The sequence below is a fragment of the Nicotiana tabacum genome, chromosome 10, assembly GCF_000715075.1.
Source record: "Nicotiana tabacum cultivar K326 chromosome 10, ASM71507v2, whole genome shotgun sequence".
In the NCBI taxonomy this organism is placed as follows: Eukaryota; Viridiplantae; Streptophyta; class Magnoliopsida; order Solanales; family Solanaceae; genus Nicotiana; species Nicotiana tabacum.
The window spans coordinates 141801551-141873639 of NC_134089.1; the positions used below are offsets into that span (position 1 = coordinate 141801551).

The window sequence follows — 72089 nt, forward strand, 5'->3', positions numbered from 1 at the left end:
TTGGAGCCCTTTTTGATGTGGGCTATGTTGCAGTAGAATTCTTTGACCAAGTGTTCGTTGGCGTCCACACAGTCATCCAAAAAATGCTCCCATCCAACTCTCGTCCTAAACTGCCTCCTCACGTTGGGGTTGTGAGGTAGCAAGTCTCTATCTATGAAGCTTCTCTCCGGGATCAACTTTCTCACCGGCCACCACTCCCGAAATTTATGGTACGCCACCTCACTCACAAATCTGTCCTCCCAAGCCTCAGGCTTTCTAGTTCCAGCAAAGCCTCCCACCTGAAGCTCACCTCCTTTTGCTACTCCCTCATCTCCCTCTACTTCCTCCTCACCTCCTACTGCATCCTCTCCGGATAATGAAGCTGTGGGAGAGGTGGAGTATTCCCCACTACCTACTACTGAGCCCTCATACGACTTAGAATTCACATGTATTGGAGCTTGGGCAGTGGGTGATGGTGGAAGAGTGTCTCTTAATCTATGCCTCTCCGGCCAGTCAGGGATGTATTCAGGCATAGAGTCCGAAGAAATTTCCCGGGAGGGTTCGTACTCACTCCCCGACTGATCATAGGGCCTATCGGCTGCTTTTATTGCCTTCCACATATTTTTGATGTTTTGCCTAGCTTGGGGAGTGAGTCGTACCATTTTCTGCTTCCCTCCCTAGAAAGATTCACCTTTGTTGGGTTGTTTAGATCCTTTGACTCGTTGTTCAACCATTGTCTGCAAACACAATCAAGTGAACTTGTTAGTATCAGTAGCCTCAGTTAAAAACATTGTTGCAGAACATAATCAAAATGTTGCAGACATGTTGCAGAAAATAGCCAAGTGTAAGCCGTACAAAATGTAGTGCATCCGTACAGGGATCAGTGCGGACCGCACAAAATGGCCATGCAGTCCACACAGGGATAGGGATCAGACTACCCATCCTCTGTATCTAGGCAGTGCAGACCGCACAAAATGGTAGTGTGGCCGCACTGGGGCAATACGGTCCGTACAAAATGTAGTGCGGACGCATTCCCTGAGGTTCAACATTCAGGTCTTTTATCAATGCGATCTGCACAAAATTGACTGCGGTCCGCACTGAGTGGCCAGAAGCAACACAACTTAGGGTTTCATAAATTTTGATTTTAAGTCTAATTGTTCACCTAAGTAGTGTCCCTACATGTTTACCCAATGTAATTAACTACCTAAATCTGCATTAATCAAGAATTTAACTACCCTAGCCTAAACAATTTGAAGAAACATTGGGAAGAAGAAAATAAAAACAAGGAAAATAAAAAAGTAAATGGAAATAACGAAATTAAAATAATTAAAAGAAGAAAAGTTACTAGCTGTGAGATTTACAAGTGATAAGAGAACTTTAGCGGCTATTTGCGAGCAGAAATTATGATGAACATTGCTTTTTAGATGTCTGAGAATTAGAGGGTCGAAAAGTTTGAACAGGAGGGCCTCAGGGACTATTTATAAAAAAGCCCTGGGGCCCAGCTCACCTACCCCAGTGCGGACCTCACAAAATGGACCGCGGTCCGCACTGAACATTAGTTTCAAAGCTTGAGGAGGCATTGCTCTACGGTCCGCACAAAATGGACTGCGGCCGCAGAGGTCCACTAAGGACCGCACAAAATGTAGTGCGGCCGTAGTGGCAAACTTCAGATAGGCTGCATTTTACCCACACCAGTGCGGTCCACACAGAATGTAGTGCGGCTACACTGGCAACTTGAGAGACCTGTGCATTTTTCCACTATGTCTTGCACTGTATCAACACAACTCTGTAACATCTTACAACCAGTTAGCCCAAAAATCAATCCTATACTACAAATAAAATCAAAGAAAACAAGAAGAAAAACACATGGGTTGCCTCCCAAGAAGCGCCTGATTTAACGTCGCGGCACGACGCAGGTTACCATCACATCATGTGAAATGAAGAAGTGCCACCACATGGCTGTCATCAACTTTCCCAAGATAATGCTTGACCCGATGCCCATTAACTCTGAAGACTTCACCATTTTTGTTCTTTAAATCAAGAGCACTAAACGGGGTCACACACACCACTTCAAAAGGTCCACTTCATTTTAATTTAAGCTTTTCGGGAAACAGACGTAACCGAGAGTTGAACATGAGAATCGAATCACCAACTTTGAACTCCTTTCTACGAGCATATTTATCATGAAGGTACTTCATCTTGTCCTTATACAAGGACGAACTGGAGTAGGCATGGAATCAGAATTCATCAAGTTCATTGAGCTGCTCTACACGAAGATTGGCTGCAACATCCCACTCAAGATTTAGCTTCCTCAAAACCCACATAGCCTTGTGCTCTAACTCAACCGGTAGATGGAAAGCTTTCCCAAACACCAACCGATACGGAGACATACCAATCGACATCTTGAAAGCCGTCCTATAAGCCCATGGAGCGTCATCCAACTTCTTCGACCAATCAGTCCTATTAGCATTGACTGTCTTTGACAATATACTTTTGATTTCCCTGTTGGAGACTTCCACTTGACCAGTTGCTTGAGGATGATAGGGGGTAGAAACTTTGTGATTGATACCGTACTTAGAAAGCAATGTGTCAAAAGCTCTATTGTAAAAATGAGACCCCCCATCACTTATGATTGCACGAGGAGTACCAAACCTTGTAAAAATGCTTTTTTTGAGAAATGCAACAACACTCCGGGCCTCATTGTTGGGCAAAGCCACGACTTCAACCTACTTTGAAACATAGTCCATCGCCACAAGGATGTAAGTGTTCCCACAATAGCTAACAAATGGGCCCATGAAATCAATGCCCCATACATCAAAAATATCAACCTCAAGGATGGTATTGAGAGACATCTCATCTTTCTTCGAAATTTCACCCGCTCTTTGGCATTCGTCGCATCACTTTACAAAGTCACCCGCATCTTTGAACAAAGTTGGCCAATAAAATCCACAACTATGAACTTTAGAAGCTGTCCTCACCCCGCCATGATGACCACCATAGGGAAAGGAATGACAAGCCTTCAAAATACTCAATTTCACTTCCTCCGGGACACACCTTCGGATCACACCATCGGTGCAAATCTTGAACAAGTACGACTCATCCCAATAGAAATCCAAACTATCCCACTTGAGCTTCTTCCTTTGGTTAGAAGAGAGCTCACACGAGATTATACTAGTCACAAGGAAATTAGCAACATTGGCAAACCATGACATATCATTCATAGACACCGAAAGGAGTTGTTCGTCGGGAAATAAATCATTGATCTCTAGGCCATCACGAGGCCTCCCCTCCTCCTCCAAGCGGGACAAGTGGTCCGCCACTTGGTTCTCACTACCCTTCTGGTCCACAATCTCCAAATCAAACTCTTGAAGTAACAAGACCCATCGCATCAGTCTAGCTTTGGAGTCCTTCTTTGTCATCAAGTATCGGAGAGCGGCATGGTCGGTATGAACAATAACCTTAGCATCCATACGATACGGCCGGAATTTTTCCATAGCAAACACAATAGCCAAAAGTTCCTTCTCGGTCACCGTGTAGTTCACTTGAGCATCATTCTTTATCTTGCTCGCATAGTATACCGGATGAAACATTTCGTTCACTCGTTGACCCAAAACTTCCCCAACCGCAACATCGCTAGCATCACACATGAGCTCAAAGGGCAAGCTCCAATTATGTGCGGTAATGATAGAAGTGGTGGTCAACTTATGATTGAGAAGTTTAAAGGCTTGCATACACTTGTCATCAAATACGAACTTAGCATCTTTTTCCAACAACTTGCACAAGGGGTTCACTACCTTCGAAAAGTCTTTAAGGAATCTCTGGTAGAACCCCGCATGACCAAGAAAACTTTGGACTCCCTTGACAGATGTAGGGGGAGGGAGCCTTGAAATCACATCTATCTTTGCTTTATCCACCTCAATGCCATGCTTCAAAATTTTATGCCCAAGAACGATTCCTTCTTCCACCATAAAGTGGCATTTCTCCCAATTGAGGACAAGATTGGTTTTTTTCACAACGAGCCAATACCCTATCAAGATTGTTCAAGCATTCATCAAATGAGTCCCCCACAACACTAAAATCGTCCATAAACACCTCCAAAATGTCTTCCACCATATCGGTGAAAATGGCCATCATGCACCGGCTACATTACACAACCCAAAAGGCATCCTAGAGAAAGCAAATGTGCCATACAAACAAGTGAATGTGGTCTTTTCCTGATCTTTCGGAGCAATCAAGATTTGGTTGTACCCAGAATACCCATCCAAGAAGCAATAGAAGGCACACCCAGCAAGTCGGTTTAGCATCTGATCCAGAAATGGCAAAGGAAAGTGATCCTTGCGGATCACTTTATTCAACTTGCGGTAGTCCATGCATACCCTCCAACTGGTGACGGTTCTTGTAGGAATCAACTCATTTTTGGAATTTGTCACCACAATCATGCCACTCTTATTTGGTACACATTGCACCGGTGAAGTCCAAGAGCTATCAAAGATGGGGTACACAACCTCAGCATCCAACCACTTGATCACCTCCTTTTTCACAACCTCTTGCATTTCCTCGTTTAGCCTCCTTTGGTGCTCCAAGGACGGTTTTGCATCATCTTCCAGAATAATCTTGTGCATACAGAATGCGGGGCTTATTCCCCAAATCTCATCTAAAGTCCATCCAATTGCCTTTTTCCGCTTTTGAAGCACCGTCAATGTGGCATCAACCTGTATGTTAGTATGGTAACAAGAAAGAATAGCTGGAAAAGTAGAATTTGAGCCTAAGAACTCATACCTGAGGTATGGAAGAAGTGGTTTCAACTCCAACACCGGAGGCTCCTCAATTGAAGGTTTGGTTGGCGGAGTCTTTCTATTCTCGAGATCCAAAGACAATTTCCTAGGCTCATAAGAATAAGAGCCCATTTCATGTAAAGCATTCACGCAGTCCACTCGGTTTGCATCCTCATTGACATCAAAATTCAACAAAATGGCCTCCAATGGGTCCTTCGCATTGATCATGGCATTGGTGTCATCAATTATCACTACTGTGACGAGGTCAACAAAAGAGCACACCTCGGTACTATTGGGCTGCTTCATAGACTTGCACACATGAAAGTCAACCTTTTCATCTCCCACCCGGAAGGTGAGTTCCCATGCTTCCACATCTACCAATGCCTTCCCGGTAGCTAGGAAAGGTCTACCCGATATGATAGGAACCTCATAGTTCACCTCGCAATCCAAGATCACAAAGTCAGCTGACAAGATAAATTTGTCCACCCGGACAATCACATCATCAATAATACCCAATGGTCTCTTCATCGATCTATATGCCATTTGTAACCTCACGGAAGTCGGTCTAGGTTGCCCAATACCCAAGTTTTTGAAAACTGAGTAAGGCATCAAGTTGATACTAGCTCCCAAATCACATAGAGCCTTGGCAAAATCCGCAGTCCCAATGGTGCAAGGAATGGTGAAAGCACTGGGATCTTCAAGCTTCAGGGCCATTGAATGCACTATAGCACTAACTTGTTGAGTTATCTTTATAATTTCACAATCCATAGAACGCTTCTTTGTGACCAAGTCTTTCATAAACTTCGCATAGCCTGGCATTTTTCAAGAGCCTCCACCAAAGGCACATTAATGGACAAGCTCTTCATCATATCAATGAAATTTTTAAATTGATTATTATTCTTCTGCTTCGTGAGCCTTTGAGGATAAGGTGGAGGTGGCCTTGGCAAAGGAGCCTTGGCTTTTGGCACAACCGGCTCCGGCATGTCAATTATGTGTTCTCGAGACGGGTTCACATCATTTTGAGTTTCCACCTCAACTTCTTAAATATAAATACTCACTTCATTGTTCATATTTTCATTAACCACACCTTCAACTACCAAAGGGACTTCGTTATCTTGCAACTCAACATCATCATCCACGACTTGCTTTTGGTTAGAGGCATTCACATCACTGCGTCTCCCACTTCTTGTTGTAACCGCCATAACATGATTATTCCCACCCTTCGGGTTCACTACCATATCACTTGGTAGAGCACCCTTCGGGCGAGTATTCAATGACTGAGAGATTTGGCCTAATAGCACCTCCAAGTTTCAGATAGAGGTATTGTGAACAGCTAACTGTGCATCCGAATCCGCATTCTTCTACATCATCTGCTCGAACATCATTTCAATTCTACCCATATCATTACCCGAAGAACTAGGACCTTGAGATGGAAATAGGGGTGGATTGTTTGGTTGTTGGTACATTGGGGGCCTTGAAAGCCTTGCCCCCGATTTCCTTGGTTTCTATTGTTCCATCCTCCTTGATTATTGTTGCCACCCAAATTATTGTTATTACCATTCCAATTCCCTTGGCTGCCTTGATTATTGTTCTGATTGCCCCAGTTGTTGTTTTGGTTGTTGTTCCCCCAATTACCACTGTTTTGTTGTTGATTGCCCCAATTGTCTTGAGGTCTCCAATGTTGTTGGTTGGAAGAGTTGCCCTGTTGGCCTTGATAGTTGTTTACATATTAAACCTCTTCACTTTGGTCATCATATACCAACTTGTCACGACCCGAATTCCCCACCATCGAGAGTCGTGATAGCGCCTACTGTTGGAGCTAGGCAAGCCAACCTTAACATACCTTTTCAACTAATTTTCAACAAGATAATAATAAAAACAATAAATTCAAGCGGAAGTCTTAATTTAATATTAAATGAACGAAAATGCGGAAAAATTAACATCATCCTCTACCCAAGATTTAGTGTCACAATACTCACGGACTACTATAAGATACTACAAATAAGAGTTTGAAAGAAAATACACAAGGAGTCTGCTTCGATACAATGAAAACAAACAGAAATGAAATAGATGAGACTCAGGGCCCACGCACGCCAGCGAACTACCTAGGAGTCTCTAGACTGAAGGCACGCTCCCAATCTACTGCTACTGCGGTCCGTAAGCTACTCCCGAATCTGTGCACAAAAAGGGCACAGAAGTGTAGCATCAGCACAACCGACCCCATGTGCTGGTAAGTTCCTGGCCTAACCCCGGCGAGGTAGTGACGAGGCTAGACCGGACCTACCACAATTAACCTGTACAGATATATGTGAAACAACGGAAAGATATACAGAATTTAAACAGATAATAGGGAGGGGACATGCTGTGGGGTGTAACAATTTAGATATAAGACCAACGAACAGAGAGATGGAAACTGAATAATTAACATTTATGAAAGAGAGCAAGTGAATCAACAACTGCACGGCACCAACCTTCGTGCTTTTACTCTCAATTCTCACAAAAACTGTCAAATATAGTGCACGACATCACCCTTCATGCTTTTCCTCACATAACTCTCACATCAAGGCACGGAATGACCCTTCGTGCTCAAATAATTAGAGACATGGCACGGAAAGACCCTTCGTGCATAATTATCAAAACATGGCACGGAAAGACCCTTCGTGCATAATCGCTCTTCCTCACCCAATCATCAGTCGCAACCAATCGGGGAAGGGAATGTACAACAAGATTAAACATCCCGGCAAGGGAGAACAATTCAACAATAAGTCCCGACAAGGAAAAAATACCACACTTCCTTCTTTAACTCATCTGCTTCTCAACTATCACTTCGTAATTATATTAGCAAGTAATTAGCTCAACTGTTTCACATCTTTCGAATTTAAAAGCAACTACGACTCACGGTCATGCTAGACTCCGGTGCATAGATAACCGTCACCATGCCTATACACCGTACTCCACAGTTAACACGTAGCAAATAACATCCAAATCCTAATCCCTCAAGCCAAAGTTAGAACAAACACTTACCTCGAATGCTCCAAACTCAACTCACGCTTCTAGTATAGCTTTACCTCTTGATTCCACCACCAATCCGCTCAAATCTAGTCATAAGTTACTTAATCACATTAATAATTACTAAATGAATCACTCCCCATGCATGAAAATAAATTTTACAAGGTTTTTCCCAAAACTGTCAAAAACACCCCCGGACCCACGTGGTCGAAACTTGAGGTTCGGACCAAAACCCGGTTACCCATTCTCCCATGAGTCCAAATATATGATTTATTTTGAAATCGGACCTCAAATTGAGATCCAACTCCTCAATTTGTAGAAAACCTAGGTTCTACCCAAAACACCCAATTTTCCCCATGAAAATCTTTGTTTTGAAGTTGAAATCATGTTAAAAGATGTTAAGAAGTGAAGAAAATGAGTTAGAATCACTCACTAATCGTTTTAAAGAAGAAAGGTTGCTTGGAAAATCGCCTCTTAGGTTTTGGGTTTTTAAAAAGTGGAAAAATGACTAAAAATTCCGAATTTATACATTTTTCTGGGGGCTGGCGCGGACCGCACAGAAATGCGGCGCAGCCGCGCCGAGGGAGGGGAGAAGTGGGATCTCTCTGAACCCACCCAGCGTGGACCGCACTGATTTGGTGCGCGGCCGCACTGGTCGACCCTCTGAACCCCACCATGCTGACCGCACAGAAAAGCACCACGGCCGCGTGGCTGCCAGCGCGGACCGCGCGGAAATTGCCGTGGCCGCGCTGGGCCTGCAACATCTGAACCTGTATATTTTTCTAAGTCTAAGACCTCCCGAGCCCTACTCAAAACTCACCCGAGCCCTCGGGGCTCCAAACCAAACATTCATATGATCTCGAAAACACCTTACGGACTTACTTGTGCGATCAAATCGCCAAAATAACATCATATACATAGGATCAAGCCTCATAATACATGATTTTCTTTCAACTTTCATAAAAACTCAAATTCCCCATTTTAGGTCCGAAACACGTCATATGACGTCCGTTTTTAGCCAAACTTTACAGATAGTGCTTAAAATATATTTAAAACTCGTACCGGGCATCGGAACCAAAATACGAGCCCGATACCACAGTTTTCTAATCAATTTTCTTCTTCATTTTCCTTAATTAATTTTAGAAAATAATTTCACACAAAAATTCATTTCTCGGGCTTGGGACCTCGGAATTTAATTCCGGGCACATGCCCAAGTCCCATATTTTTCTACGGACCCTCCGAGACCGTCGAATCACAGGTCCGTGTCCATTTACCCATAATGTTGACCGAAGTCAATATTATGCGTATTAAATATCAAAATTCATCAAATTTCTCGCAAAATTCGCATATTTCAACATAAAAGCTTTCCGGCTTCGTGCCCGGACTGCGCACGCAATATCGAGGCAACTAAAAGAGAGGTTTTCAAGGCCTCATAAGCACGGAACAAGGAAGAATTACGGTGATGACCCTTTGGGTCGTCACATTCTCCACCTCTAAAACAACCGTTCGTCCTCGAACGGACAAAAGAAAAAAGTACCTGAGTCGGGAAATAAATGAGGATAACGGCTCTGCATATCGGACTCGGACTCCCAGGTCGATGCCTTAGGAGGCTGACCTCTCCACTGAACACGCACCGAAGGAAAACTCTTCGACCTCAACTGTCGAACCTGCCGGTCTAGAATAGCCACCGGATCCTCTTCGTATGACAGATCTTTGTCCAATTGGACAGTGCTGAAATCTAACACGTGCGATGGATCTCCGCGATACTTCCGAAGCATAGATACATGAAACACGGGATGCACAACTGATAAGCTAGGTGGAAAGGCAAGTCTATAAGCCACCTCTCTCACACGATCAAGAATCTCAAATGGACCGATGAACCTAGGGCTGAGCTTGCCCTTCTTCCCAAACCTCATCACGCCCTTCATAGGCGATACACGGAGCAATACCCGCTCACCAACCATGAAAGCAACATCTCTGACCTTGCGGTCTGCATAACTCTTCTGTCTGGACTGAGCTGTACGAAGTCTATCCTGAATAATCCTGACCTTGTCCAAGGCCTCCTGAACCAGATCCGTACCCAATAATCGAGCCTCTCCCGGCTCAAACCATCCAACTTGAGACCGATATCGCCTACCATACAATGCCTCATACGGAGCCATCTGAATGCTGGACTGGTAGCTGTTGTTGTAGGCGAACTCTGCTAAAGGCAAAAACTGGTCCCACGAGCCTCCAAAATCAATGACACAGGCTCGGAGCATGTTCTCAAGAATCTGAATAGTCCTTTCGGACTGACCGTCCGTCTGGGGATGAAATGCTGTACTCAACTCAACCTGGGTTCCCAACTCTCGCTGAACCGCTCTCCAGAAATGTGAGGTAAACTGCGTACCCCGATCCGAAATGATAGATAGCGGCACCCCATGAAGGCGAACAATCTTCCTGATATAAATCTCGGCTAACCTTTCGGACGAATAGGTGGCTGCAACAGGAACAAAATGCGCTGACTTGGTCAGCCTATCAATAATGACCCAAACTGCATCAAACGTTTTTCGAGTCATCGGAAGTCCAGTAATGAAATCCATCGTAATCCTCTCCCACTTCCACTCGGGAAGTGCAATCCTCTGAAATAGACCACCAGGTCTTGATGCTCGTACTTAACCTGCTGACAATTCAAACATCGAGCCACATGCACAACGATGTCTTTCTTCATCTTACGCCACCAATAGTGCTGCCTCAGATCCTGATACATCTTCGCGGCGCCCCGGTGATAGAATACCGAGAACTGTGGGCCTCCGCTAAGATCAACTCTCGAATCCCATCAATATTGGGCACACAAACTCGCCCCTGCAATCTCAATACACCATCATCATCTAAGGTTACTTTCTTGGCACCTCCATGCTGCACCGTGTCTCTCAAGACACACAAATGGGGATCCTCAAACTCCTGCTCGCGGATACGCTCTAATAGTGAGGAACGAGCAACCGTGCAAACTAACAATCTGCTAGGCTCAGAAATATCCAACCTCACAAGACGATTGGCCAAGGCCTGAACATCCAAAGTAAGCGATCTCTGGCTGACTGGAATATAAGCAAGACTACCCATGCTGGCGGACTTCCTACTCAATGCATCGGCCACCATATTGGCCTTCCCCGGGTGGTATCAGATAGTAACATCATAATCCTTTAGCAACTCTAACCACCTCCTCTGCCTCAAATTCAACTCTTTCTGCTTGAACAGATACTGAAGACTCTTGTGATCAGTGTAAACCTCACACGTCAAGCCATATAAGTAATGCCTCAAGATATTCAAGGCATGAACAATGGTAGCCAACTCAAGATCATGAACCGGATAATTCTTCTCGTGGATCTTCAACTGCCTCGAAGCATAGGCAATGACTTTGCCTTCCTGCATCAACACTGCACCAAGACCAATACGAGATGCATCATAATAGACCGTATATGGCCCTGAACCTGTGGGCAAAACCAATACCGGTGCCGTAGTCAGAGCCATCTTGAGCTTCTGAAAGCTCGCCTCACACTCGTCTGACCACCTGAACTGGGCACCCTTCTGGGTCAATCTGGTCATAGGGGCTGCAATGGATGAAAACCCCTCCACGAACCGACGATAGTAACCTGCTAACCCCAGGAAACTCCGAATCTCCGCAGCTGAAGCTGGTCGAGGCCAGTTCTTGACTGCCTCTATCTTCTTCGGGTCTACCTGAATACCTGTTGCTGATACGACATGACCCAGGAATGCGACCGAACTCAACCAAAACTCGCACTTTGAGAACTTAGCATACAACTGACTATCCTTCAGGGTCTGAAGAACCACTCTGAGGTGCTACTCATGCTCCTCCTGACTGCGGGAGTATATCAGAATATCGTCGATGAAGACTATCACGAACAAGTCCAAATAAGGTCTGAACACTCGGTTCATCAACTCCATGAACGCTGCTGGGGCATTAGTCAATCCGAATGACATAACCAAAAACTCATAGTGCCCATACCGAGTGCGAAATGCTGTCTTAGGGATATCAGATGCCCTAATCCTCAGCTGGTGGTAGCCAGATCTCAAATCTATCTTTGAAAACACCCTCGCACCCTGAAGCTGGTCGAACAAATCGTTAATCCGCGGCAGTGGATACTTGTTCTTTATCGTCACCTTGTTCAACTGCCGGTAATCAATGCACATCCTCATCGACCCATCCTTTTTCTTCACGAACAACACTGGTGCACCCCAAGGTGATACACTGGGTCTAATGAAACCCTTATCAAGCAAGTCCTGAAGCTGCTCTTTCAACTCTGGCGGGGCCATGCGATATGGCAGAATGGAAATAGGCTGAGTGCCCGAAGCCAGATCAATACAGAAATCAATATCCCTGTCGGGCCTCATACCCGGCAGGTTTGAAGGGAAAACCTCGGGGAACTCCCGAACAATAGGAACAGAGTCAATAGATGGAACCTCTGCGCTGGAGTCGCGAACATACGCCAGATATGCTAGACACCCCTTCTCGACCATACGTTGAGCTTTGACATACGAAATAACACTGCGGGTGGCATGGCCTGGGGTCCTTCTCCACTCAAGTCGGGGCGAATCTGGCAAGGCCAAGGTCACGGTCTTGGCATGACAATCCAGAACAGCATGATACGGGGACAACCAGTCCATCCCCAATATAGCGTCAAAGTCTACCATATCTAAAAGCAATAAGTCGATACGGGTCTCAAGACCATCAAATACCACCACACATGAACGATGCACTCGGTTGACCATTATAGATTCACCAACCGCTGTGGACACATATACAGGAATACCCAAAGCCTCACTAGGCATGATCAAATAGGGTGCAAAATAGGACGACACATAAGAATACATAGATCCTAGGTCAAATAACACAGAAGCACCCCTACCACAGACCAGAATAGTACCTATAATCACAACATCTGATGACTCGGCCTCTGGCCTGGCCGTCAAAGCATAACAACGGGGATGACCCCCACCTCCCTGAATTGTGTCTCTGGAGCGATCGGCTGCTGGCTGACCCCTGCCTTTGGCAGTCCGAGCTCCACCTCTACGGTCTCTCCCTCTACCCCTATGATCCCTACCCCCACCTCTAGCTGGTTGGGCGGCCTGTGGATCACCTGCTGCCTGAATCGTAGGGAGAGGACCCTGCTGTTGAGAACTACTCGAGGCTCGGGGGCAAAACCTGACAATGTGACTCGGGTCACCACAACCATAACATGCCCTCGGCGGCTGGGACTGCTGGCCCTGTCGACCTGTATGTCCTCCCTTGAAGCTCTGAAGTGGCGGTGCACTAATGGGGGCTGGTGGTGCGCTGAAGGTCTCCTGATCCGAATAATACTGCTGAGGACCACCACCGCCTGGAGTACCATGAGAAACCTGAAGTGCCGACTGGAAGGGCCTCTGAGAGTGGCCTTTGTCATATGAATCCCTGCCTCCAGATGAGGCACCACTGAACCTACCAGAATGGCGGGGCCTCTTATCTGAACCCTGACTACCTCCTCGAACAAGTGCCATCTCTACTCGTCGGGCCGCATTGGCCGCCTCCTGAAAGGAAATATCGCCACCAACTCCCATGGCCATATGAAGGCGGATCGGCTGAATCAAGAGGTAAAGCTATACTAGAAGCGTGAGTTGAGTTTGGAGCATTCAAGATAAGTGTTTGTTCTAACTTTGGCTTGAGGGTATAGGATTAGGATGATATTTGCTACTTGCTAATGTGGAGTACGGTGTATAGGCATGGTGACGGTTATCTATGCACCGGAGTCTAGCATGACCGTGAGTCTTGATTGCTTTTAATTCGAATAATGTGACACAAGCTCCTTGTTTATTTGATAAGTTTCATATAATGTGAACGGTTGAGGAAGAATGATTTAAAAAGAGAATGTGTTGTGAATACTCCCTTACCGGGATGTGTAGACTGATATATATATTCTCCCTCGTCGGGATATTTTGGGCTGTTAGCTGTACCCTTGACAGGTTAAAGGTATTGAGTTGTTATTCTCCCCTGAAGGGGTCTACTATATGAAGTCAGATATTATGAACTATATTATGGGATCGTGTGGCACGCTGTCCACTTATATATGATATTGTGGGATCGTGTGGCACGCCGTCCACTTATATATGATATTATGGGATCGTGTGGCACGCCATCCACTTATATATGATATGAATTGGTATCGTGTGGCACGCCGTCCACTTGGTTATTGGCCTCCGTTGCCGGTGACATATTGTGCATTGTGATAAAGATGAAATGGGAACAGGTGGTACGCCTACCACGTGGTATATGGAAATAGGGATCGTGTGGCACGTCGTCCACCTATATATTGTTAAAAGGGATCGTGTGGCACGCCGTCCACCTATATATTGTTAAAAGGGATCGTGTGGCACGCCGTCCACTTATATACTATATTATGGGATCGTGTGGCACGCCGTCCACTTATATATGATATTATGGGATCGTGTGGCACGCCGTCCACTATATATATATATATATATATCATGGAAACCGGAGTTTCTTCTATTTATTTCCGATATTTAATTTTTATCTGTTACTCCCCGATAGCATGTCCCCTCCTAGTTTTACTTTGTATTCTCTTGTTATTGTTTTCTTGCACTTGTTGTATATATATCTGTACAGGTTAATTGTGGTAGGTACTGTCTAGCCTCATCACTACTTTGCCGGGGTTAGGCCAGGCACTTACCAGCACATGGGGTCGGTTGTGCTGATGCTACACTCTGTGCATTTTTGTGCACAGATCAGGGAGAAGCTTACGGACTGTAGCAGTAGGACTTCTGGGAGCTATCTTCAGTCCAGGGACTCTCGAGGTAGCCTAGCTGGCGTTCGCAGGCCGAAGTCCCTTTCCATATTTTTCGTTTGTTCATCTTGTATCAGACAGACATGATGTGTTTCCTTTTAGACATTGTTTGTAGTATTCTGTAGTAGTCCGTGAGCTAGTGACACCAGACCTTGGGTAGTGATATGTATTAAACTTCAGCACTTTTGGTTTTCAGTTGCTTTAGATTTAAAGTCTTCCGTTTAAATTTTGTCTCGTTTATTATATTTTTTGAAAGAAAGCAGGAAAGGTGTTTTAAATATTTGGCTTGCCTAGATTCGATAGTAGGCGCCATCACGACACCCGATGGTGGGAAATCATCACATCCATCATCAAATTGATCAAGATTCCCTTGATTTTGTTACCTTCTTTGCCTTCTCTTGTTGACAAGCACATTAACACCCTCCATGGCATTCACTTGGTGAGGATTTTAAACTTGCTGCAACTGTGCCTTAGCCAATTGATTCATAGTAGTTGTCAACTCCGCTATAGCTTGCCCATGGTCATGTAATTCCTTGTGTAAATGAATAACCGTAGGGTCACCTTGAGGCACATTGGCTCTACTTTGCCATGCAGAAGAAGTGTCAGCCATCTCATCAAGTACATCACATGCCTCATCATACAACATCTTCATAAAGTTGCCCCCGACAAGTTGGTTCACTATGCATTGATTTATTGTATTGATGCCCCGGTAGAAAGTTTGTTAGATCATAGCCTTAGTCATATCATTATTTGGGCATTCTTTTACCATCGTTCTATACCGCTCCCAAATCTCATGCAAAGGTTCCGTGGGCTCTTGCTTTAAAGCCAATATCTCATCACGCAATGCCGCCATATGCCCCAGCGAGAAAAATTTAGCAATGAAATTTTCCGCCAACTCATCCCAAGTTGTGATGGAATGGTTGGGGAATCTCTCTAGCCAATCCAATGCCTTCCCCCGAAGTGAGAATGGGAAAAGCCTCAACCTAAGAGCATCCTCGGACACATTCATCTGCTTGCTCCCCCAACATGTATCCACGAACCCCTTGAGATGTTTGTAGGCATTTTGATCCACAACGCCCGTAAAATACCCACGCTGCTCAAGTAAGGTCAACATCATGTTAGTTATTTGAAAATTGCCCACCCGGATTCGGGGTGGGACAATAGCGCTCGCATAGCCTTGGTTCGGAAGCACTCTGGGAGCCATTCTTGGAGGTGGTGGAGGAGGGTCTGGAATCGGATTAGCATTGGCATTGCGGCCTCTACGTTGTCCTTGAGGTACAAGAGACACCTCATATTCCCCGACATCATCTACCTCCTCCCCCGCAATCACGTTTCCAATAGGGTCATTAGCGTTGTTCGCTGCCATTTTAGTACCTGAGTAGTAACACAAACAAGTAAGTAACAAAGAAGGAAAGAAGAACAATATAAAAAACTAACTAAATAGATAACCAAAATCGTTAACTCCCCGACAACGGCACCAAAAAGTGATCGCAACCTACTTTGCACTACTAATTATGTATCGAGAGAGGGTAAGAGTACCTTTTACCCGATTTTGGGTCGGGATCAATATCCACAGAGAGCTAGAATTGGAATTGAGTGTCTATTTAGCTTGAGATTGCGTAAGTGTTCCAAATTACATTTCTAATCATTTTTGAGGGTTTTCTTTATAATTCTACTTTTATCAAACTACAAATTATAATTGCAACTAAATTAAGCTAAGAGATAAGCTAAAAGGGAAATTCAAATGGTTTAAAGGGAACTAGGGTAGTGACATCCGCCTAGGTGGTCAATTGACGGATACTTGAGTCTAAGACACAATTGACATGATTGGGGAGTATGATATAACCGTTGCACTACTTTACCCACTCTGCACCTCTCGGTGGTTCAAGTGATTTTGCCCAATTGATTTTCTCTAGACCAATTGGGTATGCAAATTTACACAAGTAACTTAGGGTTCAAGTCGGGTATTACTCTCTCGAGGTTTAACCCTTTATTTGGGGCTATCAATCTCTTGAGTACGCCCCAATTCCATTTTGGATCAATTTAAGAGACTTAGGCTCTCTTTCTCAAGAAGAGCCCTAGTCAACTAAATACAAACTAGTGTTTGCAACCACTAATTCAGTAATTAACCATGAAATTGACCCAAATATCGAACACTCATAGTCAATTTAGCCCTAAAATACAAGACCCATCAATTACACATACTAGGGTTGAGCCACAACCCTAGCTATGGGGTCTAGCTACTCATATTCAAAGAAGAAAAACAAGAAATAGATGAAGATAAACTCATATTAATTAATTACTAAGATAAAAATAAAGATTCAATGTTGCAAAGTAGATAAAATTGCCAAAATGGCTACAAGAGTCGTTCACACGAGCGCAGTTGCTTCTAAAAACTATCTGATACCGTAAAAATAAAAAAAGAATTTATTTATACTAAGCTAAAAAATCTGGACAAAAATGCCCCTGTGGGGTTAGTGTGGACCACACAAAATGGTGTGTGGCCGCACTAGGGCTCTGAACTTGAAGATCTGGTTCTCTGAACTCGGGCTCTGCGGACCGCACAGAATGGATTGCGGCCGTGGAGGCTTCTAGTGCGGTCCGCACAAAATGGACTACGGACCGCATTGGCTTGAAAGCTTCAACTTGACACATCTCTGATTCTCAGCTCTGCGGATCGCACAAAATGGCAGTGCGACCGCTTTGCCTTCAGTGCGGACCGCAAAAACCTAGTGCAGCCCGCACAAAACCTAGTGCGGCCCGCACAAAACCTAGTGCGGCCGCACTGCCTCTTAGCCTAGAAATCATGCTCTCTGAATCTCCTAGTGCGGACTACACAATGTGGTGTGCGGCCGCACTGGGCCTGTTTTGCCTGCACTTGTCTTGTCTTTGGCACTTGTGCAAGTTTCACTCATTTTGAGCTGATCTTTGACATTTTGTCACTTTGTTGAGCAAACCTACAATCAAGCACAACTTGTGAGACTTTCAGGACTATTTTGTATGAATTTCAAATCAAAACATAAGCAAGAAGGAGTATAAAATGCGTCAAAATCCCTAGTTTTCAACTCCCCCAAACTTAAGCTTTTGCTTGTCCTCAAGAAAACAAAATAAGACCCACCCCTTAAGGGAAAATCCAAGATGTTTTCAGTTGTCCTAAAGCAACCTCAACTAGCATCAATTGGGACTAACAATTTCCCTCAATACAAATGAATCATTAACAACATTTACTCATTGAAACACCATGGGTTAAGTGCGACACTAGAGCATCAAGAGTTAACTCAACACATCAAAGAACTCTTTCAATTACTTTGGTCATTGTGGAACCTCAACTCTCCCTAAGCAAACCTCACCTTTAGAATAGTGGCACGCAAAATGAGGTTAATGGAAATTCACTCATCTCTCTCAAAAAAAAGTCACAAGTCCGGCTCTAAGTACCATATGCTTGCCCCTTATGTGAGTATCCACTAATGTAAGCTTCATTCAACTCAAGATCATATAGGGCTTTTGTGGAAACATTGTGAAGGCTTTTGGTTCAAGGTAGGGAATGTTTTGGTCTAAGTAGGTTCCATCTTCCCGTAAGCACTTATTTTGATTCATTTGGCACACATTCACTTGACTCTTTGAGTCATTTCACTTCTTTCTAAGGGGTTAGAGAGACACACTGTCACTCTTTCTTATGCATTTCAAACCTTGTCTCCTTTTTCAACTTTCCACACCTTTCATTCTTTGCTTTTCTTGAATCCCTTTTTATTCTTTTTCACATTGGACATTCGTTTTGTATTTTTGTTTTTCTCTCTTTTTTTCATTGCCTTTCCTTTTCTTCATTTTTTTACCTTTTTACCACTTTGTTGCAATCCTCGTCTCTCCCCCCAAACTTATATGTTTGACTATCATAAAACTTTTTCCCCCTGTTGCTAAGATGGTAACTGTTAGAACTGTTATTGCTATTCTGTTGGTATATGTGGATGATCTGCTAATATCAAAAAGTAGCAGTAGCCTAATACATGAGGCGAATGAGACTATACACAAAAACTTTAAGATGAAGGACCTAAGAGAGCTTAGATATTTTTTGGGAATTGAAGTGATGTGATCCAACAAGGGTATTTTACTCAATCAGAGAAAGTACGCCTTACAATGAATCTTAGAAGTTCGTCTAAGTGCTTGTAAGGCTGTATCAACACCAATGGAACAAAATCACAAGCTTACCACAGTTGACTATAATAAACATGTTAGCAATTTTAATGATGCAGAATTGCAGGAAGCCAATAGCTATCAACATTAATTGGCAAGCTATTTTACTTGACAATTACAAGGCGAGACATATGCTTTGCAGTCCAAGTGTTGAGCCAATTCATACAACATCCTAAGGAGTCACATATCGAAGCAACTTTGAGAGTTGTCAAATATGTTAAAAAGAGTCCAAGATTGGGGATTCTGTTGAAAGGTGGAACTGCTAGTGATCTCACAACATATTATATGACATAGATTGGGAAGCCTGCCCAAGCACCAGGAGGTCAGTCACAAGTTATGTGGTGAAACTTGGAGATTCCCAACTGTATACGGTGAAATCGGAGGGTCCAATTTCTCGTCGTCGAGGCACCTCAGAAGACCATCTCGAAGTCTCGAGACTACAAGGTCATGGTCGAGTTCTCCTCCCTCGAGGTTCGTCGACGCCCGATCTTGGGATAACGTTGACTGCGACTAGGGTAGAAATGGGGATTTACCAAGGCATGTGGCTAGGACTGACAGGGCCTAGTGGACTACCCTAAACCTTAATCAGGATGTCTTCTAGTTGTCCCATCTCTGCTTCTTTATCATTAATGTATTTTGTACTATGTTGGAATTCCTCTCCTATATAAAGGGGATCCTTGTCATTTTGCAAGGTCCTGTTGCTCCAGTGACTCCACACGAAATATACAAGAACATTCCCTTTGCTTTCTAACATACACTCTTGATATTATTGCTTTCATTTATTATATTCATTGTTGTTCATCATTTATTGCTTATTATTGGCCATAAAGAGCCTTTGTTGATTTTATTATAACTGTTAGCCATACTTTGACCACCCCCGATAGCTCCCAACCGAGCTCCAGAATCGACCTCGAGGCCCCGATAATTAGCCTATCGGTTTGATTATCACCCTATCTTTAACTCTCATTTCTTTTCTAAGTTTCACATACATAGTGTCATCTGCTTAACAAACTAGCATAAAAATAGATCACGTATTTTTAGAATCCCATAATCAAATTTAATTGTTATTACCATTTTCACGGTAAATAATTTGGCCCACTGTGGGGCTAAAAATAATTGTGACTATTTTCTTGCTGGTTTAGCTACATAACGGAAGTTATTTTTCACGCTTTTTCTTGTCCAAGATCTTCTATTTCAGGTTGAAATGTCTAACTTGGTGAATGGAGGTGAAAACAACAATCTTGAGGACCACGGATAAAACGGTGTGGTTGTTCCAGGTGTTGGTGTGCCACCACAAAACCCTGGGAACGCACCGGAACCAATCCCCATGGATGCGGTCTCATGCGACGCCCAACACATCGATATAATCTCCCACACTGATAGGAGCGTGCACCAAGGGGATCCACAAGAAGCTCAAAAAACCCCAATCAGGGAAGAACGGGAGGTTAGACTTCATGTTATTTTTGAAATGTTGCAGGCATAACAGCTGGCTATTGCTCAGCTACAAAGTCACCAGGAAACTCCTAGCACGATAGCACCTGGGATAGCTCCCCCAGCTGAATAGGTACCAGAGAGATCGAGCAACAACGGGTCAATGACCTATCCTGTCATCATAAAAATGCTCGAGGACCTCACCAGAAAGATCGAATCGGGCAAGAAAATAATAGAGTCCAACGACAAGAAGGTCGAGACTTAAACTCTAGGGTCGACCAAATTCTAGGAGCACCCCCGGTCCTGAAAGGTGTGGATTCGAAGAAGTTCATACAAATACCGTTCCCAGAGGAAGCGGCCCCGAAACCCATTCCAAAGAAGTTTAGACTGCTAGAGCTCCCAAACCTCAGACCCGAACTAGCACGTTACCGCTTACACCTGTGCAGTAAAGGGCAACGACATAAAAGACGACGAGATCGAGTCCGTCTTGTTAAAGAAGTTCGGGGAAACACTCTCGAAAGGGGCCATGATGTGGTATCACAACCTAGCTCCTAACTCCAAAGACTCATTTTCCATGCTGGAAGACTCCTTTATAAGGTCACATGCCGATGCCATCAAAGTAGTAACAAGGAAATCTAATGTGCTCAAGATCAAGCAGATGGAGAGCAAAATGCTGCAAGAGTTCGTATCTCGATTTCAAACAAAACGAATGTAACTACCACAAGTCTCCGACGACTAGGCAGTGCAGGCCTTCACTCAAAGTCTGAATGAACAAAGCTCAGTGGCTTCAAAGCAGTTGAAACAAAATTTGGTCAAGTATCCCGCTGTGACTTGGTCGGACGTCCACAACCGATACCAGTCTAAGATCAGGGTCGAAGACGACCAGCTAGGATCCCTCTCGGGCTCAGTATACCCAAGCAGGCTCCTGACAAAGGAACCAAAGACAAACAAAGAAAGATATCAACTATACACTAAAGATAGAAGGAATGCCCCGAGGCGCAACCCACCTCGCAACGATCGAAGGATAGACCGAGGACAGAATCCTGGGGGACTCATCAACAGATCCGGATTCGGTAGGAACGCGGGGACAACATAGGTGCCTCGCTTATTAGAGTACAACTTCAACGTCGATGTGTCAGATATCGTGTTTTCCATCAGCAAAATCAGAGACGCCAGGTGGCCCAGGCCTGTACAATCAGATCCTTCACAAAAGAATCATACTTAGTGTGCGAATTCCACAACACGCAAGAACATAGACCGAGTATTGATGGAAACTCCGGGAGGAAGTTGCCCGATTACTCCATAATGGTCACCTTCGAGATTTCCTCAGCGACCGAGCCAAAAATCAGTTTCGAGAAAGAGAAACAACCAAAAAGAACAAAGTGGATGAGCCACAATATGTCATCTACCCAATCTTTTGAGGCAGCCGCCACTAGGCTCCACCAAAGTCTCCACTAGTAGGGGGACTAAAAAATAAGCCAACGATAAGATAGTGACCACGAGACATGCCCTCGGTTGTATCCGAATAAAGGACCATACTATGTCCTCCAAATGAATGCCAAGGTTCGAAGGAGCCATCACCACTAAGGTATAACCATCTCCCTTTTCATTTTATATTTCATACTAACCCTTATGCAGGTGCCCGAACGAAGCAGTCAAAGCGCTAACCCTGCTCGAAGACCTTAAGGTTTTAAAGCATCTGTTGCACTCTTTTCCTTCGGCCGAGTTTTTATCCCGAAAAGGGTTTTACTGGCAAGGTTTTTAACAAGGCAACAACCACATGCTACCTAAGGAAGACTCAACAAGTATTCGAGGCTTCTTTTGCAATCAACATCGAATATTGGGGGGCATCCCCCCCGGAAGGCCATCCGCTCGAAAAATCCAAGAAACACCAAATGGGGTCCTAATAGGAAAATGATGTACTGGGCCAAACGGTCGAACGAACTGTGTCCAAATAGTGGGCCCCCGACGGTGAAAATATGTACACTTGTACCAAAAATTGAAGAATATCTTTTATCGAAGTATCTCACACTCCAAAAGAAACTCGGCACCTTCGCAAAAAGGACTCCTCCGCCGAAAACGTCCCGAACACTCGGGGACTAGCGTCAACAATTCAGCACCTGAACGACCTCCGGGTCGGGACTCTAAACTCATAAGCCCTCAATGAGGCAACGTGAGAACCGCGAAATGTCTCCAAGGCCAAAAGTGTCCCGAATACTCGAGGACTGGCATCAAAATCTCAAAAATTGCACGACCCCAGGGTTGGGATCTCCGAAATCATAAGCCCTCAATGAGGCAATACAAAATTTACAAGTAACGGCTGCCGAGCCAAGATACCCTCGATGACTCGGGGACTATCACCAAATTCCATTCATTAAAAAACCTGAGGCCATAAGACCCGAGCGGGCAGACTCGGTCTTGTAAGACCTACATAAGGCATCAACTATATCTGTAAGACCTCAAGCAAGGCATGAACAATACCTGTAAGACCTCAATAAAGGCATGAACAATACCAAGTATCCAAAACTGTAAGACCTCAAAGGCATGTTAAACTTGTAAGTCCTTACTAAAGGCATAAGCCCGATCTCAAAGTTTCGGCTATATATCGAACTTGTATGACCCCTAAAAAGGCATACCCTCGATATAGATGCTGAAACTACTTCACTCGGGACTTAAAGGCTCCGGTCGAATGAAAATGACTCCGATCACAAGGTTGTACCAGCCAAACTAACGAGACTCGGGGATGCCCGACCGTCGCTACAAAATCACAGGCCTTCAATTACTTCAAATATACTTAGAAAAGAATCGGTTAAACAGGATACCCTTGACATATGCAAAAGATCTTTGACCACGTCAGGTCCTGAACATCAACTTCGAGATACTCAACCTCTAAGACAAACCTCCCGAGGTGCACGATCATCGCCATATAACGACTCACAATCGAGGTTTTTTATTAAACCGTTGAAGAGTTAGGCAAAAACTATTTAAAAAAGTACTTAACGAGGGAAGAATAAAGCCTACACAAAAGGTCGCATCGACCCAAGGCGTAAGAGACACTGTCGCTAGCCCGCATATATAAAAGGCCGCATCGACCCAAGGCGTAAGAGCCATTGTCGCCAGCCCGCACAAATACAAAACTTGAGGGTTAAATGAGCTCGAGTCGTAACCCAATTCGGAGACTAAACCCAAAATAGTTAACCAAATATGCCCAAGAGCAAGGCGTAAGAACCATTGTCACCAACCCACACTAAAAGGCCGCATCGGCCCAAGGTGTAAGAGCCATTGTCGCCAGCCCACATAAAAGGTTACATCGACCAAGTGTATAAGAGCCTATGGGCCAGCTTAACAAGCCCTAGGGCCATATCACGAATCTAAGGATTACTACCAACTCAAAGGTCATTTGATCTGGCCAAAATCTCGGCAAAAAGAAACCCGAAAGATACAAAAATCGCAAGGTTTCCCCTTTATACATACATGCAATAAAATACAAGCTCTATTTATAGCATACTGTGAAAGCGCTATATACAAAGACAAAGAAAGAAAACAAATGTCCCCCTTGGGGACTATGGCCCGACGACCGCATCCTTGCCATCTTCGGCATCAGATAGAATGAACTTGGCGTTATACTCATCCGCCTTGTCTTGATCGATCTCCCCCGAAAGATCGAAACCCCTGGCATGAATTTCCTCGAGAGTTTCCCTTCAAGATTTGCACTTTGCGTACTCTTTACTGCTGCTCGCACGACCAAGAGTTCTCCTTAGCTCAGCTCTAGTAGTGGCAACACTCTTTAAATGGGCCACCGCTTTCTCGTCCGCCCTAGTGCTACACATCACAACCTCAACTCGAGCATTCACCACCTCGGCCTTCACCTTTGAAATCTCGGACTCGAGCCTTGTAATCATGTTTGCCCGCGCAGAATCGCTCGCACGAGCAGTCCAGATTTGCGTCTCCAGGGTGGAAACTTTAGCCAAAGCACTCTCCTTGGCCATAACTTGGGCATCTACATGGGCCCTGCAGCTCGTCGAACTCATGTTTTGCCCTGCCAACTTCGCCCTAGAGTCGTTCCAGCTCCTCCGTTTTGCTCTCCAACTGAGATATCGGAACATTAATCTCCGTAAATGAAAGGAGGAGCATACGTCAACATGAAATACAAGATACCTGTCTCTTGAGGAAGCTCTCGCGACTCCGACTTCGATCCGCCTCACACCACAGGGATACCAGCTCGCTTTCCTTTTTCGCACAAAGAAGATTAAGGGATTTCTCCCTATCCGAAGCTTTATGTAACTGAGCCTCATAGCAAAGTAGCTCGGATTTGAGCCTGTCAAAGGCCTGCAAAAAAAAAATTCAATGAGAAAGGAAGAGTGTGAAATCAGAATAATCCTATGCCGGTTACCAAAGCTTACCATAAAGCCGAGCCGCTGAGCCTCACCAAAGGCCGAGCCAATGTCCAATGGCTTAGTATCCCCTGAAGCGCCTTTTGTCTGGAGAAGAAGAAGGCACCACGTGCTCCTCACTCTTTGAAGCACCATCAGTAGAAACAGGGAATGTTCTTTCAAAAACGGGAGCCTCCAAAACCGGATGATCGGTCGAATCGCCTCTCTTGAACCGCTGCGAGCCTCCTCACACCGTGGAGATTCTTTTCGTTTATCATCGACCCTCGACCCCTAGGCCAACAGTCTCTCCTCCTCCCCCAGAGGACATGGCCTCATCTGGGAAAAATCTCCAATACCTAAGGCGGCTAAGTTAGTATGCTAAAAAGAAAAGTACCATTCTGGGGAAATAATCCACCAAGCGCCTACCATGATGCTTTGCTTCCCATCTTCCCTTGGACAGGTCTCACCACCTGTGCTTATCATAGGTCGAACAAGCGGCCAGTTTACGAGACCACTCGGCCAAATTCGGGACCTCGTTCGACAACCAAGGAGTCACTACAAAAAAAATGAAATAGAAAAATGTCGTTATGGATCCGCCTCCACACAAAGTGATAAAAATACAGGTATGACACTTACGTGTGAAATTCCATTTCTCAAGAAAGGGTAGAAACTCTCCAGGAATGATATCGATCATCCGAGCTCGAATGAGTCGGCTCATCCATCCTCGGTCTTTATTATTTTCGTCATCAACAGCAGGAAACCTGGTGGATCGACGCTACAGAGTAATCAAACTCCGATAATGCAGCGACCGATATAACCTCACGAGATGACTGAGGGTAAATTCGAGGCCGACCTTCTCTGCAAAGTATCTTATAGTTTGCATTATCTTCCAAAGGGATGGGTGAGCCTACGCCAAGGTAACCTAATATCTCCGACAGAACTCAAGCACGACCCCATCGGGGGGCCCCAATGTAAAAGTGTGCGTATACACACTCAAAAACCCCTCGATGTAGGTCATGATTCTCTCTTCAGAGGAAGGTACTTGTAGCACCACTCCTTCTCCCCATCCATAGTCTTTTCTGATCATTTTGAGGTGCTCCTACCTTACTGATGAGATGAACCTCAACACGTGCTCCCTATGTCCTTGAACATTGGGAGGTTTCTCCAATGTAAAGTCTTTCCTTGAGACAAAGCACCTCGAGGCCCGCTCACCAGGCACCGACGGTGTACCACCGAGCGGACGCGGAACAGAGGCAGAACTCTCCTCTCCTTGATGGGTGGATATCGACGTAGCAGTCATGGCTATGATAACATAAGAGGAGGAAGATATAGATCTGGGCAAAGATTTTAAGTTGAAGCAACGGGAGAACTAGCGCAAAGCACCAAGTTCTATGGAAGAAATAGTTACTCAGAGTAGCAGAATCTCCACTAAGGAAGCAAGTGAATAAATATATAGGGGAAAAGCAGCGATTGCTCGCCTACCTAGGGGCCAATTAATCCTGGCCATGGTAACATCACTTCTTCCTTAGGAAATGTACTAGAGGGACCACCCGGGGCCCCCTTTATCAACTCTCATGAATGCTACTACCCCACGAGAGTCGAGAGGTATCAAGACCTCGGGGGCTTTTTGCTATCACAAGAATCGGTCCCACAGAAGCTATCAACCTAACTTCAATATAGGACCCGATTTTAGGGGTCCCGATTACTACAATAATGGGATCTAAAGAGTTAATATTAAAATTTGAAGAATAACTCAGCAAGAGCAAGGAGATATAAAAAACAGAAATACTTGGGGCAGAAAAACTTTTTTGCATTGCCAAAAATATATTTACAAGGGACTTCTTTACAAGACTCATTCCATCGGGAGTACATGCACAGAAAGAAAAAAGAAAAAATCAAAAGCGACACAAGGCCTACTCTTCACTACCACTATCCTCTGAGCCATCTCTAGGATCTTCGTCTGAAGTGACCAAGAGCGCCGATTTTCTCTCTGCCTCTAGGGCCTCCTCAATCTCGACTGAAAGATAGACACCTCTGGTTCTGGCCCCCTCCAAGGATTCCCTCATCGCCTTCGCTCTAGCATGCTCGATAGCCCGAGCCAGTTTCTGCTTGGCCCCAATGGATATCTTACCGGCTATTTGATTCACCGTGACTGCGTCCTGTAGATATGTAGCAACTTTTCATTCAATATCGGACTTGGTCGAAGTCAGAACAACAACCTTCTTTTGAGCATTTTGAAGAAGATCATGGGTCGATGCCAACTCCGAGGCCGCCATCCTGTTTCGTTCCCTTAGCTCGAGGATCTCTGCATCCTTTTACCCGATCAGCGAATCCCTTTACATGACCTACGAGGGGAAAGGTAAACTAGTCAGTATCGGGTTATGAGAACAAAGGGCGGACTCATGCATAACAAAATACCTGCTCAGCAAGACTAGCCTTCTCTCGGAGTGCTCTCTCTAAAGCAGCCCGGAGCTCGCCTAATTCTTTCTCCTTTCGGGCGGAGTAAGCCTTCGACTCTCATAGTCCCAAGGTCAGCCTCTCAAAATCTTTTTCACAGCACAAAAGCTCCTCATTAAGCCTGGAGAGGGCATGGTCATACATCTCCTTACACTACAGCAAAATAGAAGAGTTAGGAGAACGAAGAATAATGTTCGAGGCTAAAGGAAATATATGTAAAACAGCTATCACCTACTGCATGAACCTCTTCGCCGCCTTGACAGAGCCGGGAGCGTCAAGATCGATGTTCTCGCTAACATCGTCAAGAATATAGCCAAGCATGCCTCCCCCTTGAGAGGACCCCCGGTTTTGGCGGTATTCGTATCCTGAGCATCCCTTAGCTCCCCTGACGAGAACTGAGGGCCCAAACTGAGACCATCTATGTCATCAATGTCTCCGATGGGCAACTCCTACCCCTGAAAAGCTCTGGGTCCCCACCTTTCAGGATCAACACCGACGGTCCCCCTAGAGGAAACTACACCAAATTCGGTCGTGGGATCTGGGGCCACATTGATACCCTCCTCGGAGGTCTTGGATTCACGGGACCGACCTGAGTCGGCCCTCCCTGATTTAGAAGCCTACGGTCGAGGCACCTGTGAAGCTCCCGCACCCGACCTCGTCTTCTGTGCCAACCGGCACTTGCCCTCATCATCATCATCATCATCATCATCCTCATCCTCAACACCGGGGCTTGCTCTGAAAGTTGAAGCCGAGGTCCTAGTAACGGCTCGAGGCTTGCGTGACTTAGGTTTCTTTGTCACGAGAGGATCGGTAGCCTCCTTACCTTTCTTTTTCTTGCCCTTGGCAGGCTCCGAAGTCTCCATCTCGCCACCAGGGGGCGGCCTCATCTGCATATTTTCACCAAGACTTGCACGAGTGTAGTAACCATAATTTATCAGCACAAAAGATACGGGGAGAAACATAAATCTAAGGCATAGGTGGTAAGGAAGTTTTACCATGATTCTTGGCCACCCATCGCTTCTTAGCCAGGTCGGGCCAAGACCGAACAAGATATGGAAACGTGGTTTCCAACCGTTCGATCCATCCCAACAAATCCGAGACCGCTTCGAGTTACCAAGTAGTAGCTGCAGAAACCAAAAAGAGGTCATTTTTTGGAGGAAAGGAAAGAAAATCACAAAACATGTCCAAGGGAAAAGATGCTTACGCTGTGTGTTCCACTTCTCCGGGAACGGCATCCTCCCGGTCGGAATAGTGTCTGAGGTCCTCACCCGGATGAACCTACTCATCCACCCTCGATCTTTCTCCTCGTCGGTGCTCGAGAAAAATGATTTTTTGGATTGATGGTGAAGCCTGATCAAACCTCGATAAAATCGAGGGCTGTACAACCTAATCAAATGGTTGAGGGTAAAGGTCTCACCCGCAACCCCATTAGAAAAATGGCGGAGCATCAAGACTATCCTCCAGAAAGAAGGATAGATTCGATCGAGCGTCACTTGATAGTTGTCACAAAAATCGAGGATAACCGGATCTATCTACGGGGGAGGGTATTTAGAGGAATCGATAGGACCCAAAGTGAACGGGTAAGTGTATACATGAAGGAAGCCAGCCTTGTGATCCTTTATATTCTCATCAGGGCTGGGAATCTCCACCTTCACTACCTCACTCCATTGGCAGTTTGTCTTCACTATCCCTACGTTAGTCACAACACTAATGTATCGGGACACGTGTTTGCATCGGCCCGGTGTGGATGAAGTGTTATCGATGGTAAAGTCCTTCGACATATCAATCTTGGTGGGAGTACATTGTCCCAAGTTAGGTATCACTTTGGATTTCCCTTTAGATGTTCGAGATGAAGAGGCAGTCTTGTCTTTCCGAGGAACTGTCTTGGAGGTTCTGCCATGATGATGGTGAAATTTCTCTAAGGATGCAAGTAGGGATGGGTCTGGCTTTGCAAATCTGAAGTAGTTGGGAACGTAAGAATTATCCAACAATTGGTGCCTTTATAGGAGCCGTGTGGGAAGTGGAAGGGACGAACTAGTAGCGGTTTGTGGGCTTCTTGATAGTCACGTCTAACGGCGACCCTTGCATGGTTTTTTGGGCATGGAAATTAATGCTCTGATAGGCTGACGTCGCAATGATGATGCCCTCAGATTAAAAGCTCATAATCATTTCTTATCGTTCCTCTCTAAGAAATGCGGGGACTATCTGTATACGGTAAAATCAGAGGGTCCAATTTCTCGTCATCGAGTCACCTCAGAAGACCATCTCGAAGTCTCGAGGCTACAAGGTCATGGTCGAGTTCTCCTTCCTCAAGGTTCGTCAATGCCAGATCTTGGGACAACGTTGACCGCGACCACAGTAGAAATGGTGAGTTCCCAAGGCACGTGACTAGGAATGACAGGGCCTAGTGGACTACCCTAACCCTTAATTTGGATGTCTTCTAGATGTCCCATCTTCGCTTCTTTATCATTAATGTATTTTGTACTATGTTGGGATTCCTCTCCTATATAAAGGGGATCCTTGTCATTTTGTAAGGTCCTGTTGCTCCAATGGCTCCACACGAAATATACAAGAACATTCCCTTTGATTTCTAATATACTCTCTTGATATTGTTGCTTTCATTTATTATCTTCATTGTTGTTCATCATTTATTACTTATCATTGGCCATCAAGAGCCTTTGTTGATTTTATTAGAACTATTATCCATTCTTTGACCCCCCGATAGCTCCCAGCCGAGCTCTGAAATCGACCTCGAGGCCCCTGAATAGGCAAGCTCGAGGCCCCGATAATTAACCTATTAGTTTGATTATCACTCTATCTTTAACTCTCATTTTGTTTCTATGTTTCACATACATAGCCTTACCTGCTTAACAAACTAGCATTAAAATAGATCACGTATTTTTAGAATTCCATAATCAAATATAATTGTTATTACCACTTTCACGGAAACACCTGCTACCTTGGAAATTAAAGAAGCAACAAACTGTTAGTAAAAGCTCTGTAGAAGTAGAATACAGAAGTATGGCAGCAGTTGTAGCAGAGCTCACGCGGATGAAAGGTTTGCTGAAAGAACCGGGAAACAAAGTAAAGGAACCTATACATCTACATTGTGACAACAAGGCAACCTTGAAAATTGCAGCAAATCTAATTTTTCATAAAAGAACAAAGCATGTAGAAATTGACTGCTTTTTTGTAATGGAAAGAATCAAGGAAGGGTAATCACAACCAACTACATTCCCACAAGGTGACAAATGGCAGACTTGATGACAATAAGACTTGGGGTAGCCCAGCACAAGTTACTCTTAGGCAAGCTAGGATTGCTCGATGTATTTCACCCTCCAGCTTGAAGAGGAGTGTTATAATAGAGAATATACTCTAGGTGTTCGTTTGAAAATATAGAAAGTTAGAGGAGTTAGTAATGGTAGTTGGTTAAAGGCGGTTAATACTGTTCTAGATAAGAACAATAAACATGTGTATCTGTACTACTTGAAATGAAACCTTCTCTCTTTTTGTCACTCTAGAATCTTCCTATCATTGTTGATCCATTCTACTGCATGCTTCAATTGCTAGGGTTATACACAGAATCTATGTAAATTGACAATTATGCCTAAATTATGTTTTCTTGGATTATTTTTCATTTCCTTTCTAGGATTCCAATGCTATATATTGTGAGTTGATCATCTTAAATTGCTCCACAAAAAGTATTAGCAACTTGTTGATGTGCTTTTATGTTCACACAGACTATAATTTGGTCAAATTAAAATAAATTGCTGAAATGTAACTGCTTTAATTTATACAGTGCAACATTTTGGCCCAAAAGTCAATGGAGATAAAACAAATGACGGAATAATGTAAAGCTCTGATTATGAAAGTGAAGAACTGTAAATTTGAGTACTCACCTATCGCTTAGAGCAAAGAGTAATTGGTTCGATTACCTTTTCTAAAAATTCTTTTGATTTATTAAGGCTAAGTGAATATGAATAGTTAAGACTAAATCATTCGAATTTATGGTGCGACAATCATGATTCACAAGCTACACATTGTTTTAATTTATTTGTTTGAGCTCAATCACATGATATTAAGTTATATTGACATAAGCCCGTTTATGAATTAATGAAGTCAAATCGATGTACATCTTATAAAAAATGGTAAAGAGTCAAATCTATCCATGTACTATTGATTGCAGTACTTAAAAAGCCTTCGTTATACTATTGGTACTTTTGAGTCCCTACCGTCATACAATTAAATATTTCTACCCTTCCATTAACGGAGGGGACACATGTAATTTAACTGTGTAAATATTCAGATCCAATTAATAATACCCATTTTTTATTAAGACCCAACACACCCAATACAATAACCAGCCCCAATTACACCTGCCTCGTTTAAATTAAAACCCTCGTCTCTTTCATAATCATATTTCCTCTCTACACTGAAGAACTTTTTTCCTCTATATTTTGGTCCTCCATATTTAAACTTGAATTCTCTTGTATCAGTTTGCTTTTGTTTGTTTTCACTTATCAATTTAGACTGTCTTATTAGTGGATAAGTGGGTACTCAATGTCTGAATCTGCTTGTTCTCCGAAAAAAGAGGTACTTTTATGGTGATATTGTTAACCACTTCACTTCAACCACTATTTACAATCCTGGTAGAAGATTCTATAAGTGCGTTATACCTGAAGTAAGTGATATGTATATATAGATTTATTTAATTTTGACACTTCTAACAAAATTCCAATTTTGTTAGTTTTCTCATTACATGTTGTTTGGATTGTGTTTGTAAGAATGAATCATGTGATTTTTGGGAATGGCTAGGCGAAGTCTTACCGGACAGAGCTTTGGTTGTAACTAACAATTTCAAGTCAAAGTTTGATGTTGCTCAAGTTCAAATATTGTTGAAGCGAACAAAGTAATAGTGGATGCATGCAAGATTGAAAGGGACAGACTGATAGAAATAGTGGATGCATCTATAAATATTGTTGAAGAGAACAAAGGAAGAGAGTTAGAAGAAAGAGTGTTGAAGTTGAAGACGTTCATTATAATTTCATGTGCGCTATTTGTTGGATTTGTTGCGACTTTATTGATGAAGTGAACCTCTAAATATGTAGTATTGTGTTGGTGGACATTATATAGTATTTTGGAATGAAGTTTTTGATTTCATATCTTTATTTTGTATTTTGGGTGAAGTTAATTGCAATAAAGTTTTTGATTTCATGTCCTTGCATTCAGTTCTTCTTAATTAATGTGTATTAAAAAGGTCTTGATTGCAAGGTACAACTGCAGAATACACCTGCAATTACGATCTTTTCAAAGGTTAAACAACAACATAAGTTAAACTAAACTTGTTACACCAGTTGGTTCTCATCTGAATATAAGAGGTTACAGAATTGTAACAGTTGAACATGCATATTTTACAACTCAAGGTAACTGCAATTATGATCTTTTCAAGTGAACACTACTACAAAATACACCTGCATATTTTAGTTGCTTACCAAGTATAGTTCCAACACATTCCAATCTAAATCTCAACCATAAATGAGCAAGATATGAATATATAGAAGTAGTACTATCATAACTGGAAAATCATGATCAACACAATAGCAAAATAAAGGTAACATCATTGACATTAAAAGATTAAACATCTAAAATATACTGTCACAACAGTAACTACATGTCCTGATAATTGGATGCAATTCTATAACCCAAAAACTTACACTACTAAGTTATAAGATGACATCCATTTCAAGTTTCAGTACCAACAACATCAAAGACCATCAAACACTACAAAAGTACTGCCGGATTGCACTAATACATCCCAAACAACAAAACAAAGTAGTCCCAACTTGAGGTTCATTTTCCTTGCTTGTAGCTTCCCAATCCTTTGTTGCCTTTGCTTCTCTAGCTGATTCCCAGTTATAGAAGATTGTCCCTTCCAGGTAAGTGACGGTGGTGTATATGGAAGATCTGTGGGCTCACTAATACCATTGGTGTCACCTGTAAAGTTAATTGACCTTGTCCCAATTGGTATAATTACTTTTTACCTCATTTGAAGTCTTGTCATAATTTCTGGTATGTTCATTGGCCTAACAACATCATCTTCATCATTGCCAAATTATGAGATGTTAGCATTTACATTCTTGCTTGATTGCCCAACTCTCCTAATTGTAGGTGTTGGCATAAAGGTAAATTCTTTGCCTTGACTAGTTGAGGTACTGGAAGTGCTGATAAGTTTATTTCTTCTTCTGTTTCCTCATCTATTAAAGATCTTTGCCTCTTTTGAGGCTATTTTGCCTTGCCTTCCCTTTTGATGGTTGTTAAAAAGAAGAAGTTAAATGAGGTAATATACACAATTATAACTAAATAAAAAGTGAATATGATAGATTTACAATGACACAGGTCCTTGCACTATGGTCTGGTTGTCCACATTTACCACAAGTCATGACCCTACCCTTTCTGGACAAAAACCACCCTCCTTGCCTTTTAATTACTTCATTCTTCTCCCTGTCCCTTTTAACCTTTGGCTTGCCAGCAATCTTCACAAAATCTGGTGGTTCCATTACCTGTGAAGGTTCAATTTTCCAAAATAAATCACTTGGAACATGCTGCAACTTGTGTTTATAAGTCAATAAGTATGCCTTCGTGCTAAACCACCAATGCATTCCTGTTAGTGGATCTATATTCTTATAGAGCATATCTGCAATAGCATGAAGACATGAGATTCCACTAAGGTTCCATGCCCTGAAAGTACACTTCCCTAAATCCAGCCTGACACAATGTTTATCACTTACCTCAAACACTTCATACCTACAGTCACCATTGGTATTGACTTTAATTTCATGCTTTTTGGACTGAATTCAGTAGCCCGTGTCTTCACTTCATATTCATGTATCCTTATCATGTTCATGACCTTGAGTCTTATATCCTCCAACATCTAAGTTATTGACTTGAATCTAACATCTAGAATCCATTTGGTTGTTATCAACTAACTGATTCTTGCATACAGTATCCATGTAAGCTCTACACTAAGCTTGAGGTGGATATTTCAACATACTCTCAACAACTTCCTTCTTCAATTATCCTATTTTCTTAAGTTGATCTTTGAATTCCTCTTCATATGTGGCCCATGCACACCACCAAAGCAGTTTCTTATTTTTTTCATTGTTAAATAATTTGCACCAGTTGGCCTCAATATGCCTGACACAGAATTTGTGATCCCTTCACCATCTTTGAGGTTCAAAGAATAATTCAGCAATCCCATAAACCAAATCCAGGTTGCCTTTGTTTCCTAGTTAGCAACTGCCCATGCCAAAGGGTAGAAGTGATTGCTACTATCCTGACAAACAACAACTAGCAATATTCCCTTGGCCTTCCCCTTCAAAAATATACCATCAACACCAATATATGGTCTAAGCCTCAAACTAAAACCCATCTTCATTGCTTGAAAGCAAATATACATCCTAAGGTCTGGGTCATACCCTTTCTTAATGTGCTACACTTTCTTTGGGTATAACACTTGTGGCTTGCACATCCAGTCACCACTATAATTAAATATTAAGTTAATTAATACCATCTTTGATTTTCTAAAAGCATGCAACAAAGAAAAAAAGTAAGAAAAGAGTAAAGGAACTAGCAAAAGAAGCCAAAAAAAAAATACACATATGAGTTCCCCCCCCCCCCCCCCGCCCACACACAGAGAAAATGAAGAAAGACAGAACATGCATCTAAGTGGCACTATGAGGGCCCTCCCTTAATAAAAAACTCACAACACAACAAATAATATCTAAAATGTTCGACATGCAAATAATTTAAAGGACCCATTAAAGTAACCAAATTTATATAATACTGTCTAGATAACAATAGAAAATGTAAATAATACAAAAACAAGAAACCCTAGACCACGTTTAAGAAATTAGTCAAAACCTTGGACGAACAACATTCAACAAAATTGCACAACAAATCGACTAAAATACGAAAAAGGGAACAATTTCTTGAAGAAAGATGGTACCTTTGAACTCGTCGAGCCCTAAATTGCAAAACTTTATGCGCAGTAGGACCTTCATCCTCTACAGAACTTTGGAGTAGAAAAAGAGAAATAAAAGTAGGGCTTCTATAAAATAGGGAGGGTCGTTTCATTTAAGTGGGAATGGTTATTGTATTGGGTGAGTCGGGTCTTAATAAAGCATGTGTATTATTAATTGGATCTGAATATTTGCACATGGATATTACACATGTCCCCTCCGTTAATAGAGGGGTAGAAATATTTAATTGTGTAACACTAGGGACTCAAAAGTACCAATAGTATAATGAAAGACTTCTAAGTACTATAATCAATAGTACAATGGTGTATTTGACCCTTTACCGTATAAAAAACCCACAAAAATTATTTTACATTTGTCCAATAGATATACTATGAAGGATGAGATGGGATCACTGAAATAATCCCTTTACCCTTAGAGTGTATTTTGTATAAAGGAAACTATACCTATTTTTCTAAAAACAAAATTGAGTTTCTTACTTATTTATTTCTATTATTAAGCAGACGACAAAAAATATTATTCCAAAAATATTTATATATTACTAGGCAACACTTTGGGAGATGGGTGGATGGGGGTGGGGATGGGGTTGGAGGGTGCGGAAGAGACAATGAAAGTGTAATGCAATTTATTTTTGGAACTTATTTCCTTACTTCCAATAGGAAGTTATTTTCCTAATTTTTACTGAACTTATTTTCCTAGAACAAAAAGTATTTGATATCTCAATCGCAGTTATTCACAGAGAGCTCGAGAATATAAGAGCTGAGCTAGAAGTTTGGCGGAGAAACTCGAAGATCACAGCTTGTGAAATGCAGAAAATGTAATTGAGAGAAAAGAGGGATGATAGAGAAATTGTAATTGTATTTTATTTAATGAATATAAAATAATATATTATAGTCCTTTTATGAATGAATACATGACTCTTTTTTTCGGAAGCTTCTTATCTACAACTAACTGTTCTAACTAACTTTCTTCAACTAACTTCCTAACTAACTTTATGCTGACTTGACATAACCAACTGATTGCTTTAGTTGAGCTGGAGTCTCCATTTGAGTAGGCTGTAATCATGTTGAATTATAACAACCCGGCCAGTCGTTTTGAGAATTTAAGTCTCGTTCGGCGGCATAAGGTCTTGATCAGCTTCATATTATGTGTGTTGACTTGCGTGCATGGTCGAGTTTAGTTACCGGATGATTCGAAGTCAAATTGGAAAAATGATTCTGGTTTTGGAAGCTTAAGTGGTGAGAGTTGACCAAAATTTTGACTTTTATATAAATGGCTCCGGAACGGGTTTTGGACGTTTTCAACAGCTTTGTATGGTGATTTGGGACTTAGGCGTGCGTTCGGATTTGGATTTTGAGGTCCGTAGAGTAATTTGAAGCATTTCGGCGAAAGTTGGAAAAGTTGAAGTTTGGAAGATAGAGAAGTTTGACCAATAGTTGAATTTAGTGATATCGGGGTCAGAATGGGATTCCGAAAGTTGGAACAGCTCTGTTATAACATTTGGGACTTGCCTGCAAAATTTAATGTCATTCCGGGTTGATTTGATAGGTTTCGGCGCTAGTTTTAGAAGTTGAAAAATTTAAAAGTGTTAGATCTGATTTTAATGATGCAAATAATATATCTGTGCTTGAACTCATGAACAATAATTCAAAGACTGAAGGAATCAATTATAGAGGATCAAGGAATCAAGGAGTAACTAGGAGATGGAAGCAATCAATCAGGGAACTTAAGGAAAGCAATCTGAGATTAGTAAAGATCACGAAATCAAAGGACAACTACGAGATAGAAGGAATCAAGAAAAGCATCGGGATTAGAGAAATCAATCAAATCTAAGACGAAATCAATCAAGCCTAAACTTAAGGAATCAATTAAGTTGAGCGTATCTAAATCCGGAAGGTGCAAGATCTTAGGAAGCATATATGGAATATCAATCAAGAATTTCGTAGTTATAGTCGTTGCTGTATGACCTTATTTTTGGAAAGAATCAATTTCCCTCTCTTTATTCTACTACAAACAAATATTGTAGCTCTACTAGATCTGCTATGTAACAAGTTAGAGAAAAAAGAGAGAACAATACTAGTGAGGCATTGTATAAAAGGAAACGAGTGAAATAGGAACTAAGCGATCGGTATAGATCACACCATTTTTTGTACTCTTGAAGAAACTCATTCACTGACAATGAACTCTCTTGCAACCCAAGGGGACTGGACTAGGATTCACATTGAATCCGAACTAGCATAAAAACTCTGGTATCTTTAATTCCTGCATTTAAATTCTGCATTTTAAATTCTGTCTTTACTAGTATCAAGTTCTTATATCCAGTCGACTAATCGTAAAACTAGTCAACTGCTATCTATTAAGTTTAAAAATAAATAAGTCACCTCCTTGTTGTACTTTCAATTGGTATCAGAGCAAGGCTCACACATTTCTTTTTGCTTAACAGCTTGTGAGAAAAGATCATGGCAAATCAAGTTATCATACGAGCACTATTTCAAGAAGGTACTTCCTAAGTAAGGCCACCATACTTCAAAGGACTACATTTCTCCCACTGGAAAGTACGTATAGAAATACATGCAAAGGCATATGATGTAAAGTGTAGAGAGTCATCAAAAAGGGAAACTATCCTCTACCGGCTGCTGCTCAACCTCTTGCTGATCCTGAAGATATAGACTCATATACAGATGAGCAAATGGCAGTTGTGCAAGTCAACAACAAGGAAAGAAATTTGCTCTACAATGTTATAAGTGGTGAAGAATATGAAAAAATCTCCAGCTTTGATACAACTAAAGAAATGTGGAATAATCTTGAAGTTACATACGAAGGAACCAGCAAAGTGAAAGAAACACATATCAACATGTTGGTTCACGATTATGAACTCTTCCAGATGAAAGAAGGAGAATCCATTGAGGAAATATTTGCCAGATTCAGTAAAATCATTAGCGACATAAAAGCTTTCAGCAAACCATACTCAAGTGGCGATCAAGTTAGAAAAATTCTTAGAAGTTTACCAACTGTCACACCTCCTTTTTTCTACCCCCGTTAAAGGGTATAAGAGAGTTTTTTCCAATTTAAAGTGACAATCGAAACAAGATCATTTTATTAAAAATTCAGAGTCGCCACTTGGGATAATTTTATGGTGTCCCAAGTCACCGGTTTAAATCCCGAATCGAGGAAAAGGTTGACTCTGTATTACAGTCCGCGAACATAAAAATCCGGGAAAAGAATTCTGTTAACCCGGGAGAAGGTGTTAGGCATTCCCGAGTTCCGTGGTTCTAGCACGGTCGCTTCAACTGTTATAATTGGCCTATTTACTTGATTTTAGTATATGTTTTAGCTTATGGTATAATTTTAACTTTAAACCCGCTTTTATTTATTATTATTAGAAAAGATTCAACGTCATCTAAAGCACGTCTTAAACCATGTCACATAAATGCACCCGCGATCCACGACACATTTTATCTAACGTTGTTTGAGATTAGGATTTGAGTCACATAAATGCACACTCGAGTTTAGGAAGGTAATTTTAATTACCCGCCTAAAGCAAGTACGCATTTTCAAAATTGCGAGAGCCATGGAAATTCAACTAAATGGCACGCCTCGAATTCTAAGGATTAAAAAACATTAATTAAATTAGGGGCATGCATTTTAAGATTTTATTTAGCACGGCGCACCTCGAAACATTCTATGAAACGTATTTCTAACTTTAATTTTTGAGGGCCATAAATTGTACGTTTGGCTAATATGGCACGCCTCCCATCCGCCTTTTTTCAAAAAAACCAACTAATTAATTAAGAACGGCTTGAAGGAGTTATAATTATTCTAAACTAAAACCTTACTTAATTCAATTAAGCAAATGAATTAACATTAAGCGAGATACGGTCCATTCCAAACCCTGAGCTCGAAATGAAGCCCTATAGCCTATCAAAATTATAAGGCCACAAGTCGCTGCTTTCATAATGTCTTAGACTAAGCCCAAAGAAAACCCGGCTCTGAGGCCAGCCCAACGTCACAAATATGGGACTCAGGATCGAGTCTCTTCAATGGCACATAACATACACTTTGAATTTAGAATTAAGGCTGATTCTATATCAGTTTTTTTAACCAAGTAAAGCAGACAAATAAGGGGTGAAGCACCGCTAAGCCATAATGCATTTTTAAAGAAAATCACTTCTTGAATTCAATTACTCTAGTGATACCAGTTGCACAGCCTGACATTTAAACTAAAAAAACCAAACTAGCTTAAAAACCATAACAGGCGAAGATGAATTGCAATTAAGACTCATATATCCTAGATAAATTGGTACTGTACCACCATAACCCTAAACAACAAGTTTAATAACTAAAAATCCAAACAAAACCTATAGAATCATGGATTCAAGAGAGAGTACCGTCCAATTTGACTAACTTAAGAACCATAAAGAGTCATTTGTGCCTTGCACACATGCTGATAATAAATCAATTAAAACTCAAGGTGAAAGAATCCAGAATTTGACCAAACAAGCTACTAATAATGATTGAATGCAAAAATTCAACTACTGACTTGTTTAAGCATACTGTTAATCAAGCTTCCCTGATGGTTCAAAATTAAATATCATGATAAAGGTTCAGTTATACAACACCAACATTTAGTTATGAGACATTTAACAGAAAATTGAGTCTCTTGCTAATTCCAAACCAAATTCAGCCCTTAAGGGACATTGTCACCAATCAACCGAAAAAAACACATCATATAACTCATGATTTGAAATAAGAATAAAGCTAAACTACAACAAAAGAATAGGTTGACACTATGCTCCAAAGCTCCAAATTTCCATGTCAAACTCGAATCAGGCTTTACATTAGGTAGAATTAAAGAACATGTACCTGAATATAGCAATATAGACCAGAAAACTTAGTTAGAAGCTAAGAAGACACATCAACAGAGATTCAACAGGGAGAAATGAACAGCAGGATCAGCCTAGAAATTCAGCAATAGAACAGTAGTCAAGCAACCCTCAAATCATCTTTTAAAACCATAATAAATCAGCCACTTTGAAGGTTTCAAAATTGAAAGATTAAGCTGCAGGATTAAACCAATTTCTACCCAACATGCCAAAATTTCAAGTATTCCTTAACTCGGCCATTTTAGTTTTTCTGGACTTTTTTAATCTCTAATTTTTCTGCCTTGAGCTTGAAGGAAAGGATGCCTTTATAGGTAAAGTATTAGGGATGCAAAAATAAACTAAGCTTTGCACTTAAATTCTTTTGAAATTTTCATTTTTGCTTAAGTGTCCCTAGTTTAAAAGATCAGTTTTCACATTAGTCTCCACCCCAGCTTCTAGGAAGCTTCCTATTCAGTTAAGTGAGATTCCTTCCACCTACAATTCCTAAACTACCCCTTTAAGCCCTGTTAATTACTTCTAAAAACCAGACCAACAATGGGTCACAATAAACCCAATAACCTTAACTAATTTGGACAGGCTGTTCTTTGCCAAATGGATCAGAGACAACCCAAATCCCAAACTAACACTTATCTAAGAGAAAATCCGCAAGACAGAATATCATGAAATGATTTCAAGAATCCTAACTAGATTACTGATCAATTAACATAACTAGTTAAGGAATTAACTAGATTAATAAATCAAAATAATCTAATTAAACTAAATTAAAGAGACTAACATAAAAGAGGGGAAAATCAGAAGCTTAACTAGGACATTGATAAAACTCAACAGGCCAAGAACATCAGAAAACACACTTTTTTACGGTTTTGAAAAAGGAATAGAGGGAACAAACGAACAGAAAAACACTCACACTCAGAAAATTGGTCAACTTTCAAATAAGGAAAAAGAGAAGAAAAGAAGAGGAACAACAGGTGAAAATAAAACCAAAAACGGATCCAAAATGAAATGAAACTCACCGGCTAAACTTAAAATGACTCTTGATATCCTGATTTACACGAAACTGATACTAATCGCTTTTCTCTGTCAAGGAAGAACGAACAACATCAGTTTTGTGGTGAATCATCCCTCTAAACGTGAGAAGAGCAAGCCTGGGTCGATGCATACCACCAGGTTCGACAGGAATTGGTTTTGAACATTTAGGGCTCGAATTTGGATCTAAGATTCGAGGGGCTCTGGGCAGATTCGAAGAAAAATAGTTGTGGATTTGGTATTAGGGGTCCATGGGGGTTGTAGGGTGTTAGTTTGAGGTGGTTTGGGACTGGTGCCGCCGGGCTCGAGGCGGTGAGAACTAAGGCGGCTGCTAGGTTTTTGGTGAGTCTCTAAAGAGGAAGGTGAGAGAGATGAGATGGGGGGTGGAAGGGGTTCGGACAGTTTTATACCATCAACACCCATAGTTCACGACCATTGGATCACGGAAAATCAAGGGCTGAGATTCAAGGATCAGAAACGGGGTCGTTTAGATTAAGTGGGAGATTGGACCGGGTATTTGGGCAGATCTGGGCTTGGGTAGATGGGTTTTAGGGGGAAATTGATTTGGGCTAGGAAATTTCGAATTTTGGCCCAAAATTCTGATCTCTTCAATTCCTTTTTCCTTCTTCTTTTTCAATTCTCTTTTCAATTCCTTTTCTTTTTTCCAAAATTAAAAATAGGAACCTAAATTAAATCTTAAAACCAAATTAGCCTATCAAATACTAATTAATTCTAAATAATAATTAACATAACTAATTAAGAAATCAAATTTAAAGAAAACTACCAAAATTCGAAATTAAGCAATAAAATGCAAAATTGGTTATTTTTGGTGATTTTTATGAAACACTAATTTACTAATTAATCTATAAATATAAAATTAAATCCTAATTTCAAATGCAACATATTTTGTATTTTTCATGAATTAAATAAAATAAACGTGCACAGACAAATGCAAACGGTCGACAAAAATGCTACAAAGATCTACAAAATTGCAAATAATGAGAGAAATTTATTTTCTTGAATCTATGGGATTGATTCATATAGGACAAAAATCACGTGCTCACAGCTGCCCCTCTTTGCTTGGGAACACGAAGAGTTTTCGTGCAAAGATAAAGTGAGCAGATACGAGCAATTTTTGCCCGTTTGAATACTCCACAGGAAGCATTTTTTGAAAGATTTGATAGCACACTGCTTTCGAGGTTGCCTACATATCCTTGGCTATAAAGGAATCAGGTTAGTGTAGTTCGGGAAGTTTCAGTAGCTGGGACTACCATGAAGCTGTGATTTAACTGTTGCTGCTACTGCTGCTACTGCTTACTGAATTCCTTATTACACCATGACAAAATAAAAGAAGGTACACTAAATTATGATCTATGCATTACAAAAATCCTATATATATCCTCAAACTTGATCTTGTGGTTCTTGTTGCCTTGTTGACTTGTATTCTCCAGGTGAAGTTCCTTTGTTGCCGACTTGAATTGTAATCTGAGATGCTTTCCCTTTTTTTCAGGTGGGCGCCTGATTGCTGAACTTGAACTGTCTTCCTTCGAACATTGCTGCTTTGTTCTTCAGGTGGACTCCTGATTACCAACACTTGAATTGCTGCTTTGTTCTTCAGGTGGGCTCCTGATTACCGCCACTTGAATTACTAAGAATTTGAAAGCTAGATCCCATTATCTAGGAGGGTCCTGAAAACTCCTAGTTAAATGACAATTTTAAAGCTAAATTATATCTTCTGAAGGTATGACTTATGCTAAGTCTTGTTATCCAGGCAAATTTTAAAACTACATCCCATTATCCAGGAAGGTCCTGAAAACCAAAATCAAGTCTTATCTTAAGAGTGACGACTTTTACGGCTGAATTATATTACCCTACAGCAGAACTTATGCTAAATCTTGTTATCTAATGGAAATTTTAAAGCCAAGTCCCATTATTCATGAGGGTCCTGAAAACTCTTAATTGAATCCTATCTCAAGCATGAAAACTTTGAAGGCAACTTATATTCCTTTGGGATGCATTTATGCTAGATTTTGCTACTCATGATTGTTTTGAATTTTAAACTAGGTTCCATTTTCCAGGAGGGTCCTGAGAATTTACGGTCAAACCTGTCTGGTGCTTGCTTTTCTTTGCGGAGGGTTTCTCCGAGACAAACGAAATTTATAGCCCCTGTTTCGAATCAAAGAAAAATCTTGTCAGTTTAAAATATGGTGGTTAGTTTGTGGCATTCTTGCTGAAGGTGGCTCTGCACTACCATGCTTTACTTTGACTGGTTTCCCCGAACTGGCCAAGAACCGCTTGACTTTCTGACTGACTTTCACCCACGTGACCTTGGATAACCCGAGTGTTCTATACCCAAACCGTTGTGTTACATCTCTGACCCATCTATCTGAACCTCTGAATCCCCCATGAAATTACTAAACCATTCCACCTATGGAACTTTCACTGACCTTTTATATCCCACTTTACATCATATTATCTCTGGCATGCTTTGGCCGCACTATGCTTTGTGCAATTTGGAAGTTGGTAGTGAGCTTTGAAATCCTTTCTTATTTTCTTAAACAGAACTGACATTGGAAACCTCTTAGAGAAATAAACCCAAAAGAAATAAAATGCAATGACTTTGAGAATTAGGGATAAGAAAAATCCAAAACTGGATGACTGCTTGGAAGAGAAAAAGGAAGAAAGACTTATCTGAGTGGAGCAGCTGGTACCAATGATCATGACATGAATTTCGGATTAATTGGCCCAGTCTGTCCAACCAATCAACTTTTAGTTGTCATAATTTATGCCCTGAGATCTCCGAAACCCAATTTCTTCACCAAAACCTTAACCTTGTTCGGCCTGCGGTGCCCTGAAGGGTTTTCACCAACAAACCTCTCTCATTTGTTCATCTCTCAACTCACTTTCGCCTTAAGGTTCCTGTGAAGGTTTTCACCAATAAGATTCTCTTATTTTTTATTTCTCCCAGCTTTCATTGCCTTACGGTGCCCATGAGGGTTTCACCAATAAGACTCTCTCATTTTTTCATTTTCCTTGTTTGGACCGGAGTGTTGCCCCTGATATGAATCACCTCTACTTGCTCGACTTGGCATCTCTTGAAGACTAATCGGAAGGTCTTTCTCTGGACCGTAATGTGGGCTTTTGGATGGGGTTATAAAGAAAGGGGATCAAGAAGGCTCAAAACTATTCAAATGGGTTCAAAATTACAATTTTCGGAATCATATTTCTTACAACAACCACAACTTCTCTCCCAGTTTCTTTGCTTGGGGACCCTTTGAATTTTTATTTGATAGGATCGGACCATGAGGCTGCCTATGTATCCTTAAAAGGAATCATGTCGAACGTAGTTCATGACATAGAAATTGCTTTGTTGTTGTGATTTTCTCTTTTCTCTTTCTTTTCTTTCTCTTTTTGTTGTTTTGTTGTTTTTTTTCTTTTCTTCTTTTTTCTTCTTTTTTCTTTTTTTTTTCTTTTTTTTTCATTCTCTTCTTTTTTTTCTTTTCTCTCTTTTCCTTTACTTATCTTTCGCGCTTGCGTTTCTGAACTTTGCTACTAATTCCAAAAGAGGGGTACAAAAGTAAATAAATAAGGCTCAAAAAAGGGGTAACAAAGGATAAAGTGTTTAGATAGCAGAACAAAATGCCTTCGTCATTCCAATCTTCAAAATATGTCAAGTACAAACAAACACAATTTAACCAAAGAAATCATATATAATATCTTTTGACTGCATCAGAATTGATAGCCATATCTACACATTTGCCTTCTATATCTGTTAAATACAAAGCACCATTGGACAACACTCTCGTTACGATGAACGACCCCTGCCAATTTGGGGCGAACTTGCCTTTTGCTTCATCCTGATGTGAAAGGATATGTTTCAATACCCATTGACCCACTTCGAATTTTCGGGGACGCACCTTCTTGTTGTATGCTCTTGCCATTCTCTTTTGATACAACTGGCCATGACACACTAACGCCAACCTCTTCTCATCAATCAAACTCAATTGCTCCAGACGAGTTTTGACCCACTCGTCATCATCAATTTCGGCTTCTACAACAATCCGGAGGGATGATATTTCAACTTCTGTGGGTATCACTACTTCCGTGTCATATACCAACAAATAAGGAGTTGCCCCTATTGAAGTGCGAACAGTAGTACGATAACCCAACAACGCAAAGGGCAACTTTTCATTCCATTGCCTGGAACCTTCCACCATTTTCTGAAGTATCTTCTTTATGTTCTTATTGGCTGCCTCAACTGCTCCATTTTCCTTGGGTGGTATAGGGTGGAATTGCGATGCATAATCTTAAACTGTTGGCATACCTCTTTCATCAAATGACTGTTGAGATTAGCACCATTATCTGTGATGATCACCTTTGGGATCCTGAACCGACAAATAATATTTGAGTGAACAAAATCTACCACTGCTTTCTTGGTCACATACTTGAAAGTTTTAGCTTCAACCCACTTGGTGAAATAATCAATGGCTACCAAAATGAACCTGTGCCCACTGGATGCTGCTAGCTCGATTGGTCCAATGACATCCATGCCCCAAGCGACAAAGGGCCATGGTGCAGAAATTGTATGCAATTCAGATGGCGAAGAATGAATCAAATCTCCATGCACTTGACATTGATGACATTTGCGCACAAAACTGATACAATCTCACTCCTTGGTGAGCCAATAATAACCTGCTCGGAGAATCTTCTTTGCCAGAACATACCCACTCATATGCAGTCCACAAACTCCATAATGTACTTCGGTCATGATAGTTGTGGCCTGTCTAGCATCTATGCATCTTAACAATCCAAGATCTAGAGTTCTTTTGTACAAAACTCCTCCACTGAAGAAAAATCCACTTGCTAAACGACGAATTGTTCTATTTTGATCACCTGTGGCTTGTACTAGATACACCCCCATCCTGATATACTCCCTGATATCGTGGAACCACGGGTCACCATCAAGTTATTTTCCACCATGTTATAGTAAGCATGCTGATCGCGGACCTAAATATGCAAAGGGTCAACATAAGCCTTATCTAGATGATGCAACATTGACGTCAGAGTAGCCAAAGTGTCGGCAACCTCATTATGGATCCTTGGAATATGCTTGAAATCTACTGATCGGAACTGTTGACAAAGATCATGCAAACATTATCGGTATGGTATGAGTTTTAAATCTCGTGTTTCCCATTCTCCTTGAATTTGGTGCACCAGAAGGTCCAAGTCTCCCAAGACCAAGACTTCCTGGAAACCCATGTCTACAGCTAACCTCAAACCCAAAATGCATGCCTTTTACTCAGCTATGTTATTGGTATAGTAGAAACGAAGCTGAGTCGTAACAGGGTAGTGATTCCCTGTTTCAGAAATAAGTACAGCTCTTATCCCAACGTCTTTCATGTTAGCAACCCCATCAAAAAAGAGTTTCCAACGTGCCTTTTCAACCTGTTCCAATTCGTCAATGTGCATCACCTATTTATCAGGGAAATAAGTCTTCAAAGGTTCATATTCTTCATCTACCGGGTTCTCGACCAAATGATCGGCCAATGCTTGGGATTTCATCACCGTTTGAGTGACATAGACGATGTCAAATTTTGTGAGCAAGATCTGCCATTTTGCGAGCCTTCCTGTGGTCATAGGCTTCTGAAAGATATACTTTAATGGGTCCAAACGAGAAATGAGGTACGTAGTGTAAGATGACAAATAATGCTTCAACTTCTATGCTACCCAAGTTAGGGCGCAGCATGTCCTCTCAAGGTGGGTGTACTTAACTTCATACGATGTGAACTTCTTGCTGAGATAATAGATGGCTTGCTCCTTCCTGCTGGTGATGTCATGCTGACCCAATATGCAGCCAAATGAATTGTCCAAGACCGTCAAATACAGAATCAAAGGTCTCCCCGGTTCTAGTGGGACCAACATAGGTGGGTTTGACAAGTAACCCTTTATCGTATCGAATGCTTCCTGACACTCATCAGTCCACTTAACTGCCACATCCTTCTTCAATAGCTTGAATATAGGCTCACAAGTTGTCGTGAGCTGAGTAATAAACCTGCTGATATAGTTCAGCCTCCCTAACAACTCATCACCTTAGTCCTGTTCCTTGGAGGTGTCAATTATTGGATAGCCTTGATCTTTGAAGGGTCCAATTCAATACCTCGACGGCTGACTATGAATCCCAACAGTTTTCTAGACGGAACACCAAATGCGCACTTTGCAGGATTGAGTTTAAGGTTGTACCTGCGGAGCCTTTGGAAGAACTTTCTCAAATCTCTGACGTGGTCACACTGTTTCCTGCACTTTATGATCATATCATCCACATAAACCTCGATCTCTTTGTGTATGAGGTCATGGAATATGGTCGTCATTGCCCTCATGTAAGTTGCTCCAGCATTTTTCAAACCTAAAGGCATGACACGATAGCAATATGTTCCCCATAGCGTGATGAATGCCATCTTTTCAGCATCTTCCTCATCCATTAAGATCTAATAATAGCCCGCATAGCAATCCACAAAAGAACCAATCTCATGCTTGGCACAATTATCAATGGATATTTGGCAGTGGGAAGTTATCCTTTAGACTTGCCTTGTTGAGATCACGGTAATCAATGCACACTCTGGTCTTACCATCCTTCTTTGTCACCAGTACAACATTGGCCAGCCAAGTGGGATACCGCGTGACTTGAATGACCTTTGCATCAAACTGCTTTGGGACCTCTTCTTTAATCTTCACACTCATGTCAGTTTGAATTTCCTCAACTTCTGCTTGACGGGAGGAAATGTCGGGTCAGTGGGCAATTTGTGAACCACCAAGTCAGTGCTTAGACCCGGCATGTCGTCATATGACCATACAAAAATATCTTTATATTCAAACAATGCTTTAATTATCTCTTCCTTGATTTGCAGTTCAAGATGGACACTTATCTTAGTTTCTAGGACATTATTTGAGTCTCCTAAATTGATTTCCTCTGTATCACTTAGATTAGGCTTGGATTTTTCTTCAAAATGGCTTAATTCTTCACTAATCCCTTCAAAGGAATCATCCTCATCATATTCTGATTCATCATCACACTCTATTTCTTGAATTATTATTTCAGAATTAGATTGGCTTTTAAGACTGGGCCGAAGATTCCTCATGCATGCCATGTCATTGAAACCAACATAAAAAAACTGTACAAGGAAGAAAAGAAAAACAAAAATAAAACTATTAGGAATGATGGAAAAGGGAGATTGCATTTCATTAAATTTAAAAGATAACAAGGTTTATACATCCAAATGGACGGAACATAGAATCTGAATTAGAACCCTGGAATAATCCAGATAAACTGAAAGAAAATCAAAGTAAACTACCAAAACTCCTTCCGGGTAGGGAGAGGAGTAGCTTCCCAATTGTTAAGCACGTCTGCCTTGCTAGAGCCTTCTCCAACTTCCACCATGTTCACATTGTCGAACAACCTCTCAGACCTATCAATTAACTCTTCATCAACGTCAACCACAGAACTGGGAATTGTTGTTACTGGGTGTTTCCTGGCACCAGGCTTGACAAACGATCTGGAGAGGTGTGGGATGGGCTTTGGAAGGACCCACGCCCTCTGTTTCAACTTTCTAGCTCTGTTCACGTCGGCGACTGTGGGTTTGAATCCCAAACCAAATGTACCCAAGTTTTTTGGGAGAGACACCAGCTGTATAATACACTGCAGAGATGCACCCAGACCCTTACCAGGTACAAAGCCATTTTTCAACATCTTAAAAGCCACCATGATTGACGCGGCAGTTACCTTTGGAATTGGAACTCATTTCCCTTTTGGAATTTTCTCGACTGACACTGTTTCAAAAACCTGATAGACCCAAGGCCCCTTGTCATCTTCAACTTTAATGAACGGGACAACAACATCATTGTGAGCACAAAAATTATCCTCGCCATGCACAATGATTTCCTGTCTATCCCATTCAAACTTAACCATCTGGTGCATAGTGGATAGGACTGCTTTGGCGGCATGAATCCAAGGTTGACCTAACAGAAGATTGTAGGAAATAGCTACATCCAGTACCTAGAACTCCATGGTGAATTCAACTGGTCTATTGTCAACTCAAGCACTATATCACTAACCGAATCTTTCCCTCCACCGTCAAATCCCCGAACACAGATACTATTCTTGTGAATCCTTTCATCTTCCACTTTTAACTTGTTCAGAGTGGAGAGAGGGCAAATGTTTGTGCTGGACCCATTGTTGACCAATACCCTGGTAACCACGGAATCTTCACATTTCACCGTAAGATAGAGGGCTCTGTTGTGCTCAGTACCCTCCACGGGCAACTCATCATCAGAGAAAGTGACTCTGTTCACCTCAAATATCTTGTTGGTAATCTTTTCCAAATGGTTCACTAAGATTTTGTCGGGAACGTGGGCCTCGTTCAGAATTTTCATCAAGGCCCGACGGTGCTCGTCTGAATGGATTAACAATGACAACAGTGAAATTTGAGCATGCGCCTTTCTCAACTGCTCCACGATGGAATAGTCTTGCACCTTCATCTTTTACAGAAATTCCTCTACCTCTTCTTCAGTCACAGCTTTCTTCACTAGAACTGGATTATCTTTGGAGGTTTTAGCTTTTCTTAACTCTTCTGAGGTGAAGCATCTCCCTGAACGAGTTAAACCATGTGCCTCGTTGACTTCTTCTTTAACTTCCTTCCCTTTGTAAGTCACTGTAACCCGTTCATAATTCCATGGGATAACCTTGCTGTTGACTATCAGTAACTGGGTTACAGGCTTGATAATGACAGGATCTGTGTGGGCACCCTCTACAATTACGACAGGCTTGTTTGCCACTCATGGCACGCCCACTTTTGGCTTTTCTTGTTTTGCTGCAACATCACTTGAGGACCCCTTCTTGACTACCGCAGATGGTTCACCATTTGTCCCGCTCAACTTGATCACTGATTTCTCACTTGTTGATTTTCCAACCGGCTTGACCTCACTAGACCGAATCATCATGGTGGTCTGTGAAGGCTTCTTGGGCTCCCCTCTTTTATGCATTATCTCAATCATGTTTGTCTCTTGATGGGTTAACAGCAGGTTCTGGTTGATGTTGGGTTCCTCAGGAGCTTGGACTTCAATCTGATTTGTATCAATGAGCTCATGGATAGCATTTTTCAAGTGCCAGCATTTCTCTATATCATGCCCCAGAGTACCAGAACAATATTCACATCTTACAGAATAATCAAGATTTTTTGGGGGAGGATTTGGCAATTTTGACTCAACTGGCCTCAGCATATCCAATTGCCTCCGCCTGTGGAACAAACTAGTATAGGACTCTACCAATGAAGTGAAGGTTTTCTTCCTCTATAACCTCTCATTCTTAAATGCTTGATTGGTTCGGAAACCTGATCTAGGAGGGTTTTGGTAGGCTCGTGGGGGTGGGTAGGCATTTTGTGGAGCTGGGTAGGTGTTTTGTGGGGTTGGCGCACACCATTGTGCGTGGGTAGGAGGTTGAGTGTATGTTTGGGCGTGGTGGACAGAAAAATGAGGGTCTAGTGATGGGTAGTAATGTTGGAGTGGATTATACGGGGTTTGGCCGAAGGTTTTATGGTGGGGTCGAGGCTGATTATAATGGTGGGGCAGGCCCCTGGATCCAAACCAAGCTCCTGAATCAATCGTTTCCACATCCTCTTTCTTCTTCTTTCTAATTACTCCCCCAGTACCGTTCTGAATGGCCTGGATAGTTGCCTTAATACCCGAATAGCTCATGATTTTGTTTGACTTAAGCCCTTCTTCTACCATGCCCCCCATCTTCACTACTTCATTGAAGGACTTGCCTATAGCCGATACCATATGGCCGTAATAAGTAGGTTCTAAGGCCTGCAAGAAATAATCCATCATTTTGCTTTCTTTCATCGGAGGGTCAACCCTTGCCGCCTGTTCTCTCCACCAAAAACCGTACTCTCTAAAACTTTCACCAGGCTTCTTCTTGATCTTAGTTAGAGATAGTCGATCCGGAATAATCTCGAGGTTATACTAAAAATGACAAGCAAATGCCTGGGCTAGAGCATCCCATGTGTACCATCTTCCGTGATCCTGCCGAATGTACCACTCCAGCACCGAACCACTCAAACTTTGGCTAAAATACACCATTAGTAACTCGTCTTTCCCGCCAACTCCCCTCATTCTTCTACAAAAACCTCTCAAGTGCGCCACTGGGTCTCCGTGCCCATCATACAAATCAAACTTGGGCATCTTAAACCCCACCGGCAACGGAACATCTGGAAATAAACATAGATCCTTGTAAGCCACGCTCACCTGACCTCCCAACCCTTGCATGTTTCGGAATGACTATTCCAAACTTTTAACCTTCCTGAACATCTCCTCCTATTCTAGATTTTTAGGTGGTTTCTCAGCCTCAATAGGGAGGTCAAAACGAGGGGTGTAGGAGTAAGGATTCGGGGCCTTGAAAGTAGGCTCCGGGGGATAGTATTGGTTATCTTGGGTCTAGAATAAAGGCTCATTGGAGGATCGGTGGAGTATAGCAAGATGGGGTGCCACGAAAGTAGGGGTGGCTGGTGGAGGCGTGTATGGAATTGGTTTGGGTGGTAGAGATTGTGGTGTTTGGGAAGTGGTGTCGTGGTAGTGGTGGTAAATGAGAAAGCCTGGAGATGAATCAACAGTGGGAGGTTCCTGGAATTGAGACAACGGGGGGACGAAAGTAGGGTTGGCGGGGTAAGATGGTAGCGGATGCCCTTTCGCCCATGCCTAGTACATCTCTGCCATCTGTTATTTCAGCTTATACACTTCCTCTTTTAGATTAACATCAGACTCTTCCCCCCTCTCTCGATGGATCAATAACACTTGCGTCCATTCTTGGTTAGTCATGATCAACTTGTCTTTGGACCTAGTGTTGTACGGATGAGTTGCCAGAATGCCAAACAAACTAACCACCTGCCTGTACTGTTTTTCAGCAATAAACTTGTTAGCGATTAGAGCTTAACAGACAGGCAATCGCACATTGGGGATGTAATGCACCTAAGCAGTTAACCATTTCTATTATGCATTTGATCGGTTGCTTGCGTCATCCCGGCTTTCCCTAATTTTCATTTTGTAACTTCTCTCTTTTCCATTCCTACCTTTCTTTGCTTGATTTCTCGTTGTTCTTTATTCCCTCATTTTCCTCTCTTGTTTTGCCATTGTTTCCTTCCCATTGTTTCTTGTTTTCTCTCTCTTCTTTTCTTCTTTTCTCTCTTTTTTTTCTCTTTCTTTTTTATTTTCTGGTTATTATCGAATCCTAGGGGGATTGCCTACGTATCATGACGCCGCATGAATCAGACCAAGCGTAGTTCTGGGGGATAAATGTAAAAATAAATAATAAAACATTTTGGGATTTTTAGATTTTCCATAAAACGGAAACGTTTTGCTTACAATGACTCATCCTACCAAATTTAATCATAAAAACTAACAGACTCGAAAAGGGAAACTAATAGACTCCAACAAAAAGAGAAAAACACAGACTCGAAAACAGGCTAACAGACTCTAACAGAAAGACGAAAATACAGACTCGAGTAAAAATCATGAATACATTAATGCTTCTCCTGGGCCCGCGGGACATCAGTCGGTCTCGCCACGGGCCTACGCGTTAAATACCTTTGGAGATGATAGAGATCCTCTATTATCTGGTGGACATAGGTCATTACAGTGGCAAAAAACATGGATCTGGTCATGTCTTCACACTTACTGCACTTCATTGTGATGTAGTTGGTGATCCTTCTGACCCATTTCTCTTATGACGCCCTTTTCTTGCAACAAATGCCCAATCTGCTAAGCCCTAGCTTCCAAAGTTTGTTTAGCTGTATGGTTTTGTTCTTGAAGTTGTTGCAGATTTCTTTCTAACTGTGCCATCGCTGCATAACAGTGTTCTCTTTCTACCTTAAAGTCTTTTGCCTGCTTGATCATTTCGTTCTCAAAGATGATGACTCTTTTCTTCAACCCCACAACCTCATTGTCATATTTCTCTTTTAACTGTTTCACCCAGCGTGCTCGTTCCTCCGCATTCTTAGCCAATTTTTTTCGAGCCCTTGCTAGTTCACGCTCTGCCTTGTTCAGATCAAAACCATACTCACTCACCTTCCGCCTAAGGTTATCTATAAGCTTTCCATCTTTTGCACTTCTGGCGGGATTTTTGGCCGCTATTTTCATTTCCCGAATTTGGGCTCGAAGGGCGTCAATTTCCTTGGCTAGCTTTTTCTTCTCACCCTCATCCGTGGCGGCTTGCAAACCATTCTCAAATTGAAGATCCTTGACTTGCTTTTCCAGCTTGCTTATGGTAGCCCTATACTCATTTTCTTTGGCCAACCAATCCCATTGTGCCTGTGACGCCTCGACAAATTCTTGAAGATGGGGTCTTTTGGCTGGTCTCCCAAACTCAACCCTTCTTTGGTACCATGCGAGGTAACTGGGCGAGACTTCACCCTTGGATAGATCACGCACTTGGGTGCTTGCTGTCAAGTACTGACACTCGCTCCAGATCTGGCGAACTGATGCTTCATGAAACTGACCATTAGAACCAATCTCGACTACCTGAGTACTAAGGTCTTCATCCTTTGGAACTATTTGACATCTCCCCAGCTATCTCAAAACCCGGTATGGGGCATAAGGCTGGATACTTCTGAGACCCATCAGGAGGAAGTGAGGACTGGTAGCTGGCATGTATATGATTTTATCTACAGGAAACCATCCGAACGCCCATTATATTTGGTTTGCAGTGACGGAACGGAGATATGATATCCATTCTGTGACCCTTTCTGGCATGCTAAACCCGTCAACCCTTGTATAAAACTCCTCTATGCAGCTTTTCTCTTCGTCCCAAAGCTCATGTATTGAGGACGATGACATAGATGTTCAATCATCCACATTTGTAGCAACAAGTTGCACCCTTCAAAAAAGTCTCCTCCGGTTTTGCAGGTTGGGAGAGCTCGGAAGATTTCAGACACTATCATGGGTGCGAGGGTGCTTTTAGCCTGAGTAAGTAAAGTGCTGATGACCCTAGTTATCCATATATCGATATTCCCATCTTTCCTGGGAAACACTAGAAAACCCAAAAATACCACTATAAAAGCAAAGCACCTGTGTTCTTCCCATTTTAGGCGATTTCCTTTGCTGCAAATTTTTCTTTCTGGATTGTTAAACCCCTCTATGTGTCCGTATTGCTGGTATATAAACTGCCGAGTGGAAAAACCACCTGCCAAATCTGGGTAATGGACCCCCCTGCTTATCTTTAAGAAATCTAGGAACTTGTGTGCAACGACGACTCTTGGAGCAATCAAATACTTGTGTCTCAGAGGAGCTTCAGTGCCCCCAATATATCCGGCTATTTCTTCCAAAGTAGGTGTGAGTTTAAAATTCGAGAAATGAAACACGTTGTGAGCTGGGTCCCAAAACGTAACCAGTGCCTTTATTATGTCTCCTCTAGGCCTGATCTTTAATAACCCGGTGAGACCTCCTAAGTAGAGATTGACCCTATCTCGCCCTGATTCACCTAGATCTTCCCACCACATATACAGCTCCAAAGGGATCTTGTCCATGACTGTTATTGGCAAATTTTGACTCGTGCACATTCTGCACATTTGTTAGGGTGATTAAGCAAAATCATGACTCATTTGATTCAAAAACAAAGTTAACAATGTTTCTCTTTTTTTTTCAAATTTTCATTTCAAGAATAAAGTCCGGCTTTGCAAATACGTCCTTTCAGCACTTCCGGGGAGAAGATTTTAAGGCTGTGCTTGCTAACCGGCCAAAAATTCGAAAAAGAGACCAAAGGTGGCTGTTCTTGCAAAACAACATTCCGGCGTCCTTTTGGGGACATTCGGCTATTTTTGACAAAAATGACATCACCTTAATTATTTACAACAAAGCAATAAAATTTGGTTCTTTTTGGGCTATTCTTGCAAAAAGGAAGTTGGACCCGATGGGGGTTGCCTATGTATCCCACATCCGGTGGGAATCAAACTGGCATAGTTCGTGCAGTTTTGACAAAACAAAAATCAACTATATTTTTAAAAAAAAAACAAAATTTGTCTTCTTTTTTTCCCCTTTTTTTTCCAAATTTTGGCAGAGTTTCAGTATATTTTGGACATCGTTTTTTTTTCCAAAAACGGGCAATTATCTCTCTCAGCCCTCACATTGACTTTCCTTTTCTCAGCTTTTCCCCTATTATTCGATAAGCCGGTCAACATGCAAATCCAAAGCAAATGAATGCACAAGTAGCAAGTAGGATGCATCAGGATGGTCTTTTCATTTCGGATACATCTATCCTAGACATACCCAACCCCAGTGTTGAGTCTCCAAAGTTAAATGCACATGATGCAAACAAACGTTCCTACTAGGGATCCGGCATGAGGCTGAGTTATTCTAAGTATAAAACCTGGGTATACTGTTCTAGACTTGTGCACCCGAGCAGACAACTCGAGCCGAGGAGGGGCTACGTACCGGGAACCAAAAGGTCATCCGGCTTTGTAACTTGTCCGAGACTCTTTCTTATTTCAAGGTATGACACTAACAGAATAGGGAGTCATGCCAGCGTGCACATCCCCGAAGATGAGAAGAGAAGGGTTTCGTAGCAGTTTATGTACAGTTCAAATAGTATCAAAGCGGTAAAAAACAGCATTTAGCACATTAGGCCCAAACATATAATAAAACCAAATAATAAACAAAGCCAATTATAACAATTATTCTAAGCTCGAATTCTTGAACCCTGAACCAGAGATTCTGGGTTCGGTCCCCAGCAGAGTCGCCAGAGCTGTCACACATCCTTTTTCCTGTAAAAGGTATAAGGGAGTTTTTTTCAATTTAAAGTGACAATCGAAACATGATCATTTTATTAAAAATTCAGAGTCACCACTTGGGATAATTAATGGTGTCCCAAATCACCGGTTCAAATCCCGAATCGAGGAAAAGATTGACTCTGTATTACAGTCTGCGAACACAGAAATTCGGGTAAGGAATTCTGTTAACCCGGGAGAAGGTGTTAGGCATTCCCGAGTTCCGTGATTCTAGCACGGTCGCTCAATTGTTATAATTGGCCTATTATTTAGATTTTAGTACATGTTTTAGCCTATGGTGCAATTTTAACATTAAAACTGCCTTTATTTATTATTTTTAGAAAAGATTCAACGTCATCTAAAATACGTCTTAAACCATGTCACATAAATGCACCCACGGTCCACGACACATTTTATCTAACGTTGTTTGAGATTTGGATTTGGGCCACATAAATGCACACCCGAGTTTAGGAAGGTAATTTTAATTATGCGCCTAAAGCAACTACGCATTTTTAAATTTGCGAGGGCCATGGAAATTTAACTAAATGGCACGCCTCGAATTCTAAGGATTAAAAAATATTAATTAAATGAGGGTCATGCATTTTAAGATTTTATTTGGCACGGCGCACCTCGAATCATTCTATGAAACATATTTCTAACTTTAATTTTTGAGGGCCATAAATTGTACATTTGGCTAATATGGCACACCTCCCATCCGCCTTTTTTTTTAAAAAAAACAACTAATTAATTAAGAACGGCTTGAAGGAATTATAATTATTCTAAACAAAAACCCTTACTTAATTCAATTAAGCAAATGGATTAACATTAAGCGAGATCCGATCCATTCCAAACCCTGAGCTCGAAATGAAGCCCAATAGCCTATCAAAATTATAAGGCCACAAGTCGCTGCTTTCATAATGTCTTAGACTAAGCCCAAAGAAAACCCGACTCTGAGGCCAGCCCAACGTCGCAAATATGGGACTCAGGATCGAGTCTCTTCAATGGCACATAACATACACTTTGAATTTAGAATTAAGGCTGATTCTATATCAGTTTTATTTATACAAGTAAAGCAGAACAAATAAGGGGTGAAGCACCGCTAAGCCATAATGCATTTTTAAAGAAAATCACTTCTTGAACTCCATTACTCTAGTGATACCAGTTGCACAGCCTGACATTTAAACTAAAAAAACCAAACTAGCTTAAAAACCATAACAGGCGAAGATGAATTGCAATTAAGACTCATATATCCTAGATAAATTGGCATTGTACCACCATAACCCTAAACAACAAGTTTAATAACTAAAAATCCAAACAAAACCTGTAGAATCATGGATTCAAGAGAGAGTACCGTCCAATTTGACTAACTTAAGAACCATAAAGAGTCATTTGTGCCTTGCACACATGTTGATAATAAATCAATTAAAACTCAAGGTGAAAGAATCCAGAATTTGACCAAACAAGCTACTAATCATGATTGAATGCAAAAATTCATCTACTGACTTGATTAAGCAGACTGTTAATCAAGCTTCCCTGATGGTTCAAAATCAAATATCATGATAAAGGTTCAGTTATACAACACCAACATTTAGTTATGTGACATTTAATAGAAAATTGAGTCTCTTGCTAATTCCAAACAAAATTCAGCCCTTAAGGGACATTGTCACCAATCAGCCGAAAAAAACGCATCATATAACTCATGATTTGAAATAAGAATAAAGCTAAACTACAACAAAAGAATAGGTTGACACTATTTTCCAAAGCTCCAGATTTTCATGTCAAACTCGAATCAGGCTTTACATTAGGTAGAATTAAAGAACATGTACATGAATACAACAATATAGACCAGAAAACTTAGTTAGAAGCTAAGAAGACACATCAGAGAGATTCAATAGGGAGAAATGAACAACAGGATCAGCCTAGAAATTCAGCAATGGAACAGTTGTCAAGCAACCCTCAAATCATCTTTTAAAACCAGAATAAATCAGCCACTTTGAAGGTTTCAAAATTGAAAGATTAAGCTACAGGATTAAACCAATTTCTACCCAACATGCCAAAATTTCAAGTATTCCTTAACTCAGTCGTTTCAGTTTTTCTGGACTTTTTTAATCTCTAATTTTTCTGCCTTGAGCTTGAAGGAAAGGATGCCTTTATAGGCAAGGTATTAGGCATGCAGAAATAAACTAAGCTTTGCACTTAAATTCTTTTGAAATTTTTATTTTTGCTTAAGTGTCCCTAGTTTAAAAGATTAGTTTTCACATTAGTCCCCACCCCAGCTTCCAGGAAGCTTCCTATTCAGTTAAGTGAGATTCCTTCCATCTACAATTCCTAAACTATCCCTTTAAGCCATGTTAATTACTTCTGAAAACCAGACCAATAATGGGTCACAATTGACCCAATAACCTAAACCAATTTGGATGGGTTGTTCTTTGCCAAATAGATCAGAGATAGCCCAAAGCCCAAACTAACACTTATCAAAGAGAAAATTCGCAAGACAGAATATCATGAAATGATTTCAAGAACAATCCAAACTAGATTACTGATCAATTAACATAACTAGGTAAGGAATTAACTAGATTAATAAATCAAAATAACCTAATTAAACTAAATTAAAGAGACTAACATAAAATAGGGGAAACTCAGAAGCTTAACTATGACATTGATAAAACTCAACAGGCCAAGAACATCAAAAAACATGCTTTTTACGGTTTTGAAAAAGGAATAGAGGAAACAAACGAACAAAAAACGCTCACACTCAGAAAATTGGTCAAGTTTCAAATAAGGAAAAAGAGAAGAAAAGAAAAGGAACAACAGGTGAAAATGAAACCAAAATCGGATCCAAAATGAAATGAAACTCACCGGCTAAACTCGAAATGACTCTTGATATCCTGATTCACACGAAATTGATACTAGTCGCTTTTCTTTGTCAAGAAAGAACGAACGACATCAGTTTTGTAGTGAATCAGCCCTCTAAACGTGAGAAGAGCAAGCCGGGGTCGATGCATGCCACCAGGTTCGACAGGAATTGGTTTTGAACTTTTAGGGCTCGAATTCGGATCTAAGATTCGAGGGGCTCTGGGCAGATTCAAAGAAAAATAGTTGTGGATTTGGTATGAGGGGATCATGGGGGTTGTAGGGTGTTAGTTTGGGGTAGTTTGGGACTGGCGCAGCCGGGCTCGAGGCGGTGAGAACCAGGGCGGCTTCTAGGTTTTTGGTGAGTCTCTGAAGAGGGAGATGAGATGGGGGGGTGCAAGGGGTTCAGATTGTTTTATACCATCAACACCATAGTTCACGACCGTAGGATCACGGGAAATCAAGGGTTAGGATTCAAGGATCAGAAACGGGGTCGTTTAGATTAAGTGGGAGATTGGACCGGGTATTGAGGCGGATCTGGGCTTGGGTAGACGGGTTTCAGGGGGGAAATTGATTTAGGCTAGGAAATTTCGAATTTTTGCCCAAAATTCTGATCTCTTCAATTCCTCTTTTCCAATTCTCTTTTCAATTCCTTTTCTTTTTTCCAAAATTAAAAATAGGAACCTAAATTAAATCTTAAAACCAAATTAGCCTATCAAAAATACTAATTAATTCTAAATAATAATTAACATAACTAATTAAGAAACCAAATTTAAAGAAAACTACAAAAATTTTAAATTAAGCAATAAAATGTAAAATTAGTTATTTTTGGTGATTTTTTTGATTTTTATGAAACACTAATTTACTTTAATACAAAATTATAAAATTAAATCCTAAATGCAAATGCAACATATTTTGTATTTTTCATTAATTAAATAAAATAAACGTGCACAGGCAAATGCAAACGATCGACAAAAATGCTACAAAGATCTACAAAATTGCAAATAATCGGAGAAATTTATTTTCTTGAATCTATGGGAGGGATTCATATAGGGCAAAAATCATGTGCTCACACCAACCACTTGGCAAACTAAAGTAGTCACACTTGAATCACAAGATCTGAATAAATTATCTTATGATGAACTTCGTGGAGAACTCATAGCCTTTGAAAAGACCCATCTCAAGAAAACAAACCAAGAAGAAAAGAAGAAAACAGTTGCATTCAAGGCCACAACTGAGATAGCTGAGAATGATATCAATGATCATCCTGAAGCTCTTCAAGAAGAAATTGTTGTGATGTCAAGAAACATGGATGTCTTAATGAGAAGATTCAGGAATACGAGAAGAGGAAGGATTCCACCTAGGCGAACCAGGCAATACAACGAACAAGATAAGAATGATGGAAAATGCTATGAGTATGGAAGATTTGGACATATTCAAGTCGAATGTCTAGATCTAAAAAGAAAAATCTCCAGAGGTTTCAACAAACAAATCATTTAGAACCTGGAGTGATGAAGACAGTTCAGAACATGAAAAAGTAGCAAATCTTTGCTTCATGACAATTTCGGAAAACAATATGAACAAAATTTCAGGATGCTGGACAAACGAGGATATTTCAGACGATGAATGCAAAGATAACAATGAAAATTGCTTCATGGCTCGAGGTGAAACAAGTGAGGTAAGGCCTTATAATTGTGAAAGATGTAATGAATTGCAGGATATTATTGATCTCACTTTGAAAGAGTCTCAAAAAATGATGGATGACCTAAAGAGACTCAACAAAGAAGTAAAAGACTGAAAACTCAAGCATGAAGTATGTGAAATCGAAAAAGAAGTACTTCAAGAAGAGTTTGAGGAATTGCAAATGCAACTCAATGGAATGTGCAAATCCACCAGTCATAGTTCTATTAGGTCAAACCTTGAAATTACTTCATATGGATTTATTTTGACCTACTAGAACTGCTAGCATAGGAGGAAAAAGATATGCTTTTGTTATTATTGATGATTATTCGTGTTTTACTTGGGTGATTTTCTTATCTAATAAGGATGAAGCGTTAAGAAACTTTGAGGTTTTCTGTAAGAAGGTTGAAAGAGAAAAAGGGTATCTGATTACAACAATATAAAGTGATCATGGAGGAGAATTTGAAAGCAGAGCATTCGAAGACTTCTGTAATGATTAAAGATATACTCATAATTTCTCTGCACCAAGATCACCCCAACAGAATGGTGTTGTGGAACGGAAAAATAGAACACTACAAGATATGGAAAGAACGATGTTACTAGATCATTCTCTACCAAACTATTTCTGGGCAGAAGGAGTAAGTACATTATGTCACATTCTCAACCGATGTCTCATAAGGCCAATTCTAAAGAGAACCTCTTATGAACTGTGGAAAGGTAAACGTCCTAATATTAGTTACTTTCATCCCTTTGGAAGTAAGTGTTTCATTCACAATAATGGTAAGGACAATCTTGAAAAATTTGATCCAAGATGTGATGAAGGTATTTTTCTGGGTCACTCATTAAATAGTAGATCCTTTAGAGTATACAACAAATGCACGATGTGTGTGGAAGAGTTTATGCATATTATATTTGATGAAAATAACTCCTCAGTCGAGAAAAGTATTATTGCAGGTGATGAAGATCAAATTCAAGAAAATCAGGAGACAAGCAAATCACAAAAGTCGACTGATGGATCTGACGTCGTGATAGAGTCAACTAATGAAACTAGCAACAATCCACCAGAACCACCGAAGGAGTCGACTACTCATACAGTTCGCCCAAACGAATGGAGAAGTGAACCTGAATATCCTCAAAAATTCATCATAGGAGATCCAAATGAAGGAATGAAAACCAGGGGAGCTCTCAAGAAGAAAGCAAACATAGCACTGATCTTTCAGATTGGGCCAAAGAAAATAGAGGAAGCTCTTAAATACTCAAGTTGGATGCAAGCGATGCAGGATGAGTTAGATCAATTCGACAAAAATCAAGTATGGAAGCTGATACCCAAACCTGAAAACATTCATGTGATAGGGACAAAGTGGGTCTTCAGAAATAAGCTAAATGAGGATGGAAAAGTCATAATAAACAAAGCCAGATTAGTTGCTCAAGGATATTCAAAACAAGAAGGAGTCGACTATGCTGAAACCTTTGTCCCAATAGCTCGTCTGGAATCTATACATATTCTATTGGCATATGCATCATTTAAAGGATTCAAGTTATTTTAGATGGATGTTAAAAGTTCCTTCTTAAATGGTTTCGTTGAAGAAGAAGTATATGTGAAGCAACCCCTTGGGTTTGTAGACTCAGATTTCCTATATCATGTGTAAAAGCTAACTAAAGCACTGTACAGACGAAGCAAGCTCTACGAGCATGGTATGAAAGATTAAGCTCTTTTCTAATTGATCATGGGTTTACAAAAGGTAAAGTAGATAATACTCTATTTATTAAAAGATCATCAGAAGGTAATCTCATTATTCAAATTTATATTGATATTATATTTGGTAGTACTAATCCTCTTATGTGCAAGGAATTTTCAAATCTTATGCAAAGTGAGTTCGAAATGAGTATGATGGGAGAACTGACGTTCTTTCTTGGACTTCAAATTCAACAATTTGAAGACGGAACATTCATGTGTTAGACTAAATACACAAAGGATCCGATCCAAAAATTCGGCACGAGCAGTGCCAAAGCTATTGTCACACCAATGAGTCCTTCAACAAGTCTCGACAAAGATGAACAGGGAAAATCTGTTGATGAAACTAAGTATCGTGGAATGATTGGTTCTCTTCTTTATTTAACTGCTAGTCGACCAAATATTATGTTCAGTGTTTGTAAATGTGCCAGGTTTCAGTCACCTCTTAAGGAGTCTCACATGACTGCAGTAAAAAGAATTATTCGATATCATATTGGAACTGTCTCTCATGGATTATGGTATCCTCGTTCTAACACTTTTAATTTAGAAGGTTTTTCAGATGCTGATCTTGCAGGTGATAAGGAAGACAAAAAAAGCATGAGTGGGACATGTCAATTGCTTGGCAAAGCTTTAATATCTTGGAATAGTAAAAAACAAGGATCAGTTGTACTATCCACAACTGAAACTGAATACATTGCTATTGGACAATGTTGTGCACAACTACTGTGGATGTCTCATCAACTTGGTGACTATGAATTATTTTTTAAGCCTATTCAAATCTTCTGTGATAATTCTAGTGCTATATGTCTTTCAAAGAATCCTATGCATCATTCTAGAGCAAAGCATATAGACATCAAGCATCATTTTATTAGAGATCATGTTCTTAAGGGAGACGTAAAAATATCTTTTGTTGGAACAACTGATCAATTAGCAAATATTTTTACTAAGCCTTTATTAGAGGATATGTTTTGTGCTTTGAGAAAATTACTTGGAATTACTTGCATTAATAATAATTTGTAGGACATATGTGTAATCCGGTTACTTTTGTAGGTTTAATAATTGTCTCTTACTTTTTCATTAATTACGCCTCCGTTTTCCCTCTCTTTTCCTCTTCTTTCACATCAATTGCGCCGTTCAAAGATGGAAAGCCAATCATCACGTCTATTCAACTGAAGCCTTTTTCCTTTTCTGTACTCAACCGTCAGAAGGTTCAGAATCCCTCTTTTTAAGGCAAAGATCTCTTTTCAATCACTTTTATCTCTATCATATAGAAAACCCTTCTCCGAAGCTCTGCTCAAACCACTATCCTTTAATGGATAAACACTCCAAGAACCCATCTACCTCCACAAGAAAAAGTACCCATTCCAAAGCAAAACCCCTTTCTATTCCCCCAGAACAAGTAGAGCTAGGGTCCGACCATTCAGAGGGTTTCGCTTCTTCGCAGGGTGATTTGTCTGATCATTCTCAAATCTTAGGAGAAAAAGCTTTAGGAAAATGACCTATGGAAGACCCCCCTATTTCCTCCACTCCAAATAAATCCAAGATAGATCTTTCTGGCTCCCTAGAATCTGACCTAAATTTCTGGGATTCTCCAAACATGGATCTTTTCATCGCTTTGAAAAACAAGCCCATTGTTCATGGAAGGGTAGTCGACCTTGACGACATGGAAGCCTTAAATTGTAAGGTAAAAAATCTTTTTGTTCATCAAGGGTGGTCTAAGTTCCTCTCTATTCCTCCGCCTAAGGTCTATGAACCCCTAGTAAAGATGTTTTATGCTAATTTTTGTTCTAGTAAACCTGATAAATTGGAATCCTTAGTGTTAGGTAAGCGCATTGCCCTTGATTGTGCCATGTTTGATTCACTCTTTCAGTGTAAATGTTCTGATTTTCCCATGCTTTTCAAAAATACCCGACCCAATGATTTTGAAATCTCCTTTGATCAAGCTAAACGATGTATTGCTGAGTATTCCTCTGAATCCCTTCCCAATCAGTTAGGCCCCAGTGATGTTAGTTTTGAAACTCGAGTCCTGGCTTATATCATAACAACTACTCTGCTTTCTCACACTGGTTCCTTCTCTACCATCTCTCAAAGAGACACCTTCTTGGTGTATTGTCTTGTGACCAAACTCAAAGTCAAGTTATCCTCCTAGGTCATTAACTTCATGATTGAAAGTGCAGAAGATCCCACCAGTCTACCCTATGGTATGGCCATTACTCACATCCTGGAAGCCGCCAAATTTCCCTGTCTGTTTATCCCTTTATCACGGTTTCAAAATCTTAAAATTCTAGAGATTTTGCAAGTATGGGATATGTGAGTGTGAAAGGCTCATGGGTTAAGAAGCACGAAGGCGAAGTAAAGCATGCTCCAATAGATCCCAAACCCAAATATTCTGCCTCTCATCCTAGTCCTAGTGATCCTGATCTTGCTGAGAAGCTTCGTGCCATTGACATTCAACCCTCTAAAATTAAAGATCTCATCACAGCCACTCAGTCAACTGTTGGTGACATTTATGCCATCTCCAAAGAAATAGGGTTTGATGTGTCCAAGATAAGAGTTGTCGTTCTTAGAGTAAGGGAGAACGTTGTCAAGGCTTTCAGGGAGATTCATGACAGGTTTGATAGAATGAGCATCTCAACCAATGCCAGCTTTGACCAATTAAAGGAAGCCATCTGCAATACTCTTACTTACTTTCTGCATTGTTAATGTGGTTGCTTGAGACAATTTTTTTGTTGTGCTGTTTTAAGACTATTACATCAGTCATTGGACAATTTTTGTTTTTGTTTCTTGTTTTTCTCTGGTTGCTTTTTGGACTATAACTCTGTTTCATAATGTTATATACCTTGTTTTAGTTCGTAGTTTGCTTTGACTATTCCTTCTTTGCTAATGCCAAAAAGGGGGGAGAAGGATATATGTATGTATCTACACAGGTATACAAAGTCAGTCGACTAAAGGGTAAGTGTACGTTAGCATCCTCTGCAACAGGAGTCGACTGCACCATCTATCACCATGGACCAATCAACTGCATGAATTAATGGGGAGTACCATGGACCAGTCAACTGCATACATTAAGGGGGAGTATAACACAGGAAAGGCAACTGTTGTTTATACATATATATTATTTTGTCATCATCAAAAAGGGGGAGATTGTTAGATCTGATTTTAATGATGCAAATAATATATCTATGCAGGAACTCATGGACATCAATTCAAAGACTGAAGGAATCAATTATAGAAGATCAAGGAATCAAGGAGTAACTACGAGATGTTAGCAATCAATCAGGAAACTTAAGGAAAGCAATCCGATATTAGCAAAGATCACGAAATCAATGGACAACAACGAGATGGAAGGAATCAAGAAAAGCAATCCGGTATTAGAGAAATCAATCAAAGCCAAGACGGAATCAATCAATCCTAAACTTAAGGAATCAATCAAGTCGAGCGTATCTAAATCTGGAAGGTGCAAGATCTTGGGAAGCATAAATGGAATATCAATCAAGGATCTCATAATTATAGCCGTTATTGTATGACCTTATTCTTGGAAAAATCAATTTCTCTCCAAGGATCAAATCTCTTATGTTGGAAAATCTCTCCAGAAACCAAGACTCTCTCAAAGTATTTAAACTTGTATCTGTACCCTAGAACCACATACTTTGATCGAACCAAATACCTTCTTTTTATTCTACTACAAACAAACATTGTAGCTCTACTAGATCTGCTGTGTAACAAGTTAGAGAAACAAGAGAGAACAACACTAGTGAAGCATTGTATCAAATGAAATGAGTGAAATAGGAATTAAGCGATCGGTGTAGACCACACCATTCTCTGTACTCTCGAAGAAACTAATTCATTGAAAATGAACTCCCTTGCAACCCAAGGGGACTGGACTAGGATTCACATTGAATCCGAACCAGTATAAAAACTCTGGTGTCTTTAATTCCTACATTTAAATTCTGCAACTTAAATTCTGTCTTTACTAGTATCAAGTTCTTATATCCAATCGAGTAATCGTAAAACTAGTCAACTGCTAGATATTAAGTTTAACAATAAGCAATTCACCCCCCCCCCTCTTGTATTTTCAAAAAGTTCATAAGTTTGATTCATGGTGCGATTCTTAGTTTCAATATTTTTTTATGTGATTTGAGACCTCGAGCGAGTCTGTGTTAGGTTATGAAACTTGTTGGTATGTTTAGATAGAGTCCCAGGGGCTTCGGGCGAGTTTCGGATAGGATACGAGTCATTTCCTTCTATTTTTGGACTGCTGTTTTCTGTCATCTAGTTTCCTTAATTGTGTTTGTGTCACTTCCATCGCGTTTGTGTAGTGTTATTTAAATGGATGAAGTATTTCTTCTTCGTGTTCGCATTCTTGCTCTCACGGTCACGAAGTCCTGTCACTCAATTCTTCGCGTTCTCACTCTCGCATAGTTTAGAACTGGACGACCAATTTTTCCTCTCTGCATTAACGAGTGTGTTGTCGCGTTTGCGTAGTACAAACTAGGCATCCTTTATTTTCCTCTCCGCATTCGCAAGCGACCAGTTGCATTCATGAACCACATCTTGGCAGCCTTCACTTTTTCGTCTTCGCGAACGCGATCATTCTTCCTCGTTCGCGATGCTTGTGACCTGGACAGAATATAAACATTATCTATTCCGAGGGTTTGCCATTTTCACCATTTTTGGAGTTCTAGAGGTCAGGTTTGAGTGATTATTTGTGGGGTTTTCAAGCAAAATGATTGGGTAAGTGTTCTTCACCTAGAATTTATTATATTTCAAGATTTTATCATTTAATTTGTATTATTAAGTGAAGAGAATGGGGATTTTTGAAGAAAGCTTTCACAATGAAAAATGATGATTTGAGGGGCGAATTGGTATCGAAATTTGATAATTTTTGTATGGTTGAACTCGTATCGGAATGGGTGTTCGAATTTTGTAAAATTTGCCGAGTTCTGAGGTGCGGGCCCGGGGTCAATTTTTGGGTTGCATTTTTAGATTTTGATAAAGATTGAGGCTTTATGACCCGGAATAGTTTCTTATGAATTTTATTTATGTTTGTAAGTTATTTTTGCTAGTTTTGAGCTGTCCAGAGGTCTTTTCCCCCGAGAAATTTATTTTAGAGTATCGGTCTATCTTGTATGAGGTAAGTATCTTGCCTAGCTTCGTGTGGAGGAACTACCACTTGGGATTTGAGTCTTCTATGCTAATTGTAGTCCGTGTACGCGAGGTGACGAGTATGTGCTCGGGCTTATTTGTGGAAAGTTGGCCTTTTAGGGTTCTTGGGTCCTTACATTCATTGAGTATAAAATTGTTTTTATTATGATTAAGTTTCTTAATTACTAATTTCACCCTTACCTGCTTTAATTGAAATTAATTGCTTCATGATCCACTACTATGTATAGTGGAGGTGTATTTTTAATGATGGGAGAAATAGTAAAGTGTAGGCCACAACTCCCACCTTCCTAATAATCTGAAATGGTCTATAGTATTTAGTAGACAGTTTATGGAATGGTTGAGCAGTAATGCTCACCAACCTTAAGGTTGAGTCTTGAAATAAATCCAATACCCTACTTCAAAGTTCATGTCACTCCTATGAGAGTTGGCTTGCTACTTCATTCTTAGCTAGGCTCTCAACAAGTGGTGCTGCAACAGTTGCAACTTCAATTCTCTGTTGATCAGAGTGTTGTCTACATCAGCTGAAGTTGATTCACCTGGTAGATAAGGCAAGTGCTGGGGTGGTGGTCTTCCATAGAGGGCCTCACAAGGGGTGGTTTTTATGGCTGAATGAAAGAAAGTATTGTACCAATACTCAGCCATGTATAGATAAGAATGCCAGTCAGTAGCTTCCTCAGAGCAAAAGCATCTCAAATATGTCTCTAGGCATCTATTTAGACCCTTAGTGTGCCCATTAGTTTGTGGGTGGTAAGATGATGGTGTAACTGGACTCCTTGTATTGTGAGTAGTACCTGCCAAAAGGAATTTAAGAACACTGTGTCCTTGTCACTCACAATGGAATCTGGTAGACCATGAAGTCTGTATGTGACTTCCATAAACACTCTCGCTACAGATTGAGCAGTATAAGGGTGTTAAATGGTATAAAGTGGCCATATTTAGTCAACCTATATACTATGACTAGTATTACCTCATATCCTTTGACTTAGGTAATCCATCAATGAAATCCATACTGATTTGAGACCATACCACTTCTGGAATTGGAAGAGGTTGTAGGAGACTAGGATACGCTGCTAAGTCAGACTTATTTCTTTGACAGCCATCACACTTCTAAACAAAGAGCTTTACATCCTCTCTTATGCTCGTCCAGTAGAACAAGGTCAAAATTCTCTTCAATGTTGCCTCGATTCTTGAGTGACCACCTTGGGGTGTAGAATGCCACAAAGAAATGGTGTCCAATCTAAGTTGTAGTACTTTGCCAACTACTAATTTGCCTTTTCTCCTCAATTGATCCTGATTCCAAATGAACTATATGTGAGCTGCAGGATCCACCTTTAGTTGTTCAATGATTGCTTTTAGCTCAGGATCTGTGTCCCAATTGTGGGCTATAGCTTGTAATATTTCTGAGCTAGTAGTTGAGATGACTAATGAAAATACTTCAGCCCCAGATACCCTCGAAAGAGCATCAACATTTTTGTTTTCAATTCCTTTCTTGTACTCAATGGCATAGTCAATGGGCATCAGCTTTCTTAACCACATCAACTGAGAATTAGTGTGGAGCTTCTGTTCCATTAGAAATTTGAGAGATCTTTGATCATTTCTGATAATGAATTTCTTGCCAAGCAAGTATTGAGACCACTTGGTTAAAGCATGAACAATAGCTAACAACTCACTGCCATAAATTGGGAGAGCAGCATATCTAGATGAAAGAGCTCTGCTGATAAAAGAAATATGATGGTCCTGTTGCATGAGGACAACACCTATTCCTTGTCCACTTGCATTAGTTTCTACCATTAAGGTTTTATTAATATCAGGTAATGCCAGGACTGGTGCTTGAGTAAGAGCAGATTTCAATTGTTCAAAAGTTGTAGAGGTAGCAGGTAACCATTTGAGTTGTCTTTTTAAAGGAAATTAGTTAGTGGCTTACTGATGATCCCAAATCCTTTTATAAACTTCCTGTAATACCCTTCTAGACATAAGAATCCTCTTAGTTGTTTGATAGTAGTGGGAAGATGCAGTTCTTCACAGATTCTTTCTTTTGAGGGTCTGTTGATACTCTTTCAATAGTAATGAAATGCCCCTAGTACTCTATATTGTCTACTCCAAAGAAACACTTGTTATGCTTAGCAAATAGTTGGTGTTTCTTTATCTCATTGAACACAGATGTGCATGATCACGCCCAACTATGCCTTATAAAAAAGACAAAGTGGTCGTTGCAAATATAATCAATGTATTTAGCCCAGAGTTAAATCCCACAAGGAATTAACCTACCAATTACTTTTGTCAAACTCACTCAATTCTCCGTAACCAACTTCCCAGATATTTCGAATAACACTTGGTGTTATTTCTACTAACTATAACTGAATAAAATTAAGTAAACTAAAAGCTAACTATGACTGAGTTGTAAACAGATAAGAGAAGGATCTAAGGTTGTGATTTCCCCTATTGATGGAATCCCTTCCTGTCGTATTTCGTATAGATTTGCCTAATCGTCTCTATCGATCATGAGCACTCTTACTACCGTAAATCTCTCCCAAGTAATTACGACAATTTACTAGATGTGCTCTCCCGAGTTACGCTAGCTGGCTTTTATTACAGCTCAGTTAGATCACACCCATGGTTTGTTATCCTTAATCCCACCTTTAAACCCTCAGTTATTGATTCCTCATATACTTTGGGAGTGGTTTTGTTCAATAACTACCTAAATATTCACTCTCTCCCAAGTAATACATATTAAATAGGCACAGCTAATTGAGGATCCTATCAATTAACTACAACAAGAACGTAGTTGAAAAAATAGAGATTAAATTGGGCAAACTATATTAACACAACAAGAAGTTCAACCCTCAATAGGTTCCATCAAAACCTTAGACTAAATAATTAGCTACTCATAATCATGTTCATCATAACAACAACAAAATTCATCATGAATGATAAAAACAAAAGGAATAAAGGTAGAACTCGATGCCGAATTATCCTCATTGCCTCTTGCATCTTCTTGCCTTCAACAAAACTATTAAAAACTTAATATCCTCTTTTTGGGCGAGCTGGACCTCTTATAGGTTAAGTGGAATTTCCCTCAAACTTCCAAGTTTACTCTTAAAATTCTGCGTTTCGGAGTGACTAGCGCGGCCACACTCGAACCACGCATGGACTGCACAAATGACATTCTACACTGTCGCTGCTTCCTGGACTAGTGCGGTCGCTCTCGTGACCGCGCTTGGGCCACGTTAATCGACATCAACACTACACCAGTTCTTCTGCTCTAGGCCACGCTTGGCCTACACTTGAGTGGATCAGTTGTTTATCTCTTCTTTTCTTTCTTCTTTCATACGTACTCAACTCCGAGGGGCTTTCCTTGCTTTAATTTAGCTTCAAATACTGTACTAAGTCCCCATAAGCACGTCTTGCTCCTGCAAAATATAAAATTCACAATTAGAGCCATTCTATCGTCATTTAACCTTCCTAGAACAGTGAAGCACAATTAAGTTGGGGCATAAATAGTCACCAAACTATATGAATCTAGCCTATTATGAACACCCCACACTTAAATCATTACTAGTCCCCGAGAAATCCACCATACTCTATAACGGTTCCTTCACTAAGCTTTTCCCTAACGTATTACACCAAGAACATATCACCAAAGTTGCGTCTAGTAGTGTAAAATCTTTGCCTCAAGAGTCGACTCTCACGTGCCGTGCAATATTCATACTTACTCAAATTACTCTATACAGAGGTCAAGACTTACCTTTCCTTCGTGAATCAAATGCCCTCACATCATACAAGAGAGTAGTTCCATAAGTAATAATATTAAGAACAATTAGGAACTTAGATAGACAAAATTCACTCACTCTTAGAAAGAACATTCATATGCCACAAAGATGCACTATAGGCTTGCCCGTAGTGTACTACTCTACTAATCAAGCTCATTCAGTCTAAGATCAATTAGGACTTCATTTGGTTGTAATATAGGCTAAGCTACGGGTAGGATATATTTGGATATACTGACTAACCTCCCTCAGCACTTTTAATGCAATCACTTTCGCATTCAGAACCATACTTATGTCAGACCAGACATTCCACCACACTTCTATTTATAATACCCCAAACTCCTTTAGGTGCAATTGTACCAAGTCACCACTTATCAAGGACTACATTTACTTATTTTCTTTTCTCTTTTTTTTTTCTTTTTAAGTGGCGTTTATTCTTTTATTTTTCAAAACACTGCACCTTTTATTTCATCGGTTCTACTCAAAAACCAAACTGCCATCCCAAACTTTAACTTTTGCATATTTCATAACCATTCAAGTGCTCATGGGAGGTAAATGGGTTCAAACAGATGGGCCATTCAAACAATTGAGTAAGGTTTGTAATGTGGTTGCCAAAGAAACATTCTTATAGGCTCAACGGAGTTAACTACGATGTATCACATTTAGGTGGGTCTACTTTATATATCTTGCTTCATAAACAAATGCCTAAATCACTTCTAAAACTGAATAAGGCTACTATTTCGCTTTGCAAATATACAGGGCAAGTTCTAGGCATCAAATACAGAGCATAGAATACAATACAACTCACACACACATGGCACATGACTCAGTCCAGATTGGCTTATCAAAAACTCTCATTTGAGTACTCAACTCAGTTACAAACATACAAGTTAAGGCACTCTAACAAGAATCAACAACTGAGACTAAGCGTCACACTCTAGTATCTACTGTGTTCAAGTGTATCAATCCTAAGGGATTTTCTTCCTATCTCAACTCATATCCCATAATTACCAAATAAAAACTAGAAACAAAATAAACAAAAACTAACTACACCCGGTTCAAGCAAAACCCTTGGAAAAGAACCGCGG

The 72089-nt window shown here is 40.9% G+C and overlaps 1 protein-coding gene and 1 long non-coding RNA gene across 2 annotated transcripts; one reads left to right on the forward strand and one right to left on the reverse strand.

The window, feature by feature from the left end:
- Positions 1–32623: 32623 nt before the first annotated feature.
- On the reverse strand, positions 32624–35194 carry LOC142164925 (uncharacterized). The gene is made up of 2 exons (XR_012696015.1): positions 35057–35194; positions 32624–33611 (listed from the first exon to the last, which is right to left on the reverse strand). It is a non-coding gene; the product is annotated as an uncharacterized LOC142164925 (long non-coding RNA).
- A 27165-nt stretch (positions 35195–62359) lies between these two features.
- On the forward strand, positions 62360–63088 carry LOC142165427 (secreted RxLR effector protein 161-like). Its single transcript, XM_075223985.1, has one exon. It carries the CDS (start codon positions 62360–62362, stop codon positions 63086–63088), a length of 729 nt encoding a protein of 242 aa, XP_075080086.1.
- Positions 63089–72089: the final 9001 nt, after the last annotated feature.

Excerpts from the sequence above, each read along its gene's own strand:
- LOC142165427 (XM_075223985.1), top strand. The coding sequence starts at position 62,360 with ATGAGTCCTTCAACAAGTCTCGACAAAGATGAACAGGGAAAATCTGTT.